The following is a 72089-nucleotide window of genomic DNA, read 5'->3' as shown; positions in this document are numbered from 1 at the left end:
CGGCCGTGAGACTACATATCTACATGTACTCTGAGAGAAAGTACTCTCCGTTGAGAATTCATGAGAGACCCGTGCCTCGATACTCATGTCTTATTGTTGGATCAGAGGCTCGTATAATCACGAGTTGACGATTTTAGCCCTTGTTGAAAATCCACCATCTACAAAGAGTTACACTTCGGCAAAACTGCCAAGCTAAACGGTCTGCGTCTATGTCAACGCACATCTCAGCCACACTCTCGAAACGAGACTCGTATCAAAACTCTCAAGAATTCTCACGGCAACAGGTGCAAACACAAGAAAATCTAGACTCAGAGTACCCGCACTTCTCGTTTTCAATGAGAAAGGTTTTGGAGCTGTTGGAGGCTTGGGTGAAAGATGGAGTAGTTCAACTAACTCTTGTATGGCGTTCACCAACTGATCAAGAGATGATTGATCCGAGATATTGCCATTACCAACGATTCATCCATCATCCCACCAGTGAATGCAACGGCCTGAAACGCATTGTATGGGAGAAAATTAATTCAGGGGAGCTGCGCCTATGATCTGGGAATCTTCCCTCTCTCCACAAGCTGACATGCGCAGTTTCACAGGAGAGACCGAATCAGCTGGGGACTTTTTATTAGCAGAGGTACAATAACTTGGGTCTCAACCTGGACCTTAAGAAATTGCCTGCGAGAACCTAATTTCGTTCGTTGGAACCTTGTCAACAAGTAAGTCTCGTTAAAACAACTATTTGTACGAGAGATCTTTTGAAAATTTGCTGGGGACTCGATGCACGCATCCCATTTTGAGAATGAAGTCAATATCATTCTCAATTTCCACGCTATATTTTCCTTTACGTGTTTTCCCTTTTCGTGTAATTTTTGCAATTTTCATGCAACATGCACAATTTCTCTAAGTTACATTACTTAAATTAGAATTTAATACTCGACCCGAGCATAATTCCTTTCAGAAAACTACTCATGAATTATCTCAAAATCAAATTCAAGTATCTTCATAAATAGCAATCACTTCCTAGTTCAAAAAAATAAACCCATCAAATCATGAAAGGAATTCCTCACGTCACTCAAAAACACCTAAGAATAAAGAAAAGCATAAATTATTCAAGGGATGTCGTCCAGCAACAACTCGTTCTTCTTGGAAAAGGTGTCTTTCATGTTCTGGAGAGCGGTCTGCTTCAACTTCAACTCCTGGGACAATCTCTCGATTTTTATCTCTTGCTGAGTAATGAAGTCCATGGAGGGAGCATCATCCATTTCGCCTAGTAGATCTTGGATTTTAGAAATCCATCACAGAACCAGGAGGCGTTAAACTCATACTTCACGAACACGTCTCGATGGAATTCCCAGCTTTCAATTACCTCCTCAGAAACAATGCGTCCAGTCACGCCGCACATATCATGAATGGAAGATAGGGCTTCTTCAACACTCTTAACCAATGAAAAACGACTCTTAATCTTCTTGAAAGTGGAAATATGGTCGTGATTCTTCCATATTTTGGTGTACAACTCTTCATACTTAGCCAGCACGCTGAATACCAACCATCACATGGTCTGTGTAAGGGCCGTCAAATGGAGGATCAAAAAATGCTCCGGAGACAGAATGCACAACTAATGCCATACCATTTCCGAGAGTTTCTTTGGGGATGACCACATCTACATCCATGGACGCAGTGTCTCCGTTCTCACCAGGAGAGGCAGAGACGTTCTCTGCACCATTAGCCACCTCCATCTCAAGATTGTTCTCTATGGCGGCCTCCTCCTAGAACATCATCGATTAATGTTTATTTTACAACAAAGAAAGAAAAGGAATCATCTCCATAGAATATGTAAAAGACGTACCAGTTCATGAGAATTAGATCCTCTACTACGCTTAGAAACACTTCCTTCATCACCGTCAGAGCCTGAATCTTCCTTGTCCTAATTTTCCTCTTCGAGAGACTCGGTATCACCAGACCTCTCTTCCGTGTTGTGACTACGAGCGAGTATAGCAAAGGCATTCGCAGTTCCAAAACCCTGATTTCAAAGAAAGGAGATATTCAGTAAGACTGCTTCGAAACAGAAAATTCAGACTACTTGGGAACAGGCACGTACACACCTGCATATTAGAAGAGTTGAAGATTACTGGAGCAGTCGGAGTCTTTCGAGCGCCACCTGCACGCGCCTCTTTTTCCTGGGGACTACGCTCACCTTGTTTAGAACTGTGGGTTCGTTTACCCGAGGGAAGATGCTTCAACAACTTATGTTGTTTCAAGATCTCAGAGGAAGGCATGTCACGCGAGACTGTCACAACGTCTTTCGCAAATTTTTGAAAAGCCAGGAGCTCTTCTCTCCAGAAATAATTATACTTACGAGTCGCCACTGGTTTCCTCCCTAGGAGTAAGAATGGAAGGCTCTTATTTGCAGCGAAGAGGTTAGTATCAATAACAGGCAGCAAAAGCTCCGTTGGAGGCATAGGCGGACGACTAAACGGAATACCCTGATCAAATCCCATGTGACGAGCGGCCCGGTCGATATTGTACGTAACTACAGTAAGGGATTCATTAAAGAAAGACGGAACATATCCCGGCATGTAGCTTCGCATAAAAATGATCTCTCCAAGACTCATTTTCTCTCCACTGTGCAACATCGTATCAGGAACAACGACAAAGGTTTTTGGCTGGACCACAGAAGAATGAACCGGCGCCCATGGGCGGAAATCTATGGCGTGCACATTATCAAGGAAATCAATGAGCTTCAACCCAGGATTTGGACGCCTCTTCTGCCAACGAAGTATTATGAAACCTTCATATAAACTGGAAAACGAAACCGCAAGGATAGGAGCATAACCCTTGAAGTGCTCCCATAAGCATGCCTGGAGAAAAGCGATGTGAATATGTGATTCCACCTTCATACATCCATTGGAAACGTACATATTCACTACCAGAGAGTCCAGATGAGAGTACAAAGACCCAAGGAACAAACTACCTAGGGGAAGCACTACGCCTTGCGCCAGCTTGATAGCAAACATGATGAGTTTCTCTCTTATGTTCTTCTTACCAGAGCCGTCATTAAAAATGTCTCTAGACATCCACAGAGATAAGAACGTGGCAACACTGAGTACATCATCCAACACCTGGCCTGCTTTTGGCCGCGTAGGAAACCATTCAGACACCCAACAAGTATAAAAACATTTTTCTGAACATTCCTTATGATTATACCCCTCCACCTTTTTAACTAGAGCGGCGAACATCACCTTTTCTTCAGCGGAAAACTCAAAGTGAAGATTTCCTGCAATTGGGAGAATCAGCAACACGGCTACACTTTCCAAAGTAATGGTCATTTCTCCCCATCTACATATGGTCGTGTGCGTGGAAGGACACCATCGAGAGATGAAAGTGATCAAACCTGCAGCGTCTTTCCTGATGTGAAGTGTTGCAGACGCCATGATAGCCTCAACGATATGCGCCTTAGTCAAGTTGTTTTTGACACGCTCATTGCCCAGCATGTGCCTCATCCACCCTTCATAAGAGCATAGCAGAGTATGGAAAACCTTGAAGTCAATGGGAGAAGCTGGATATTCGTTCTTTTGGAGACAGAACCTCATCACACGTTCTGGAGAAACCGACGGAGCAGCTTCCTTATTCTCTGAGCCTGTAAGCAAGGTTATGTTATGACCAGGATGAGTTCTAACATTCGGGTAAGGAACGAAAAAAAGTTCGTCATCCATATACGGCATATCTTTGGAGTTGTTAACATCTCTCGACTTGGCGATAGCATTATTCCCAGGTGACATCTTAACAAGAGCTTCTTAATTCACTTTCAAATAACTACAATGAAGCATAATGAAAGAGAGTTATTATTTCATGCTAAGAGGGGATCATATGCACAACCTGTTAATCCAACATGATCACTAACTATCGAAGTTCATGGAAAAAATGGCCATTATATGCTCGATCGTCCTCATGGCCACTACATGCTCGAACGTCCTATTGGCCTCGAGGCGAGCATGTACAGCCGGGCCCAATAGGATCTACACCCACTCGGACACAAAAAAAAAAATGAAGGAGGACGCAAAAAGCCGTGTATTGGCCGTGGGATGTATGGCCATGGTCAAGTTGAACACACAGACAGACGAACGGGGTATTATGCTCACGGCCGAAACCTACAGCTAAGTTTTGCATCGATCACAACCTAAAGCTAGGTTTTTCATGCAAAAAAGAAAGAATAAAGGGAGCAAACGGTGGCATCCAACTTACGTTTGCTCGTTTATTGGTGATCTTAGCAACGTTAACTACTCTGTTATCGATTCTACTGGTGGAATTCACTACAAGATCACCAACGAAGAAGTTTCATTCACAATGGGGTGATTCTTTCGAGATTCAAAGAAGCTACACCTAAAACTAGGGTTTGCATCTATGAAGCACGGATACTGATACGGGGATTCGTCAATTTTTGTAAAATGGGGATACATGATACGTAGGGATACGTGTATTTATTAAAATCATTTAATTTTATAATAGTTCATTTTAGTAAAAATAATCACATAAAACGAAAAACATTTTAAATACTTTATGGAATATTAAAATAAAACAGATAAAAGTTGTCTAACATCTGGCTCACCCAGAACCAGAGCTCGTTTTCCAGTAACAAGTACCGGGTCGAGCGAAGATAAACCGCATAACGATCTTATCTCCAAAGATGCGGCTAAATTTTTTACACCGGCTGCCTGCAGGCCTAGGCGCAACTTACCCGAAGGCAAGAGTAATTTCTTAACACATCCCGTGTCTTGTTCGTTTTCGGTGCAGAGGGTGCAGTGGCCATCACTTCAGTGGGATTACGCGTTCGCGGCCATTTAGGTTATGTATCCACATGTACCATATCCCGGGTGCAGGGCTACAGGGGGGTCCCCCCTTCACAATCCTGCGAGCTGCAGAGCTACTGGGGGGGGGGGTCCCCCCATTCACAATTCTGCCATGGTTGTTTACATGTTCGCAGTTTAGACAATCTACTAACATCTGGCTCACCCATCACTCATTAATATTGTCTTCATCAAAGAGCACCGCTTTTTGTTGCGGTTCGTCAAGTGAAAGATTTGCAACTTCAAGTTTTCTCACACCGTCTAGTGTATCAAATTTATCTTCACTGATATCCTACAATCTACTTTCTCCTTTCGTATAATTTCACTTTTTCGTGAAAGGAGATGAATATTACTGTAAACAAACAATAAATCCTCAGCACGTTGAGGTACAATCTTGTTTCTCTTCATTGAATTGATAAAATTATATATGCTCCAATTTATCTCCAATGATAAATTATATATGCTCCAATTACATTATAGGAAGTATCCCCTCTTAGAGTATCCGGGAGGTATCCCAGAGTATCCCTTACCCTTTTTGTAATTAATAAAAAGGGATACTTTGAATGGAGTATCCGATACGTATCCCCAAGTGTCCCCAAGTATCTGACATGGATACGTCAACGATTTTGAAGTGTCCGTGCTTCATAGGTTTGCATCCACAAAAAAAAACTGGGAGCGAAAAGAAAAGAAGAGGAAGCATGTACCTTGCTGCTGGCAGACGCGCGACGGCGACGAGAAAACTAACGCGGCGACAAGGGAACGATCAATGCTGAGGATGGGAGCTAGAGCAAACGATAAAAAAATAGAAAAGGGGTCGACCCCCTTATACAAAATCGTTTTGTGGAGTTCTAATGGGAGGAGGTTTCCTCTTTTGATTAGAACACGAAGGGAAGCAGTCGGGCCCACTACACTGACGCCCCACGACCGCGCCAGTGCCGTCCCGCACGGCCAATGTATGGCTTTTTCCGATGAGCCTCTTCTCTTTTGTCTTCGTCTTATCTTGTATGTCACCATCTAGTGCTTACCCGCAACAATGTCACTGTTACGTGCTAAGCAGGGTACTTAATGTTGATGGTGGTTTTTAGTTCAAGGTCAAAATTGTAAAACCCTGTATTTAATGCGCTGTCATCCTGCAAAGGAACAAAATCCATTTGAAAGTGATGAGTGTTCAAACCTCTTTACTTATATATGTATTGAGAAATTCGACATATTTATGAAATATATCAGAATGGTGCATCAATCCCAGATATTCTATAAATTTCAACCTATCGCATTAGTTACTAAAGCATTGATCTGCCTGATGTTTTCCTATGCTGTGTTCCCAGCCGAACTCCCAATATTGACATGATATGACGATTAAATGTTCACTCTCAACAGAGTAGCGTGAATCTCCCGAAGTGTCAGTATTGAGAAGCTGCATGAAAATACTTACACAGGCTGCATCTCTTTCTGACAAAGAAAATATGGTATCGACACACTTTAAGGAAAATCTAGACTGTTAATATCAGTCTCAGAAACGATCACGACCACACAATTTGGCCGCACGATCCCACAAGCATAGCCTACCCCTAGCAGAACTAGGCAATCACTATAGTGACCACCGACGGGCCCACTAGTGCCCTAGTCAATCGAGTAGTCTTCTGCTCATTCACAAGCGCTTCAAACGCCGACCCAAACGTGGGTTTTCGCGATGTTTAAAGAGAAAGCTCAAACGAGCTAGACCGACCATGACGGTCTTAAAATCATCACATCCGTCCAACTTAGCCAGCCAAGTTGGACGGATTAGATCGAGTTTTGGGCAATCAAAAAGGCACCGACGTGATCACTGTCCACCCAACTCAATCCCTGGTCGATCGACCTGTCCACGACACGCCAAGAGCGCATGGAATCGCTCGCTCAAAGAAGGGTGATCACGCTCTAGAAGGAGAAGTTCAGCGAACTAGGACTGACCGTAACAGTCTCAAAACACATCACATCCGTCCAACTTAGCCGGCCTAGTTGGACGGCGTAGATCGCATCACGAACGAGCGGAGAAGTACCAAAGTGTTCATTGGCGGCCCAACTCCTCCCTTGGTCGATCGACCTACCCACGACAAGTCCTTAATGCATTGTGTCGTTCGATCAAACTAGGGTGGACGTGGCTGTTTTAAAACCCTAATTGGTGTTTTCGGCAATATGTTACCGCCGCAAATCGATCACGACCATCCATCTTCGCCATCCAAATTGAGTGGCTTAGATCTAATTTTAGGTGGCCCAAGAGATGACAGCATGCTCACCGGCAACCCACCTTCGTACATGGTCGATCGACCTGGTCGAACGAACATTCAATGCTTCGAATCGCTTATCCAAAAGGGCTGGTCCCACGACCCCTAAACCCTAAGTTGTGTCAGCAGCAATTTGAAACTGTCGTAAATCGATCACGACCATCCAACTTCGCCAGCCTAGTTGGATGGTGTGGATTTATTTTTATAAAACTAGCAAAGAAGAATTGTAAACACCGGCCATCTCTCCTCCACATGGAGCGATCGACCAAGTGACAGCTCGACCGTAAGGTCCTCAAACGATTACCCAAAGGTGACCGGTCGTGCTGCTTTTAAGACGCTCAATCCGTGACTGATTCGGTCGAGCCCAAAAACAGCGATGCTTCTAACACATCGATTACTTTCAGCTGCTTATTCGAAAGCGATGCTTTACGTACATCGATTATAAGCAATGCTTTATAAATATCGGTTTCATAAATAATTTATTATCATTTAACCTGAAAGAACTATGTGCTGATTTTAGTGGAAAGTCACATGACTTGACCCATTCATTCGAGACATCAAACATGTCACAAACTGGGGGATACTCACTGGGGTATTGGTCTGGCGGTTTACAACAGCGTGCAACGCGCCCATTATGAGAAAGTGTCAGGAAAGACGGACAGTTAATGAGAGTAGTGGGTGAACGTGTGATCAGTCTTCCCTCATAACGGAAACACGATGATCATTACCTTCCGCACAAATCCACTTCTCCACTACTTGACTTCCTCCACTTCCTAAGAGATCAGGGTGCGCTCAATGACTTGTATAAATAGGTTTTCAATCTATTTCGAAGACAGAACACAAGTGTTATCAACACAAGTAGCCAGAAACCATTTTCTGATACACAAGTTATAAATAGCCACACCTTTATAATTCAACATTATGATCTCAAACAACTTCTTCGCTTCCCTCCCTAAGATTAACCCTTCTCCTTTACTTTGTGACCGAATTGAATCTGGAACGACCATTTCTTGGTTTAGGCCGGAGTCTTACAGATTGATCTCTTGAACCTAAAAGTACTCCCGTGCAGTGCATTTTTTTAGGGTTTGAATTCGTTTCTCATCAACACACCCAAATTTACCAAAAACAGCAGAATCAGTTTTTACCCCAAAACACCTGTTCACCTTGATTTATCAAAAGACGGAACAAAACTCATAGGTATTTCAGTGGGAGACAGATTTGTTTATCAAGTCTTCGACTTTGGGTCGTAGAAACTCTTGGTTGTGGGTGAGATCAGATACTGGAATCAAGTGCATAGTATCTTTCTGGGATCAGAGACGTAAGGAACGCAACTGTACCTTTGAATTAGTGTGAGATTGATTAGGGTTCAATTACAGTCCAGTCTGAAGTTCATTGGTAGTAGGCTAGTGTCTGTAACGGCTTAGTACAGTGTGGTGTTCAAACTGGACTAGGTCCCGGGGTTTTTCCGCATTTGAGGTTTTCCTCGTTAAGAAAATTCTGGTGTCTGTGTTATTTCTTTTCCACGTTATATTTTGTTATATAATTGAAATATCACAGGTGGTGCGTTGAATCAATCAATTGAGAAATCCAACCTTTGGTTGTTGATTGAAATTGATTGATCCTTGAACATTGGTCTTTGGTACCGTTCAAGTTACTACTCTTATATTCATTCGGGCTCACAAATTTCTATTTACTGATTGCAGGTTTAATTGAGAGATAGAGATATAAACTCTTTATATACTTTTCTAAAGATTGAGTCTAACTGTCTAGTTGATTCTCTTTAAAGTATATTGGAGTAAGTCCTCTCAGATTTCCAAATGAATTGTTGGGTGTGGTTGTTGTACCCCCGCATTTTCAATTGGTATCAGAGCAGGCAAACACATTAAAGACCTTATAAGTTTGTTTTTGTATCGATCTGATGATGGACAATATTGTCTCTGAAAACGCTTCACCAGAAATATATAAACTCAACATCGAGCGTGTTCTGGAAACCATTGATAAGTTTGAGAATCCTGATTTAAAAAAAACTCATCAATTTTCTTTGTCTCGAAAAGCATCGCTTGATAAGAAATATTGATGGTCTTCATTGCGAAGTTTATATCAAAAAATATGAGCTTCGAGAATGCTTTGAAGAGGTAGTTGATCTCCAAAAGAAGTTAGATAAAAAAATCCATATCAACTCTAATCTTGCTGCAGAAACTGCAAAACTTAAGGATTTGAAATCTATAAAGTCATCTTCAATGGTTTTAAATAACTCCTCTAATTCTTCTTTGAAGAAATGTCGTAAGTCAGGTGATAAGCGAGGTCTAGGCTTTATGAAACCTGATAGTGCTCAGAAGTCTTTGAACAAGGTTAATGATGTTGGTACATATTTGTTTTTGGTTCTCATGATCACTTTCAACATGCTTGTTTGCCTTTCAGGAAAAGATTAAAAGTTGTGGGTGATCTTCATAAGAAAGTTGTACAACTTTTGTCTTCTCTTAAAAGACTTTCAATACTAACAAGAAAGCTTAATGTGGTTAGTAGTGCTAGTATGGGAGGCTTTGCTCTAAAGTAAACATCACCTTTTCAGTGGTTCCTTGATAGTGGATGTAGCAGGCATATGGCTGGAGATCTCTCATGGTTTATCAACACAAGCGATTTTGATGTGGACCAGTAACTTTTGGAGATGGAATTTGTTGCTACATAAGCAAGAAGGGGACGATCAAATTACCTGGTGTTCCTGAAATACATGATGTCGTACACGTTAAAGGTATGACTGTTAATCTTCTTTCTGTTAGTCAAATCTATGACAAAGGCCATAAGGTTGTCTTCAATGCTAATGGATGTGACATTGTCGACAAATCTGGAAAAGTGATATTTCAAGGAGGATCACGTAGAAAAAAATAACTGTTATCTTCTAGATACTGAGTTCAATAATTGTTGCAATTTGACTAAGGTGGAATCTACACACCTTTGGCATGAGCGTTTTGGTCACATCAATTATCGTCTTCTAACTAAGGTCATTAACAAAGAACTTGTTAGAGGCATTCCCAAAATCAATAAGGTTGAAGGTGTATGTGGTGCCTGTCAAAAGGGTAAACAAACGAAAGTTCCACATAAATCATCTCGAGATATTCTCAGCAAAGCTCCACTTGATTTAATTCATATGGACCTTTTCGGCCCAATTCAAAAATCTACAGTGGCTGGAAAGAAGTTATGGTGGATGACTACACCAGATTCACTTGGGTGGCGTTTTTGGCTCACAAGAATGAAACGCTCAGTGAGTTCAAGATTATTGTTAATAGAATCCAGAATGAACAAGGTCGCAAACTAAAGAAAAATTGAAGATATCGTGGCACTGAATTCAAAGATACCAAAGTATACGAATATTGTAACTCTCTGGGAATTATTCAAAAATACCCACCACCTATTACTCCACAAGCAAATGGTGTTGCAGAAAGAAAGAATAGAAATATTCAGGAAATGGCAAGGGTAATGCTCCATAACAAAAACTTACCGTTAAGGTTTTGGGGTGAGGCTATCTTTACGGCTTGATACTTGATCAATCGTGTTTATTTACGGTCAAAGACCTTAAACACCCCCTATGAGTTGTGGTATGGTAAGAAACCCAACTTACACTATCTCAGATTCTTCGGCAGTAAATGCTACATTCTAAAGGACCGTGAACAGAAAGGTAAATTTGATTCGAAAAGCGATGAAGGTATTTTTCTTGGTTATGCATCTGAAAGTCGTGGTTTCCGAGTTTTTAATCTCAGAACCCAAGTCATGATGGAATCTGCAAATATTATCATTGATGACCTAAGTAATTTTCGTCATGATGACTCTCCTGCTGAATTTCCTCCAACCGAGACAATTGAGAAAATCAAAGAAACTTCAGAATTCAGAAGAATTTGTCCCAACTGTTGATGATCCTGATATCTCTAGTGATGAGGAGAAAAGCTCTAGTCAGGCTATTCATGTTGAACAAGAACGTGTCCCTCCACGGCATCTCTGGGTTCAAAGGAATCCTGATACCAACAATATCATTGGAGGTAGGGAGTTTACTGCTAAGACGAGAGGACAATTTCAAAATATTTGCAATTTTGGTTGTTATCTGTCACAAGTAGAGCCAAGAAATATTTGATGAAGCTCTTAGTGATCATATTGGGTGAATGCAATGCATGAAGAGTTAAATCAATTTCAAAGATAAGATGTATGGAAACTCGTACCTTGTCCCCCCAATATCAATATTGTTGGTACTAAATGGATATTTAAGAACAAGTCTGATGAGTTCGGCACCGTTGTCAGAAACAAAGCTAGACTTGTCGCTCAGGGGTGTTTACAGATTAAAGGAATCGACTTTGACGAAACCTATGCTCCTGTGGAACGCCTTGAGTCCATTCGATTGTTATTAGCTCATGCTTGTTTTCTTAAGGTTAAGCTGTTTCAAATGGACATCAAATCTGCTTTCCTAAACGGAAACTTAAAGGAAAATGTCTATGTCGCTCAACCTAAGGGAGTTGAAAACCATGATTTCCCTGATCATGTCCTTAATCTCAATAAGGCATTATACGGGTTAAAACAAGTGCCTCGTGCCTGGTTCGAAAAACTAACTACATCCCTTCTTAAGAAAGGTTTTTCGAGAGGCGGAGCTGATAAAACGTTATTTACCAAATGAAGTGGGAAAGATGTTGTGATTGCTCAAGTTTATGTAGATGATATCATCTATGGATCAACATCGGAGAAACTTGCAAAAGACTTTCAAGTCTCTCTTGGTAAGGAGTTTGAAATGAGCAATGTTGGTGAATTAAAATTCCTTTTGGGTTTACAAATCCAACGACACAAGGATGGAATTTACTTATCTCAAGAAAAGTATGCAAAAGATCTTGTCTCAAGATTCAGCCTTGATAAATCTACTCCAAAACTAACTCCTATGCCTACCACGGGTAAACTACATCGAGATGAGAAAGGTGTAAATGTGGATCAAAAACTTTATCGATCTATCATTGGAAGTCTTTTATATCTCACAACCACGAGACCTGATATTGCTTTTAGTGTTGGTTGTTGTGCTAGGTTTCAAGAAAATCCAAAAGAATCTCATCTTGCAGCTGCAAAGAGGATCATACGCTAACTAATCACACTGCCGGGTATGGTCTTTCCTACACTTTTGATACTAACACTGATCTTACTGCCTATTCAAATGCTGATTGGACAGGATGTGTGGAAGACAGAAAGAGTACATCAGGGGGTTTCTACTATATGGATTGAATCTTGTAGCTTGGCATAACAAGAAACAAAATTCACAATCTCTCTCAACATGTGAATCAGAATACATTGTTGCAGGCTCATGTTGTACTCAGATTCTATGAATGAAACAAATGCTGGTTGATTATGGAATTGACTCTGAAATATTGAAGATCTTTTGTGAGAACTCGAGTGCGATTCGCATAACTGGGAATCCTTTTGAGCACTCAAGAACTAAGCACATTGACTGATATTTTATTCGAGAACTTTATGAAAATTGTATCATTAATATGGAATTTTTTCCTTCCGAACAACAATTGGCTGATATTCTCACCAAACCATTAGATACTGCTACATTTCAACACTTACGGAAGTCTATTGGTGTTGTTCTGGTTCATTAGTCTTTCACAACTCTTGCCCCTGCGCTTATCTCGATCCCTTGGGCAATTGAGTTTGGAATCCCTAGAGTAGTGTTGCTTCCATTTTGCATTTTTTTTCTAGTAGATGTGTTTCAGTTAAGTATCTTAGTGTTCTTTGAAAATCCTTCTTTCTCATGAATGTAAGGTCGCTCTTGTTGTTCTTTCGGGAATGACATTTTATGGGGAAGATTTCTTTTTGAACTTGTGTTGTATTTCAAAATCTTTGTAGGGAGTGCGGCTGTGGAATATTGTAGGAGTTATCTTGTATCTTTATAAACTTCTTGATGAATGCATTTAGCTTCGGCTATATGATTGCATCTAAATAAGTTGGTATGTTATTCTCTTTTGGTCATGAAGTATCTCTATGAAAATTTCATGAGGATCCCACTAGTTTTCGTACCTTTGCCAATTTATATTGACAAAAAGGGGGAGAATTAATGTGTAGTTTCTGTTAGAGCATAGCTCGGTTGAACCCACCAAGCATTGGTATGTCAAGTTTGGTTGTCATATTTTAGTGAATCAAAACTTATTTTAAGAGTCGCTTGATTATGTACTAGAGTCAACTTCGTATAGGTTAGCTTGAAAGTATTAGGATATGAGACATTACAAGTATTGCGAAGACTTGAAGAAGTGAAGAAGCAAGAAGCTACAACGACAACATCATCCTTCCACTTGAGGTTAGTGATATTTGACTTGAACTGTTTCATTCCCTAACGTATCTTTCAAGTCGTGCATATTGAAAACGAAACTGCGAAGCATGAACACTCTAGATAGACATAGTATTAAGGAATACAATATAAAGTTTATTACTTAACTATTAAACTTTGTAGATAAGACATCGACATAATCGTTTAAATGCTATTGTGATTATGTATGGGTATGAGGTGATGATTTCATCTTAGGAAACAATGTTTTACATGTGTTTTAAGGAAGTAAGTTCATAAACTTTTTTCTGAATCGAAAAGGAAATCGCCAGGCGTTATTGGGATTGTTATTCATTGCATATCTTGTGAACATCCAATATGTGTGATTTAGTATAACCGCTCATGACTTGTTTGTGTTCTTGGTAAAACTATTCACAAAGGCCTGACTTATGTATTGGTATGACTTTTATTAGTGAAACCGATCTTAATTAATCACCTGAGATGGTATGATCGAGTTTGTGTTTTGTTGAAGCGAATCTGGGTAAAGGGGAACCGATCCTATGAAGAGGTGCAACACATCACAAAGGGGAATCGATCCTTGTATGAGGTGCAGCAAGTTTGTAGCATAAAGGGGAACCGATCCTATGGACATGTGCAACACGTTTTTAGGCAAAGGGGAACCGATCCTGTGGACATGTGCAACACATATGAGTTAGATACCATATATATGTGGGGAACCGATCCTAGTACCTAGTCAATCGAATTTTGGAAAGCTAGTGTGACTATGCACAATACTCACATGGAGATAGAACCGAAACTTGTTTTGGCAGAACCGTTAAACCCATGATTTGTGATTGAGTGTTTCTTAATCAATCGCATAGTTCTTGAAAGTCAGATGAACCAATTCTAAACTTGTTTGGAAGTGTGGCAAACCGGTTTCAAGGTTGTCAGTATGAAAGAGGACTTACAAAGTAAGGATGTCGGCATACTTTGAACACGTACAATAATGTTTATCTTTTATTGTTCAAAGTTATTCCTTAATACCTACAGGAAGAAAATCCCAGGATCGAAATATAAATAAGTTAAGAATCTTTTAATTAAGGTTGTTAATTTTATTTTAGGAAAATGAGAATTAGTAATGTGCATTTACTAGTTGAGATTTTCCAAAGAGTTTTCGGTCATTATTTTGGACAGAACATTTCCAGGAATTATGGAAACCGAATTTGGAATATATTGAATATCTTTCAGAATATTTTCGATTTTGGAAATTCCTTGGTGTCCAAACTTCCTTGTCTATAAATACTTGAAGTTTGCATTTCTAGCAAACTAATCCTTCGTGACAGCAAACTTCCTCGGTTGTGTTGTTACTGGTGCAGGCGCCTATTCGGAGAGGAGAGTAACCTAATTAGGCAAAATCTCTTACGACCGTTCAGTTTAAAGTCTTCTTTGGGATTGAGAAGCTCTACGAGTACCGTTGCTGGGAAACTAGATAATTGCGGTTTATCTTGTGTTTTTGATTGATTTGATTGACTAACGGTGGTTGAACTTTGATTGCACCTAGTTTGTTTATGCTTGAGAATCTTCCCTTATGATATAAGATTCACTCAAACTAGATCGAACTTTCGACAGGGATCTTTAAACTGTTGTTAGTGCTAAAGACGGTCTTATGATAATCCATTGTTAACAGACTCTGTTTTGTGCGTGATTGATCACAAGAGATTCAAGTTGTTATGTGCAGGTGTTTATTGAAGATCTAACAAGATTTGAAGACAAAGAAGATATTGAAGATTTCTGATTTGGGGTTCATAATCTTTGATATGCACAATAATTGTTTCGGTATAAGAGGATCCAACTATAATCGGTTTATCCTTGTGGTAGATTGGATTTATTAGTTGTGTAGATCGGCATCAATCCAATTCTTTGTGATTAAAAGTATTAATTGCAAAATCTTAACAATTAATTCGGTAGTTGAGAATAAGATAGATCTGAGAACCTGATGAAGGAGTTCATATTAAGATAAACAGAAGAGCCTTTGTCCGACTCACATCACTTGGTTGAATAGAGTTGATACCAAACAGATTTTTTGTTCCTTTACTGTTTGGAATACGAACCAAAGGAATTGTTCCAAGTACGTGACTTATTCATAAGTTGGAGGCGTGGGAATACAGACGGAACTAGGTGAACTATAGGTTTAGTTACTTGGTCTCAACTATACGAAGTTAGGTTTAATGTTGTGTAGCGGCTTAATCCTGAGAGTATTCAATTCTGGACAAGGTCTCGGAGTTTTTCTGCATTTGCGGTTTCCTCGTTAACAAAATCTTGATGTGTCATTTACTTTATATTTCCGCATTATAATTGTTTTATTATAATTAAAGTAAATTACACAAATGTTAAGTCCTATTTTGCTTGATAAGCAATCTTATTGTGTTTGGTTAAGTCCGAACCTTTTTATCAAGTAAACATACTTCGTTGTTGTATTGTCTCGATCTCGTATCCATAGACGATCACATGAAGTGTGAACCTATTAGTTGCATTGTCTCGACTCAGTCCATAGACAATCACTTTCGGAGAAAGGACTTATAGGTAGGAAAAGTTTTAGATTGAGGTATATTTGGGTACCCTCTCCTTTTCAGTTTCATACTACAAATACATATGGTTTACGAATCATTATGTAAGGGGGAGTAGTTTTCATGTCGAGATGAAGTATTGACTAAGGGGGAGTGATACATATCACCATAGTATTGTTGTCAAAGTTGTGATACAATTGAACTTTGATGTTGTGTAATGATACTATGACACTGTATAATAATGATTGAGAGCAATTGTTTTCTCATTGTTATAGCTAGGATCTTCAACAACTATGATGCTAAGTTGAACACGTTTAGAATCATGGAGTACTTGGAAGTGACGAAGATTTTGAGTCGTGTTGAAGATGCCAAGGAGATCAAGCATTTGGATGAGAAGCTACAAAGTTTTATTTATTTTGTAATCCATATGTATTGATAGTTTTGTCACTAAAATTGACAAAGGGGGAGATTGTTAGAGCACTGCTCGGTCGAACTCGCATGCGTTGCTATCTCAAGCATGTTTGTCAATGTTAGTGATCAAAACTATAAGTCTTGATTTCTAGTCTACTTATAGATGTTTCAAACTAGGACATAGATTGTGTAGTTGAGCCTTGGACTTCACGGCGTTCATCAGTTGAAGACGAACAACTACTAAGGAGAGCTTGTGGAACTTCATCAACAAAAGGTATGTGGAGACAGAAACTCATCTATCACTTGAAAGTATTTTTCTACTCTATCTCCTATATTGAGACATAAGTCGTGTTACGATATAGTTTTCTATTATACACATTTGAGATTTCGAGTTGAGATTAACTCGCTTACATATTTCTCAGAATATGTGTTGGCAAGCTTTCGCTCCGACCAAGTTCATCTTATATTCTTGACACAAGTCAAAAGATGATCATGTGAAAATTGCGGAGTAACATCTTACATGGTTTGTGTGATACAATCATTTGGTGTAGACTTCGTATGTTTCGTTATGATTATTTCAATAACTTGAAAATTGCTTTGATGCTAATAGTGTGTGAAAACGGCTATTGTCATTCTATAAGAAAGTTTCAATGATTGAATAAGAGTTTAGAACACTTAACCATTATTGGATATATGTTCTGTACTATTGCACATATGTAATCCATGTCCGCAAACCATAATTTACGTACACGTACGCGTACTGATAAGCACGTAGGTGCTAAATTTTATACCTATGTTTATATTAGGTAGGACTCTATATTTTGGCTAATCATACTGTATTTTAGTGGAAAGCACAAGCGGATTCGTTCATCCGTAGAATAAAATGGCTAAAAGGAGCTTCAATAGGGTTTGCGACAAAAATGATCAAAAGCGGCTGATATGGTATTTTTATATATCAGCATGACTGAAGCTAGATCACGGACATATTTTTGAATGGGCTAAAAAATGCATTTCTTTTGCAAGCACCTGGTCCCATTTGTACTGGACAAATAAAGAGTGGACGTGTCTTACTCTCCACTGCATATTGTTTGTGGTACTTTCCACTATCTCATTTTCTTAAGTGGAATGTGAGAGCATACTCTTCTTTCAAACCAAAAGAGAGTTTCATTTCTCCAAGCAGCAGCTGTACTCAGATTGTTCATGGTGGGGTCTGTGGTAGTAATGTCTCGAACTGGTGATACTTGGATTTGTAAGTGCCTTGTCCTGGTACAATGGGTTGTATTCGGTCTGTATTGAAGTGAACATGGAAATGAAAGCTGAAGGTGCCGTGGAAACATACAGGTCAGAGTGGTCCAGTCTGTGGGTTATTAGCTGAGCTTGTCACAGCAAGAGTAGACGGACAAGAGATGAAGTAATTGGCCTGAATAGTCGCTGGAGTTGTTTACATGGCATGATGGCCAGGAGACTGGTGCTGATGGGATTTAGGAAGGAAATGATTGTTTTGTCGTCTGAAATTGGGAAGAGTATGGAGAATGTTTGGCAGCAACAAGACATGGCGTTGTGGTTCGAAATTGATGTTGTTCTGCGAAGGAGAGGAATAAGAAGTACGAGTGTTCTTGGCATGGACAGAAAGTGGGATCATTTTGAATGGATTTTGTTCGAGTTGTTGCCACCAAGTGAAGAAGTTACGGTGGCTGAGTTCTTGCGAGCAGTGGTGTTTACATTGAATTGAAGGTGCTTTGGCTGGAACTGATTGAGGCCAGTGGTGATCGTATTCAGCATTAAGGAAAAAGCTACTGTTGCCGTGGAGAAATGGAGCTGTAGCCGAAGATGGAGAATGGCTACAGTGGTGCTGGTGATTATCGAATGGCGTTGGCAGTGATGGTTGATGCTGCAGACGCGATGCTGATGGAGTTCCGTTCACGGGACTGCACTCGAGTGAGACGGAGCATTTGAGGTGATTGGTTGAGTACCTGCAGACATGGACTGATTTGGTTAGATAGTTGCGAAGGAAATTTGGTGGTTGCCGATGGCTAAAACTGAATTGGTTCGGATTAGTTGTATGAACTGAAATTTGGAGAACTGAGGTTGGTAGCTAGCTGTGTTCGATGCAGCTGGCGTTTGTTGCTGCGACTGGTTATTTGGAAGAAGACGAGTGTGGCTGTGATCGGTCGAGGCAGCAGGTGATTCTCGAGCTCTCTACGACAGCAGCAACAACGGATCAGTGAGGTTCAAAGATGGAGCTACAGATGATGGCAGGGAAGAAAGCTGGAGTGTGGTCATTTTGGGTTCGTTTTGAATGATGAGAACGTCTACTGTTGCCGTTAACTGGTGGATGATGTTTACACTGAACGCAGAAGATATGGAGTTCGTAGTTGGCCGGACTTTGGTAATAATCTGGAGATAGAAATGGGAAAAATATAGTTTAGTCCAAAAGCGCGTCAAAAAATACAGATTAGTACATCCCGAGTTAACTAGTTACAATTTAGTCTAAAAGTTATTTAATATATGAAAAATACATATATAATCCTCCTGATTTACAATTTAGTCAAAATATTTACAATTTAGTCCAAAGTGATTCATGATGATGTCAGCAATTTTAAATAATATAAAAACAATTTATCAATTTATCTTTTGAACCGTTGTCCAAAATTCGCAAACTTTATATATTCCGAAAGCTTTTTTGGAGAGCTACAAAATGAGTACCCATATGACTATATAATTCTCAAATTTTTTTTTATATCTTAATTTACACCGGTGTACAAACATGTACACAGCTATAAAAATCCAGAAAATGCAAAGACAAGACAAGGTGCACCAGTTTGAATTAAATCATGGACAACTCATCATGCCAGATCAAACCCAGTTCCGAGCTATGATGCAACTGTCTGCTCAAAAAAGAAAAGAAAAAGAGATTTGGGTATCCCCACTTTCACGGTTTCACTAGTACTTTTGGGTAAGCAGAGTAAGTGATCAGAGCTAAGAAAGAACAACCTTGCCTTGACGAATATCTTCAATTGCATCATCTACGGAAGCGACTTCACCCTTGGTGTATCCCAATCAGGCTCATCCATGTGCATACAAGAATCATCAGTTGTAAGAAGCATATCTACTGCCAATGTCGCAAATGCACCTGATAATTTAGCATTTTCATCCCCAGAAACAACTGCAGCTCTAACTCTCCTGCCACCTTTACATGAATTACTCGGTCTAATCATGGGAAAAGTCTATGTTATTTCTTCCCCCTTCATAACAAATTAAGTAATCATACTTCACAATACAAAGACACCTTCATAATACTAGTTGCAAGCTCTTATAGAACTAGCCACTCATCTATTTCACAAAGATAGGCATATTTGCCATTTATAGTTTACTTAAAATGATAGGTATGTTTATTTTGGGTTTGGTCAAAGAAAAATAAAATAGGCTTTTCTAGAATATGAATGACAGTGAAATCCACCATCTCAGTTCCTACAAAAGGCTTGTTTCTAGGATGAAATGGCAGTGAAATCCACATGCACTCATCTTATTACAGGTGCACAAATATGTACACTTGTATCAGAGGTGCACCAATATGTACACTTGTGTTCGGGCAAGTTTATCAAGTAAACTCTCCTTCTCTGCCGTACAACCCTTTGCTTGCTGACAGCATATTTTCAGCAGAAGTGGAAACTAAAGTTACAAATATTACATAGGTAACAAAAAAAAAATCTAACCTCTAAAAATTCACTACCAGCAAGGGCCATTGCACGACGAAAGCCTCATTCAGCTGACTGATCAGGATCGACCCAGTCCAGATTAATCCTTCCAACTCTTGCAGAAAGACCTATGTTATTCACATATCTTGGAGGAAGATCTGTATCATCAATAACATCTATTGCATGTAACAAGCAGAAGAGAACAACAAAACTTCAATAATTAGTCTTTTCTGAAACACCTCACAAATGAATCTATATCTTGTTTAAAATATCTCATATTTAACAAACTTCTAAAGTACAGACATATATTTACCTCCATAAAATCCTAATACTAACTAGAAACTAATGCATGCATAAGCTTATGTGATATATGTCCACCATCCTGTGATTTTTGTCACATGTGCACAACAATGTACACCTGTATTAAAAAGTGCACAATAATGTAAACTTGTATTACAGGAGCGCTGTTATGTACACATGTAATTCTATCACATGTGTACAAGAATGTACATTTATATTGTAAGTGTACTAATATGTACACATGTAGTTTCTATCATAACAGTCAGTGAATCATAACATCACTGATTCGATATCTAAGAAATGAAAAAATATTGTTCACTAAAATTTGATTAAGAGTCCTAGAGTGGACTATTATGCACAAATGAATTTCTGTCACATGTGTACATAACCAACAGGAAGTGACTCTTCAATAGTAGTTGAGCTTAATAACAATACTAAATTTTCTAATTCATAATTATAGACTAAAAACTTTGATATAACATTAAGATCAACATGTTGGTCATAAGAAGAGTTATCTAATTCAAAAAATTTCTAAATCGGCATGTGTACAATTAAGTACACATTAAGAATTATCGGAGAATGCAAATAAAATCATCTCGTAATATCTCATATCCGTTATTTTATTAGTACACATAGAATACAAATAAAATCTTTATTAACCCATAGCAAAATCATATATCAAGTAATTAAACTCAATGCAGTAAATTCAACAAAACTAGAGAGTGAGTTCAAAAGACAAACCAATTGGTATTACGGGAGTCAGTAGGCCTCAAAGGTTCAAGTCAGGGGTCATTCCAAGGGAAGGATGAATTCGAAAGCACATATTCAGTCCACTCAAATTAAGATAAATGATACGGAACCCTAGGAAGAATCCTCAATCAAGGGAACTTCACCCCTAAGTCCTTGCCTTTACTCTCAATCCGTGTGGGAAGTCATCTGCATCCTCATTAGACTCGGGATCACCCAAACCTCTACCGTGATATTCTTCATCCATGTCGTCTTCTACATCATCCATTTTATAATCATCCCCCATGTAGTCCACATCGTTGTACTGGGACATGTTATCCTCCACAAACTGCGACAATCATCAAAACAAACCTCATAGTTAACACAAATCAAGCCAACCGGAACGAAATTCAACCTTTGTAATCATGCAAAACAAAAATCAGATCTTTGAATTGTTGAATACAAAAAGGTAAAAATGGTCTGAAAAAAATAGAATCACAAGTGCGATGATGCAACAAATTTGTGATGTTGTAGTGTACCTTCTTGTGCACTGGTTATGTTGCAGAGTACCATCTTGTACACTAGTCTACTAAGTAAAATCTATGAAGTCCATATGTTGTAAATTCAAAATCCACATAGTAAATTAAGAAAAATCAAGTCGAAGAAATAAACATTGATGTGTACAAAAGTTAAGCAACGAAAATCATGCTCTGCAGCTCCGACAATCGGAAGGAGGATAATGCTGCTGAAAGCAATCAGTATTTTCCATGCAACATGCGATCAGAAAAACCAGTCCAAAAATCTATAGGATGAGAAGAACAGCGAAATTCACCATCTCAGTTCCTAATAAACCATTTTTCTTTTTTAGAATTGACTTCCCGGATATTATAGAGGGACTGGTTTGTAAGTTTAAAATTCATGGTATGCCTGTCTATAAAGAATGTAATTATCGTTTGATTAAAGGAAAATATAGATTGAAACATGGCATGTTATCACGTAATGAATATTTAGGGAGAAAATGGCACCAATGCTACAAACCTCTTTGGAATCAACCTGGTACTCAGAGAGGACTGAGATCCAAACAGTCAAAATTGCAAGACATATAATACATTTAGATATCTCAGGAACTTCACCATCGTCATCAACAGCGTCTTCCCCTGAGTTAACATTACATATCACATTAGAGATGCAAACAGAAAATAAAAAATAAATCTAAAATAAATTCTTGTATAGTGAGAAGCATGTGGACCACTATGTACACACTAACAACTAACATGTGTACAATTGTGTACACATTAACAAGAAACCGGTGTATAATCATGTACACATAAAAAATCAATGTGGACTTACCACAATATTACTGACAACCTTATGCACAAGGTCCTTCAGCAAACTATGAACTTGTAATCATATAATAAGACAATGTACTCACCTCAACAGTGAGTAAAGCATACCTATTAATTTGACAAAAATCATAGCCAAACCCAAACAGTGTCTTTCCTTCTTCAAAACCCCACTTGAGCATTTCCATGATCATTGTATGGAAATAACAAACGAAATTGCATGTAACAATCTGCAAGAAAGACATACATGAGGTGAACTTCCATCAAAAAGAAAGACATGTAAAAATAGCAAATGATAATTTGCACAGTAGAACCTCTACTGGAGTACTTTGTAGCAGCAAAACAGGAAATCACTCATCCTATAATTTTAAATTTTTGGTAAAACATAATACAGTAAGGAACCAATTAATAATCATACATTTATATAGCATATCATTAATCACAAAATGCGCAGTAATATTCTTGGGGCTGGACAATCCATCTTAAGTGACATTTTTAGAGAGCAGCAAAAAAAAAAATAGCACTTGGGGCCAGTAAGAACCATTTTCAAATCAACTTAGTATCAATTAACATGATTTATTCCAGTATACAATTTTCACAACACTTAGGATAATCTAGGCTCTAGTCTAGCCAGTGGGAATCAAGGCTCCAGTCTTCTATTCTTATATTTTAGCTTTGTTACTTGGTACGCTTAGCTCTTTACCTGTTAATTAATAAGATAATTCACTAACTTGACTCCTGTAGAAGGAATGTAAATCCAGAAGATACTCCAGCAAATTTTCACATTTGCTTTAGGTCTCCCATTTAAAGAGATTATTAAATGGCATATCATGTTTTCTTATTTCCAACTGAATTTCAAGATATACTCATCCCAAGCAACTGAGATAGTTATAAAAGCATAACTTAAAAAGAACAATAAGACATGTTTCAAAAAAAGTTTAAAGGAGCACATACATGATTACGAAGTCTGTACTCAACGACTAACATGGATAAAAGGAAAATGAGGATAAGTGATTACCAAGTCAGGATCCAAGCAATCAACCGCATAAATCCCATATCGATCTTCAGGTACAACAATTTTCGAATTGCCATCCAACGACATTGTTTCACCTGCTCATCATATAAATTCCAATATGCCATTATCAAATTTGCATGTTAAATTGAAATTCGGAAATCAAAAGGAAACAAGACAAGTAACAATTACCAGTAGAAGGATTAAATATTGACCAATGCTTATTCTTAAATTCTCGATCAACACATAGAAATCGTACCCAAATGCGTTGTTGAGCACCGTTATCATCAACATAATTAAGTATAGAACCAGCAATACCAGGTACTAACAATACATGATCAAAATTAGAGTTAACATTAGGTTTTTTGTCTTTGATTAGCTTCAACCACATCAATAATGAACGAATCAAATTATCCAACAAAACAGTCATCTCTTCTTCTTCTTTTGACCAAAGACACTCTCAATTTTTTAATGAACAGAAATTGAATTTAATCGCAGGAATTATCAAAAATATAGTCGATAAATGTTGAAATTTAGGGTTTTGAGTGAAAGGAATCAGATGGATAAATGTTGCTTATTCTTAAAAATCAGCTGGAAATTTACAAAAATTAAAGGAATCAGATGGATGGAATTACCAGTGATTGCAAATACTAGTAGACTACTCAAAAAGAATAGCCATGAAACCATAATTTATAGTTCCTTCTCGGTTTCTCCTCAATCAAAACTCTGTTTAATGAAAAAGAACCTATAGATATAAGAAAAGAATTGCATCTGAAAACAAATAAAAAGAAAAAAAAAAAACCTAAAGCACCGTAAACGAAATTGTGGAAATATTTCCGAGGAAATGTTAAAAACAAACTACTAGTGTAAAATATGATGAATTTTACCAGATCTGCTTGTTTTGAGATCTTCTTCCAGAGATTTTTCGAAGTTAAGAGAAAGGGGAAAGGTAGAGGAGATCTAAACCTTATCATGAATCGAATTCGAGCTGAGATTTTGTCAAAATCTTATACTATCATCTTTAATCGGGGTAGATAGAGAGAGCTCTCTCGAGTTTCGAGAAATGAAATCAGGAAATTGAAACCAAATATGAAAAAGAAATTTCACATTTAACTCGATGGGTAATTTTGTCATTTAAAAAGTTCATTTTGGACTAAATCGTTCGTCAAAGGATTAACTCGTTTTAAATTGTGTAAACTTGGACTTCCTAGTACTAGTCCCGAGAGGACAGGACTAGAGTGTCCAAAGCCCAACTAATATGGGATTAAACGTAAATTTCTACGATAGAAATTGGTTCTAGTACTGGAACGGGCCTTTTAGCTATGCGGGTGTTGTGTGGTCCAAGTAGGGTTTTCTGGAGGACAGATATATGGGAATCGAAATCAAAAGAGAGAGGCATGAGGCCGACGGCCAGAAAGGAGCTTTGTCTGGAGGCGCGGCTGTGAAGTGATGAGAAGGAAGGGGACAGCAGCTGATTCCATCGTGGTGACGTCATGATTGTGATTGGTTTATCTTTCTTATTTCTTTGTCATTTATTTTGTATGGGTTTTGAGAAGCCCGTAGCCATGAGCATTAGACCACTTTGATTTGAAATATATATGGTTTTGAGGCTATTTTGATTTGAATAAATTAATTTCATGATTTTATATATTGATTTAATGATGAATATGGGTTGTTCCTTCACCGGTTTCTTGTAACATTTGCGCATAATTGTTAGGAACACAAATATATTTGTCTTATTGTCTGATATTTCATGCTTGGGTTAAATTTCTTTGATGGGATAGGTTTAGAATAGCCAGGTATTATTTGTGAACCTGTATTTAGTTTCGTATAACTTTTTCGCTAACGCAATTTGATGGTGCATGCTTCTGTTTAGTCCTTTGATGTGTCATGCTTAGGCCGTCCCAGTGATATCTGCGACTCTAAATATATTTGTCTTATTGTCTGATATTTCATGCTTGGGTTAAATTCCTTTGATGGGATATGCTTAGAATAGCCTGGTATTATTTGTGAACCTGTATTTAGTTTCGTATAACTTTTTCGCTAACGCAATTTGATGGTGCATGCTTCTGTTTAGTCTTTTGATATGCCATGCTTAGGGCGTCCCAGTGATATCCGCGACTCTAATACATATAATAGGTGATGTCAATAGAACGAACAATAAATAATTCATGAATTATGTTTCATTTCAGTAATTGAATAGAAATAGTGGTGGATACCAATAAGACCCTGGTTACCAACTTTTCCATTTGATTCGTTTTGTTACTTTAGTTTATTTTTATTTTATTATTCTTTCAAAAATCCAAAAACATCATTCTGGTTAATTGATTGAGAATATTGATTATTGGTATTTCCACCGCTCCCTGTGGGTTCGACCCGTACCTGCCCCTGTCTACTAGTTAGACACCATGTGATTGCGGTTATTACATATAGGCAATCCCGAAAGCCTATCACGTACTTGTGCGATTGCAAACCCTGATTTGAAAACTATATAAAGGAGAACTCTAGCAACTGGGAAACATAATCCCCACACTTTTGTGTGTTACTAGTTGCATAGCTAGAGTCGATTCTCCTTTAATCTTAGGTTTCTCACGCGACCTGTAGGTTGACGACTTAAAGACTTCATTGGGATTGTGAAGCCATACCCAACTATTTTCTCTGTAGTTACGTGTTCTGATCTTGCCCGATTCTATCGTCTGAGTACTATCTGTTGAGGGGTGATTTTAGTTTTGGTTCTACCCATCCTAGCTACACCAAGTGACCTCAGCTTTCTAGGAATAGTAAGAGAGAGAGTTGCCTTTCCATTGTACCTTGTGTTTCCTTATATAGACTTTCCAAAAGCCCCTTCCTTTTATGACATCATGCCACATGTCCTAAACCTCCTTAATTACTTCTAATGCTACTCCTTCCTTAATATAACCTCCTCCTTATTCATTAATTCCTTCCCTGTCCTTTCCATCTCATGGGTATTTTCTCATTGGGCTTGGGCTTGGTCCCCATGTCTCATGTTAGGTTTGTCATCCCTTTCGGGGGCACCCTAAACCCGTTAAGGGGTATTATTTTTCATCTATCAACACTATCTTCTCTAAGATTTGCTCGAGATTTAATCTCCGATAGGCAAGATAAAAAGTAATCACAAACACCTTCGTCTCATCGTTTGTGATTCCACAATATCTAGTTTCGCTGCATACGATTTAGATTATTGTGAGGTGATTGATAATACTAGGTTGTTCTTCGGGAATATAAGACCGATTTATCAATTGGTTCATGTTCACCTTGATTTATCAAAAGACGGAACAAAACTCATAGGTATTTCTGTGGGAGATAGATATATCTATTCCAATAGAATTTTCTGTGTGAGACAGATTTGTTTATCAAGTCTTCGGCTTTGGGTCTTAGCAACTCTTGGTTGTGGGTGAGATCATCTAAGGGAATCAAGTGCGTAGTATCCTGCTGGGATTAGAGACGTAAGGAAGGCAACTGTACCTTGAATCAGTGTGAGATTGATTAGGGTTCAACTACAGTCCAGTCTGAAGTTCATTGGTAGTAGGCTAGTGTCTGTAGTGGCTTAATACAGTGTGGTGTCCAAACTGGACTAGGTCCCGGGGGTTTTCTGCATTTGCGGTTTTTCTCGTTAACAAAATTCTGGTGTCTGTGTTATTTCTTTTACGCATTATATTTTGTTATATAATTGAAATATCAAAGGTCGTGTGTTGAATCAATTAATCGGGAAATCCAACCTTTGGTTGTTGATTGAAATTGATTGATCCTTGAAAATTGGTCTTTGGTACCGTTCAAGTTACTACTCTTATATTCAATCGGGCTCGCAAATTTCTATTTTCTAATTGCAGATTGAATTGAGAGATAGAGATATAAACTCTTTGATATACTTTTCTAAAGATTGAGTCTGACTGTCTAGTTGTCTTTAAAGTATATTTGAGTAAGTCCTCTCAGATTTCCAAACAAATTGTTGGGTGTGGTTGTTGTACCCCTGCATTTTCACCATGGAGTATTATCAGGCCTATAATGGTAAGGAAAAGGTTTATGAGACCATTTATGGCGACGATGTGAAGTCATACTCGCACTTGGTATGGTATATTAATGCTATAAGGGAAACCAACCCCTGTAGTATGATTGATTTTGAATATGATCCTGCAAAGAAACAGTTCCAACGGATTTTCATCTTGTTTGATGCATGCATCAAAGGGTACCGGTTTTGTCGGCCAATGGTATACTTGGATGCTACTTTCCTTACTGGTAGATTCAGAGGTTGCTTGACGGCAGCTACTGGGATCAATGGTGATAAAGGTATGCTACTGTTCTTAACAACTATAACTGACAGATACTACATAGTTGGTTAGGATGTGTAACTTGTATTTACACATTGTTTTTTGTTTTTTTGCAACTTATTATTTTGTCATTTCTGCACACTTGTAGGTTTTTTCCCACTTGCCATGGCACTAGTCGGTTCTGAGAATAACGACAACTTGGAGTGGTTTTTAAGGAATTTGACTCAAGTTGTTAGTGATGGGAGGCCAATCACCTTCCTTTCGGATCGCCATGAAGGACTCTTGCGCGGTGTTCCAGTTGTCTATCCAGATTTGTTCCACAACTTCTGCTACTATCATTTGAAGAATAATTTTCCCATCACTAGCTCAGATCCTAGGTACACGCTTATGTTGGACCATTTCCAAGAAGCGACATATGCACTCTCACCTGAAAACCATGCTAAGGCCATACATAAAATTAAAGATTTGAATTGCGATTGGGTGGCTGATTACATTGAGACCATCCTACCTGAATCATATGTGAATGCCTTTTTCAAAGGTTTTCGGTATGGACGCACAACTAGTACTCTTGGAGATTCGTTCAATAGCTGGATTCTGGTTCACAAGAAGATTCCTGCATCTGCTCTTCTTGATCAAGTTATTAGAGTGCTTCTTTTGTTTTTTGTCTTTTTTTTCTTGTTTTGTCACTTTGTACATTCATAAGTGTTTTTCTTTTTCAGATTAGCAGGAAAGTAATGGTAATGATGGCAAACCGTCGTGATGATGGCGCTAATATGATGACTCCATTAACTGCAAAGTATGAGGAAAAGCTTGCGGCTCTTCAAGATGAAGGTTTGGCTTGGAAAGTATTGGTGGGCTAGTCCCACCGTGTTTGAAGTTTTTAGCGAAAGGACACACATAATCGACCTCGCACACCAGACTTGCACCTGTCAAAGGTTTTGTTTCTTATGCTTTTTTTTTTTGTATGGTCTTTTTTTGATAGTTTATAGGATGTGTAACTACTAGTTACACTAGATATATGCATATGTAACTAGTAGTTACATATCTTATTTTGCATGTGTAACTGAAAGATACACATCTTGTATATGCAATGTGTAACTAGTTGATTTTTGAGTGTTTTATGCTTTGCATGTGTAACTAATTGATTTTTTGAGTGTTTGTGTCCTTGTTTTTGCTTTTTTGAAGGTGGCGCGTATATGGTTTCCCTTGTGCTCGTGCTCTTGCAGCCATACGAAAGATTAAACGTGAAGCTATTGATTTCATTTCACCGTATTTTACGAGCGACTATTTTAGGACGACTTATTTGCATGCCATCCATCCAATTCCCAACTACAATAGGCATGTTGATATTGACGAAGACAAGACCATCAACCCGCCTATTGTAAAGAAACAACCAGGTAGACCCCAAGGGAAAAGGATTTTAAGTAAAGGTGAAAAGAAAGTCAAGAGGAAATTTCATTGCAGTAATTCAAAGGAACCAGGTCACAATAGGAGGCAGGTTTTAAGAATCCTACGAAGTACACATCCCCTAGCTTGAAGCTATCAAAGTTCATTTCTTCAAGTACTGATTTTATGTGTGGTTTTTTATTTGTCTTGGATTATTTGGTTTTTAGTTTTTTCATTTCGGTTTGTATGCACCAAACGTTTTTATCTTCCAACATGTTTTGCGAGTATAACAAAAGTATAAAAGTTTCTTAACCCAAAGGAAATGCGTTACATAAAAGTATAGAAGTTTTTAAATACGACGAACTATTTTTACAATAATGTTTAATCATCCCTACTGTCTGCATCTGAAATAATCTTGTAAATCATGCTTGCTCTCATGTCATTCACCTTTCGAACCGTTACCCTCTGCATGTGTGTGTTTACGCGAGTTGATTGTGGTTCAAATGATGTTTTCTTCATCCCACACTTCATGTAATAGCATACAAATAACAGACAATCAGGATATGAACGTTTTTTAGGCGAAAGGAGAGATTTGGCCTTCAGATTCAATCCAAGAGGAATTTGATAGTTCAGTGCTACAGTTATTGTAGCTGCATAGGACTTAGATTGATCAAAGTGTTCTTTCTTGTGCTTCTCTATGCTTAACGAGTTCATGTGGGACCAACCTGCACCGCTAGTCAAGTCATACTCCAGTAGTGAGAAATGGGTCTTGTTGTTACTCATGGGTGCGAACAACTTGACTGTTTTTCAATCACGATAGTCATTAGCAAGGTTTTTAATCCAGACCTGTTGAATTAATCCTTATCATTCAGAAAAGATTCCTGCATAAACAGAAAGCAAAAGAATGAACATTAAAAATACATATTGCATAAGCATGTGTAACTTTAAGTTACTTAACCTTTTCGAAGTTACATACAAGAATATTTTAAAAAATTTCGAACTACTTACATATGCTTTCGGGGAGAGGAATATCGCTTTTTCATACTTAGGGTTTGAGTTTGTCTTTGTTCTTAACCTACTAATGTAAAAATCAATGAATTCTGACTCCAAGTATGATTCTTTGCTGGTTAGTTGAAGCATAAGTTCTCCACTTATATCAAACATCTGGCTACCATTGTCTTTGAATTCCACCCAAGCAATGTCTCTGCATTAAAATAAGAAACAATTAAACCACATAACAGAATCAAGTAGTAAGATACAACATTTAACATTAAAATATACATTTAAACACCATAACAGAATCAATAAGTGGGAACCTTTTAGTTTCAGTTATATCTACTTATGTTCTGCGATGTCTACTGAAGTGTTCAAGTACTTTCCGCTTTTGATCGTCATCCAACATTTCTATAATTCGGGAACCTTTTGCATCCTTGCTCATTATCCCATCATCTTCCTCAGCATCTGCATCCATTGTTTCTTCTACTTTTGGGACTGCATCCATTGTTTCATTAGTAACAATACCTTTACTCCTCTTTGGCTGTCTTTCATACTTTTTGAGATCTTGTTTCTCAGCTTTTCTGCTCCTCAGCATGCGCTGTTGTATGATTCTTGGTTGGCTTTGTTCATTCACAACTTCCTTGACTAGTTCTCCGGTAGGTTTTGGAGTTTTATCTATGCCAAGGATAAAAGTAATTGGATCAGTACTAAGGTTCAGCTGAGTTTCAGATGTGCAACAACAAAAATAAGGATAATCATAAAAAAAAATTGCATTAATATACTTTGTATTGTATGTAACCTCAAGCTACACATATCTTTTACAACGTGTAACTTGAAGTTACACTTGAATTATAAACAAAACAGAAAGGAAAAAAATCAGAATAAGTTACACAAGAAAGAGTGGTTACCACTGGAGCTAGGTTTTGCATTCTCCATCATTTGATCACTACCAAAGTTCAGAATGTTTTTGTGTTGTGCAACAACAAAAATAGGGAATAATCAAAAAAAAAGTTGCACATGCTCATGATTGTGTAACCTGAAGTTACACTTGCCTTCCATAGCATGTGTAAGAGAAAGCTACACATGCCTTTACAATGTGTAACTTCAGGTTACACTTGCATTACAAAACAAAACAGAAAGGAAAAAAAATTCAGAATAAGTTACAGAAGGAACAATGGTTAGCACTGGAGCTAGGTTCTGCATTCTCCATCACTGCAGGTCCATGTTCAGAAATTTCTTCACCTTGGTTAATGTCGCTGACAACCGCATCTAGCATTGCAGTTACTTCAACATCCGTCATGTCACCTTGGTTAGGTCCTAATCGCACCAACATGTAGCTCTCAACATTGTCACCCTGAGTTTGCTGGGTTGTATCAGTTATCACCAAAGAGCCATCGAACTGTGTTGACTGAGTTGAAGCAAAACTGTCATCAAAAGTTGCAGGTGTTGGCTGAGTTGGAGTAGGCATAACTGCAAAGGCGAGGGTACCCAAATATACCTCAAGCTAAAACTTTTCCTACCTATAAGTGCTTTCTCCGAAAGTGATTGTCTATGGACAGAGTCGAGACAATACAACTAATCGGTTCACACTTCGTGTGATCGTCTATGTATACGAGATCGAGACAATACAACAACTAAGTATGTTACTTGATAAAAAGGTTCGGACTTAACCAAACATAATAGGATTCACTTATCAAGTAAATAGGAATTAACGTTTGTGTAATTTACTTTAATTATAACAGAACAATTATAATGCGGAAATATAAACTAAATGACACAATAAGATTTTGTTAACGAGGAAACCGCAAATGCACAAAAACCCCGGGACCTTTTCCAGAATGGAATACTCTCAGGATTAATCCGCTACACAAAATTACACCTAACTTCGTATAGTTGAGACCAAGCAACTAAACCTATAGTTCACCTAGTTCCGTCTGTATTCCCACGCCTCCAACTTATAAATAAGTCACGTACTTGGAACAATTCCTTTGGTTCGTATTCCAAACAGTAAAGGAACAACAAATCTATTTGGTATCAACTCTCTTCAACCAAGTGATATGAGTCGGACAAAGGCTCTTCTGTTTATCTTAACATAAACTCCTTCGTCAGGTCCTTAGATCTATCTTATGTTCAATTACCGAAGTAATCGTTTAAGATTAAGCCAACAACACTCTTAATCCAAAGAATTGTGTTGATGCCGATCTACTCAATTAATCAATCCAATCTATCACAAGGATAAACCGATTATTAATTGGATCCTCTTTTACAGAAACAAGTATTGTGCACACAAAAGATTATAAAACCCAAGTCAGATCTTCAATATCTTCTTTGTCTTCAAATCTTCTTAAATCTTCAATAAAAACCTGCACACAATCATTTGAATCTCTTGTGATCAATCACGCACAGAACGGAGTCTGTTAACAATGGATTATCACAAGATCGTCTTTAAAACTAACAACAGTCTAAAGATCCCTGTCGAAATTCTGAAATAGTTTGAGTGAATCTTATACCAGAGGACAAGATTCTCAAGCATAAACAAACTAGGTGCAATCAGATTACAACCACCGTTAGTCAATCAAATCAATCGAAAACAAAAGGTAAACCGAAATTATCTAGTTTCCCACTAACGGTACACGCTAGAGCTTCTCAATCCCAAATAAGACTTTAAACTAAGCGGTCGTAAGAGATTTCGCCTAATTAGGTTACTCTCCTCTCTGAATAGGCGGCTACACCAGTAACAACAACAAAAGAGGAAGTCTGTTGTTACGAAGGATTAGTTTACTAGAAAGGCAAACTTCAAGTAGTTATAGACAAGGAAGTTTGGACACCAAGGAATTTCCAAAACCGAAAATATTCTCAATATATTCATTAAAGCACAAATTCGGTTTCCATAATTCCTGGAAATGCTCTGTCCAAAAATAATGATCGAAATCTCTCGGAAAATCTAATTAGTAAATGCACATTACTAATTCTTATATTTCCCTACAAAATGAAATTAATAACCTTAATTAAAAGATCCTTAACTTACTTATGTTTCGATACTGGGATTATCTTCCCTTAGCTATTAAGGAATAACTTTGAACAATTAAAGAAATAAACATTCATAGCACATGTTCAAAGTATATCGACATCCTTACTTTGTAAGTTCTCTTTCACACTTACAACCTTGAAACCGATTTTCCACACTTCCAAACAAGTTTAGAATTGGTTCATCTGACTTTCAAGAACTATGCGATTGATCAAACAAACATTCAATCACAATCATGGGTTTAACGGTTCTACAAAAACAAGTTTCGGTTCTACCTTCCATGTGAGTACTGTGCATAGTCACACTAGCTTTCCAAAATTCGGTTGACTAGGTACTAGGATTGGTTCCCCACATATATATGGTATCTAACTTATATGTGTTTCACATGTCCATAGGATCGGTTCCCCTTTGCCTAAAAACGTGTTTGCACATGTCCATAGGATCGGTTCCCCTTTCTACTATAAACCTTGTTGCACCCCATACAAGGATCGGTTCCCCTTTGTGATGTACTGCACCTCTTACTAGGATCGGTTCCCCTTTCCCATATTTGGTCAGACATAAAATCACAAACCCGATCATACCATCTCAGGTGATTACTTAAGATCGGTTTCACTAATAAAAGTCATACCAATACATAAGTCAGGCCTTTGTGAATAGTTCTACCAAGAACACAATCAAGTTGTAAGCGGTTATACTCAATCACACATATTGGTTGTTCATAAGATATGCAATGAATAACAAAACCAGTAACACCTGGAAATTTCCTTTTCGGTTCACAAACAAGTTTATGAACTTACTTCCTTAGAACACATGTAGAACATTGTTCCCTACGATTAAATCCTCACCTCATACCCATACGTAATCACAATAGCATTCAAATGATTATGGCGATGTCTTATCTACAAAGTTTGATGGTTAAGAAATAAACCTCGTATTGTATCCCTTAATACTATGTCTATCTAGACTTCAAATATGCTTCGCAGTTTTGTTTTCAATATGCACGACTTGAAAGATACGTTAAGAAATGAAACAGTTCAAGTCAAATATCACTAACCTCAAGTGGAAGGATGATTGTTGTCGTTGTAGCTCATTGCTTCTTCACATCTTCAAGACTTCGCAATACTTGTAATGTCTCATATCCTAATACTTTCAAGCTAACCTATACGAAGTTGACTCTAGTACATAATCAAGCGACTCTTAACATGAGTTTTGATTCACTAAAATATGACAACCAAACTTGACATACCAACGCTTGGTGGGTTCAACGGAGCCATGCTCTAACAATAACCAAACCGTCACCAACAGTTGCAGGTGTCTCTTCATCGACATTTTCAGTTATATATTCACCTACGGCTTTCTTCTGCGGCTCATCCACAACACCACCTTCTGCATCTTTCTTCTGCGCCTCATCAACAACATATATGCAGGAGTGGGCTTTTGCTTTGCAACGGGCCTTTTCTTTGGAGGGGTGTTGCATTTTGTCACACTTTTCATACTTGAACTATATGTTTTGTGCTCATCTGCAGCAGTTTGAACTTGCATAATTGTGGGCTTATTTCCAGCTGCAAGACTGACACATGGAACTACACAAGGATAAAGATGAGAAACAATATTACGACTTTTTCTTATTTAGGATGATGATGATGATGTTAAAATTTAAAAAAAAATGAACGAAGAACAACTACTTACACTCTTCTTAGAAGGAAGTTTATGCGTCATCTTTGTCTTGCTCGGTCTCTTCTTCGGACTCTTCATTTTGATACTCAGTATATCCATGTCCTTGTCCACCATCTTCTTGTTGCATAAGCTCTTCCCGGGTCACTGTGTAAGGTTCAATTCCCATTTCTTTCATTATGTTGCAACATACAATGTGCTTCTCGTATTTTTATGTGTTGGTAAGGTCCCTTTCTGTTATCCCTCCTCTGACAATTTTATGCACTGCATCAAATATTTCTTGCTCTGCTTGTAGTTTCTCTTTCAGTTTTCCGTTCTCAATTGTCTGCTCTTGGAGCCACCTTTTCAGCCCGTCATTGCTTGGTTCCACGGTTGTTATACCAATTTGCTTTTCAAGCTGTGAAAATTCATCCACAAAGCTAGCAATTGGCTACAATTAACAGATGGAGAGGTTAAAAAGAGATAGAAAAAATGCATGTGCAACTATAAGTTATACAATACAATAAATTCACTGGTATCTACATGTGTAACTTATAGTTACACAATACAATTGAATTCAGTTCTGATATTTTGCATGTGTAAATATAAGTTACACAATCTTATTTGCATGTGTAACTTATAGATACACATGACAAATTTTATTTTTTTGTAACTACCAGATGCATTTGTACCATAATTATACAAAATATAAACCAAGTAATATAGAACGCTTACCGAAAACTCTGTCATGTTTGCACTAGCTATGAAATCTGATATCACTTGAACGTCCCACCTTCCAACCCTCGGGATCTGTTGTTCGTGGTTCGTAAATTTTGCAACTAAGCATGCTGGTGTGTGATCAGCAAGCAAGATCTGCAACATATAAATAATCAACCAAATTTAATTAGTCGATCGAGCAAAAATATGTGCAACGTAACAGTAAAAATACTTGAACAACAATAAAGTAATAATATTATCCTTACAAGTAGGTATGGCACACAAGATTTCACGTTTGAAACACAATTAGCAATATTCAGAATTTGGTCAAACAAGTACTCGTGTACTAAATATGGCCACGATACCTTGAGCACGGTCTCATAAGTTTCGACAATATCAAGAAAGCACACATTCTCTCCGCTAGCATTTACGTCGCAGAAAAATAGTACACAACAAAGATACAAACCTATCAAACAAACTACATGCTCATCATCAAGTTTTATTATGTTCCCTTTTCTCATGACTTGTTTTATCTTCTCTATAATGTTCTTCTTGCTCACTGTCGTTGGATGTGTTGTATCTTTGATATCAGTAAATTATTTGTTGTATAAAACATTGTCATCCAATTCGGTTGGAGAAAAGTACTTTAACAACTTCTGACCCTTTCCACTTCCAATCCTTCGCATGGCAAGTATACGAGCACACTTTGCCGGCGTAGATTGTATAAACTTATCATCACTAAACTTGAATGAACAGGGTATGTCACCATCTCTATCAAAGTAATTCAAAAGCTTCACAACCCCGTGCTTGTTAGTAGTGATTTGTTTTGTTGTATTTGTATCAGCGTCATCATATTCCTCGTAATATATCATGACAAGCTTACCGTAAGTTGCTCTCCTAAGATACCGTACAACTCTCTCACTTAGGCCTATAGGTTTTATTTCCTAGTCCAAATCCTTAATCGCGTTGAACGATTGTCTTAACTTTCCTGTACATATCACACAAAAAATAGCATGAATCAGTATGTTGTGTACTTATCAAATACACTCTTTTCAATTGCAAAATAAAAATCATGTTATAAACAATGTGTATTTGCCAAGTACACAAATTGAATGATGATATAATGTGTTGTGTAACCTTAACATACACATGCATATGAAGGTGTAACCTTAACTTACACATGCATATGAAGTTGTAACTTCAATTTACACACCTCATTTTTATTGTGTAACTATAAGTTAAACACAACCCAAGGCAAGTCAGTGGTGAGATTTTGAATGTGTAGCTTGTAGTTACACAAGCTCATTTACACTTGAAAAATATGGATGTGTAACCATCAGTTACACATTGTACATGCATATGTAACCTCAGGTTTATAACTATCATGTGTAGCTTTAACTATAATTTTGCATATGTAACTTATAGTTACATATTGTGGTTTCACAATCAAGAATTCTCAGTGGTGAGATTTTAATGTGTAACTTATAGTTACACAGGCTCATTTGTATGTGTAACTATAAGTTACACAATCAGTATACAAACCACAACACAGTCAGTGGTGAGATTTTGAATGTGTAACTTATAGTAACACAAGCCCTTGTTTGTATAGTTACACATTCACAAGTATTACATGAGAAATAAACATGAGATCATCACAATCAAAATCAAATTTGTATAATTTTCACACTTTAATACATGTTAAGGAGGGATCTTCTTCAGGGGGATTCTTTCTTCCTTTCGCCATTTTAGTTCAAAAAAAAAAATTGATCCTGAATCTGCAGTTGAAGTAGTAATAAAATCAAATTACTTGATTTTAATTCAACTTAGAGTTTATATGGTTTTGAAACAATAACATCTCTGAAATCAAATTAGTTGTAAGAAAAAACAGAAATGAAATCCCTGAAATCAATTGTTACATGATGTCAAGAATTTCCAAAAAAGAAAAAAAAAAAAAATAAAAGATGGAGAAATACTTACATCGTAGTGATGAAGAAAGTTGAACAAAGTAGTGATCTGTTTAAACAGCAGATTAAACACCGATAACTCCAGAACTAGATCTGCACTAACAGGGATCTGTTCGGTCACACGAAATAACGAAAAATAACTACAGAACCGAATCATTTCAAAATCAAAATATCAATCATGCGAAATCCAAACCTAAAACCGGAAAGGAAAAGGAGAAGATCGAAAACAGATGCAAACGTCTCTTCTTCTTCTTTCTTCGGCTTCTTCTTCTTTCTTCGCCTTCTTCTCAGCAAAAAGATCTGAAAACCTCTCTTCTTCTTATTTCTTCTCGGCAAACAGATCAAAAATCTATTATATTTTCTAGGATTTTTGGATCTGGAAGTTTTCAGTTTTGATTTTTGATTTTTTTTTTCTCTGCACTTCTCTCTCTCCAAAATAGTCGAATGTGGTGGTTGTGAAGAAAAAGGTAGGTCTATTCATATAAATACTAAAGGTTAATGTGATCATTTCAACTTTAATTAAATTTATTTTTAATTCAGGGCCTGGTTTTGAAACTCTTTTAACTAGGGGCCTCATATTATGGGTTACCCATGGTGTGGGGCCTAACCCTAATTTTCCCAATTAAAATTGTTGAGACTACCGAATATATTAGGATCTTAATAAAAAGTTAATAAAAAGCTGAAAAAATTTGAAATTTTTATTTCCGAAAAAAATAAAAATAAATAAATTAACTATCAATTATTAAGGATATATTGGGCACTATAACAAATGGGAGATAATGGACGGGTTCATCAGGGTGCAGATCGTCTGTCCCTGAAATCCCCTTGTGCCCCTGTCCCGGCTATTCACAGGGCGCCACATGGATTATTTTTTAACAGTACATTATCTTTTTTTGTTGAATTCTTATTTAACGAAACAAAATAAGTAAAAGGAAACTCTTTGTTCCTGGGGATATGTTCTTCTCCCTGTCCAACTGTTCCAATGACTAACAGAGCCTTTTCAGAATAAATTTGAAATTGGGTTTCAACCTAATATCAATTATCAACTGAGATTAGATCAAAGTCTGTGACAAAACTGATTCTGCTGCTGTATAAATTGGCTTACGAGATTAATTAGGTACAAATTTTGATTCATATTTCTAAACTAGTAATGGGTTTTCAAGAGGTTGAGAAAGTAACCGATTTTTAAGGAAGAATGAAGCAACATATTCAACGCAAGGATAGTCAAAATTAACGGGTTTCTTCATTGATTTGGTTTTAGAGATTTGATTACTAAAAGTGGTTTTTAACATTTCTGGAACATGATTTAGGAAACGTAAGTCAAAATAATTTTCTCTTTTGTTATTGTCTTCTTTTTTTCTTTTTTCATTTCTCTGATCATAGATTCACCATTCATAACTGAGCGCTGATTTAAGAAAGAATTGATTTAAGATTCGGCGTAAAATTAATTTCTACGATTTGCAGAGAACATTGTACAATACTTTGATAAGAAAATGGAGAAAGAATAAGATCTCGCAAAGTCGCGAGTCTCTTTAGTATTTTTAGTATTTATTTTATTTGATTAAATAAAAATTTAATAATAAAAAAGATCATATACTGCAAAATAAATATGATCCACGCGGCGTTTTGTGAGTAATCGGGACAGAGACTCATGGGTTTTTAAGGGACAGAGGATCTGCACCCGTTCATTTTAGATTTGGGTAAGCCTATTTTATTTTATTTATTGCTCCTAATTTCTATCAAGTCGTCCCTAAAAATATCAGGTTAAATTATTAATGTGATTTCAGAATTCAGTTTTTTGGTAGTTGAAACAACAATTCTATGAACAGACAAACCATCTAAATAGATTCTGTCCTATGATATTAGAACCCAAAATCTATGTACAAATACGAAGCTGCACGTGTTTAGTACTAGTTTTAGTATAAAGAAATCATGTTTATAACTAATAAAAACCTTGATCCCACCTTAAAAGAATATCAACTCTAACGTGATTCTCGTCGGGAGTCTTAAAATTCTTAACCCTTCTCAAATTACATTTTGTCTGTCGAGAATAAATTTTGTTTCCTGTTTCTTTGTACTTAAATTACATTTTCAGTTTTCTCGTTAAGACTCAAGAAAGTTGGGGTTTTTATACCTGGTTAAATTGGGGCCTATGCCACTTAATTGGGGTCTATAACTACATGACAAAATAGGATCATCGGGAGAAAATTCATAAAAATCCCTTATCCAATATTTATATTAATGTCCAATAAACCCTTATTAAATTAGTGTTAATTTGGATTATTAAATAATGTTTAATCAAGTTAATTATGAAATTAACTTTCATTAATCGAGAATCAAAACTTGTAAAAAAAAAATAATTTTTACTCGATCCAGAATCGGTTTATGTTAGTGCATTTGTAACTCGATTCTGGGTTGAGTTTTACGCTTAGGAAGATGTAAATCCAGAATCGGATTTTAATCAATACCCACATAAACCGATTCCTAAAATCGGGCTTTTGTGATGCATATGTAAATCGATTATGCCTTACTTTCAGAAACAAAATATTCATTACATAGTTTAGGAAATTAGCCCACTACATATATATATAGGATTCAGTATGAAAATTCTAGAATTTGACACATCAAATGCTCATCAATGAACCTCCGAGCACGTCGGTACAACACCGTATATTCTTTGTGGTGAATGAACTTTCTTTCCCCATTACGAATTCTCCATAGCCCGTTGAAACGTTCCAGCTGAAATTCAATGAATTCTTATATGTTAGTATGTGAAACTAGTGTAGTTGACATGGGTATAAAAATGATAGCATTACTCACTTTTTCCCTAAGAGGAGCTCTTGGATGATAGTGGTACACCATATTTCTAACTATTACGTATTCTCGCATTGCCCCTTTAATGTATTGGAATCGAAATGCCAAGTCTCTCCATTTGCGGTTGTTGGGATTCGCGGTACGCCCATAAAAGAACTCTTTAGCTCTCTTCCAGAACATTGAATAGATTTCATTCGGACGTTCACGGAACGTATTAGCAAAGGATTTAACGAGACACAAATCTTCATGCAGTTCCCATTCCATTTTCTAGGCTAAGTGTGTGATATGGGAGTGGGTGAAAGAGGTTGTCCTTATATAGATGAGGAATCAACGACTATTTTTTTCAAATTCAAATCAAACAATCGGATTTTATGTATGTCCACATAAACCGATTGTGTCCTTACAAAATCATATAAATTGTGCCTCTCAACAATCGGGCTTTTTTAATGCACATGTAAACCGATTGTTAAAGTTACAGAACTTTTCTTCAAAAAAATCGGATTACATTTGTGTACATGTAAACTGATTCTAAAAGTTACAAAACTTTTCTTCTTAGCAATCGGGTTACATATTGGTTGATGAAAACTGATTCGTGGCTTCAAAAGTTACATGAGCTTTCTTCATCACAATCGGGTTTGATAAAGTTAAATGTAAACCGATTATGAAACTGAATCTCTGGGAAATTGTCAGAATCGGGTTACATATAGTTATATGTAACCCGATTCTGATAGAAAAAAATGCTAGAATCCTGAAATTTTTTCAAACACGTTAAGTCATTCATAAACTAGAAACCAGATTAAGTCACTCATAGACTAGGAGTGTAACCAAACATAATTCGACGATTAGTTTAAGACAAGACAAAAGTTTTGACTCCATAATTATCCATACTTAAAGACATAAACATGACTACAACCATTCATTCATGAACATCCCCACCACGACCACGTCCACCGCCACGACCACGTCCAACGCGTGCCCGTTTAGTAGGTTGGGTGCTGCTCGATGCACCTTCAGACATCTTTTTGTAAGGGGCTCTCTTTCTCTTCTTCTTTGGCTCATCCTCTTCCTCCTCCTCCTCCTCCTCAGAATCATCCCCATCCTGCTCCCCAAACTTTGCACCAGCTTCTACATCTTCGAGACTGGTCAATTCATCAATTAGCTTTTCATTGGCCTTTACATTTTTCCCTTCCCTGATTTCCAGCTTTGCCCGGGTTATCAAGTATTCGACTCGTCTTCTCTGTTTCAATTTCAAATAACAAACATTCAGTATATAATGCTAAAACCATTAACAAAATCGTAATTGAGTAACAATACGCACCAAGTATTCGAGAGCCGTATCTTTATCCTCTATCATGGGCCTCTCATCTATCGTACCACTCGAGTATGCGAAACATTGAGGTACCACAACATATAACCCGGAATTGCATCGTCATCTGTTCGAGAAGGACCAACCAAAGGATATTTATGAAACGCTCTGTTATCCCAATACTCACATGATGGCAAAGTCTTGAGAACAATGACAATATCGATGTCATGTGCTTTCGTTTTTGTGTCATTGAATTTGAAATCCTTGTGCGCCTTTGGGATTCTTTGTATGTAACCGCATTGTCTTGCGACTCTCGTCGGGTTGTACATTACATATCCTCTTGGGTGAAACAAAGGCCCATGATATTCACTTTGGTCTGAGCACCCAACCATCTTTCCTTTTCCTTTAGCCGAAGCCTCCTTGTAAGGATCAAAGACAACATCCTTTGTCGTCAAGTTGTCTAACTGGCGTCTCGAATTCAAATAATCCATTCTTTGTTTCTTCGGCTTACTTCTGTAGGTGTACTTGGTTCCATACTGCTGTCCGTCCCAATCCTTGTTCTCAAAAGCCCTTTTAGCAAATATTGGGAAGTGCAAATATATACATGCCTGCAGAAAAGCCATATTCCCTCTGAGTTGGTTCCTTTGAGCCCTATAAGCCTTTCCTTGGTCCACTTGTAAATCTTGTCCCAATCAAGCTCTTGCGCGTATTCTTTGTGCTTCACGGCTTTACCTTCTATGCTTAACCCGGTAATGAACTTCGCATCATTTGGAGTTATCGTCATTTCTCCAAACGGAAGATGTAAAGTATCTGTTTCCCCGTAGTATCCCTCGGCGAAGGCGGAACAAAGAGGTCTGTCGTAACCAAGGTGGCCCAAATTGTTTACCACAGAAAGCAACCCCGTAGAATTGACTAGATCGACCACTTCCAGAACTTCTCCCTTGCTTAATTCATCAGCTATAAGTGGCCATTTCGTCATCATAGTCACTGACGTTCCAGGTTTCATAAGACGAACGACATGCTTGTGATCCTTTAAAACCAAACAACCACGATGGACAAAAATCAAAACACTACACGGATAATAATGTTTACATTACATGGCACAAGGTTTAGGTACTTACTATGGTATTGTAGACGACGCTGGCCCAACTGCCTTTGTAACCCCATAATACATTTCCTCCATCAGCTGGTATCCCTAAAGGTGGATCATCAGGGCCGCGAGCAAGTATCTTCAGATCGTCGGGTATGTGGTCACCTTTCGTCTTCTTTGGAACTTCTTTCTTCTTACCTTTTCCTTTAGGGTCTCCTTCTTGTTCTTGAACGACTTCTCTTATCTCTTTATCACCTTCCTCGTCACCTTCTTCTTCATCACTTTCACTCTCATCACTTTCTTCTTCAACACCTTTCTTGCCACGGGCACCTTCATCACTTTCACTCTCATCACTTTCTTCTTCAACACCTTTCTTGCCACGGGCATCTTCATCACTTTCAATCTCATTACTTTCTTCTTCACCACCTTCCTTGCCACCTTCTTCTTCTTCACTTTCACTCTCATCACTTTCTTCTTCACCACCTTCCTTGCCACCACTTTGTTCTTCATTCCTCTCCTCCTCACCACCTTCTTGTTCAATAGGTGTATCAGAATCAGGTTCTTCATGTGTTGGTTGCTCCGCTTGAGGTGGTGGGTCATTGATGCTGGTCCCTTTGGCTTTACTCCCCGTGGCCCTTCGTGAGAAGCATTCAAATTTTTACCGTCTTTTTGACGAGGTCCCAAAGGCTTAGGAGTAGCATGGTCATGTTTCCTCTTATATTTCTTTTCGGCTTGATTTTTTTGCTTGTAGAATACGGATTTCAGCGACAAAAAACAATGGAATACAATACTTTTTAAAGTCATGGTAAATAATCGGTTTACTCGATATACATACAAAACCCGATTCTTAACATAATGCAATCCACAATCGGGTTTTGTTATGTGCTAATGTAAACCGATTCCGGGAATCGGTTTACTCGATATACATATAAAGTTCGTTTCTAAACTAAACAATCGGTTATTTTGAAGACATATGTAATCCGATTCCTAAAAAAAAAGATCCAGGAACATTGGCTACCACAATCGGGCTATTTATACAATAACGTTCCCCGTTTTCTTTTCACATACAGAACAATCGGGCTATAAGTTTATGAACAAAATCCGTTTCTAATAAGAATCGGTTTACTTCGTGACTAACGTAATCCGATTCTGTGAACACTGAAATTTTTTTATTTCAAAATTCTCGATTTCTAACCTAAAGCATGTTACTAAAACCTAGTTTAGAGGATTGGGTTGATAGAAAAGTACCTGATTTGACCAATTTCTTCCTCCTGTGCGATACGAGCGGCTTCGGATTGTTCTTGCACTTCCCTCGTTCTATTTCGAATCGCTTCAACAAGTCCGGGATCGTCGTCGCTAGAATAATTCCTGTTAGTAGCATACTTCATTCTTGTTGTTGGTTTCAACATTTTATAGAAGAAAGAAACGATTAATCGTCGTCGATCATCGACGATTTTTGGTTTGAAAAAAATGGAAAAAGAGGGAGTGAAGGAGGAGATGAATCGGTCTTGATGTTAAAAACAAAAACATTTTTATTAGTTAGGTTTATTACGGATTTATGGGGATAATTTAGTAATATTAATATTTTGTTGAGCATAATTTTGATAGTTTACATAAATATTAGACACCCCATATCATTTGAATTAGTTAGATGAAGTAATCTATAGGGTCCAATTAAGTGGCATAGGCCCCAATTTAACCAGATTAATATTACCAATTTATAATCCAGACAACCGCTACAAACAAGAGAAATAAACAAATGGATGGTTTCAGAATTTATTTAGTTGGGTGGTCCTATTTAAGGTATTCCTCTTAGAGCAACTGCAGTGGACGACTAAACCCAAATTTGGTGTCGAGTGGGCTGGCGTAGTGGGACGGACCATCGATCAAAATTTGATCAAAGAGTAAAACTCGGACCAAATTTGGTCGGCGATTAAGACCAAATCCAAATATAATCGGGCGTTTATATAATGTCCGCCTACCAGACGGGCGTTGGTATAATGTCCGCCTGTAACCGCGCGTTCGTAAAGTTAACGCCTGATGCAGGGCGTTGGTATAATGTCCGCCTGGATGGGACGTTGGTATAATGTCCGCCTGAATGGGGCGTTGGTATAATGTCCGCCTGGATGGGGCGTTGGTATAATGTCCGCCTGGATGGGGCGTACGTAAAGTTAACGCCGCACACCCAGGCGTTGATATAGTCATATACTGTTGTTCACAAAGTTTTGAAAACTTTGCTTGGGGCGTTGTCTTTATCAACGCCCCATTTTTTTTTTTTTTTTTTTTTTTTGAACCCGGGCGAACGTATAATCTCCGTCCCACACACCAGGCGTTGCTATAGTTCACGCCCCATACAGGCGTTATCTTTATCAACGCCTCATACCAGGCGTTATCTTTATCAACGCCCCATGCCAGGCGTAATCTTTATCTACGCTGGACGATGAAGCGGACTTTATATCAACGCGTGACCAAATTTACTCGTCACCCGCTACGCCACAGAACGGACTAAACCCAAATTTGATCTTTTTTTTTAGTCTTTGGTCTTTAGTTATGCTCGCACCACTGTGGACGCTCTTATAGTACTTATTGTCGTACTTCTTCTCTTTACTACTTTGAATATTCAAAAAAGTTTAAATTTTGTCTTGTGATCACGAAATCGTGAAAAACCCTTACATATTCTTATCGCGTTGATGATCTTGATAATGTTAATTAACCTAGAACTCGGATTATAAGGTGAACATGTATCCCATTTTCGACAATGAAGACGATAAAGATAAAAGAAAGTAGCCATATATATCGAGACCAGTGAGGTGAACAACTACAAATTCTTGAAAGAAAAAAATAAAGAAGAAACATTCTTTAAAAGAAAAGAAAAGCTACAAATCGTATAATTATGCCGGGAGTTTTTTTTTTTTTTTTGGTTCCATCGACGAATTTAAGTAAATTAAAGAACAGGTAAAGAAAAGTATATGATCAGCTAGAACCCACGTAATCATCATTATCATAATTGTCATGGTCATGATCGATATCCGACAGATCGTGATAGTTGATTCAGCATGTGTAATCATGAACAAGACCTGGTCTTTCTGGAACATTAAGACGCCATGATAGAAATGGAATCCCTGAATCAGATTCTCTTTGATATTGGTGATGATCGTCTTCTTGAACAAACATGAATTCATTTCCGAGATGAGCTGAAGAGAGTTTCTGGTTAGTATGCTGTTGGTGTGTTGGCCATGAATATTGATGGCTCGTTATGTATTGTTGATCCATGACAGATGATTGAGCGGCGGCAGCGTTGTTGTTACTTGCCCGTCTTTCTTCCTTCTTGTATCGGATTCCACAAGCATTACAAAGTGACTGCACCAAAACCAATCAAATTATATGCAAGTCTCGACGATACTCCAACGATAAACAAAGGAACACATCACTACTGAACGCATCGAGTGTGCCATGTGAATAGAAAACTGGAAATGTGGTTTACCTTGGGGCCTCGGGGTCCATTTCTCCAAAGCGGGGTAGAAGTGGTGTCACAATTGGCGCATCTCCGAGCCAGAAGAGAATCTCCACTGATGTTGCTGAGAATGCTATTGTTGTTTCCACTATTAGTACTTGTTCCTCCTCGGGAGCCCTTAATAGTTGTTGTTTGAGGAGGAGGAATAGTTTTCTTAGTTTGAAAAATATCCCAAATACAAGAGGTACTAGACCGACCTTTGCTGATTGAGTTCCTACTGTTGTTGCTGTTTGACTTGGACTGTCGAGTTGAAGGAGTCCCTAGAGAAAGAGTACAATCAACTGAAGATGATGATGGAGCTGGGTACTGATAGTATTGATGTTGATGATCATCAACTTCATTACCATATTGATAATGAGTATTGTTAGGATTTGATGGTGAGAATAACATGGAGAAGGAATTGTTTGCGGAAGAATGAAACAAGCTACAAGAACATAAACCTACTTGATTACAGTGAGAACCAGTGCACCTATACATCTTTGCTTAGCTATTTGATAATAAAGATTGAACCACAAGAAGAATGAAGTTGTTTATGTTGTAGAAGAAGCAGATATTGAGAGAAATGAATATAAGAGAAGATGAGAGATAGGTAAAATATAAATAAGGGTGATGGGGATTAGCAGGTACTAGTACTAAATCCAAATAGTGGCAGAGAAAGAAACCTAGAGAGAAAGAGAAATATTCTTATCCTAGAATCATTTTTTTGGAAGGGCAGAGACTAGAGAGAGTGAGTTAAAAGAGGTCGAGTGAGTAACGTATTATTGAAATTGTATTAGTATCTCTGTAGCACTAGTATAAGTATGACTATATATATGCGTAAACTTATAGAAGAAACTGATACTATTTGTATATCTATCTAGCATGAAATGAAGTTGAGTCCTAGAGAAAGATGAGAGCAAGTAATGGAAGTTAACTAATAGTGTTACTGCGGTTTTACAGGTTGGAGTTTTCCGTAGTGAAGAGGGATGAATGTCTGTTTCTGTGTTGGTGCATACGTGTATTTATATATTACTATAAATGGATGTCTGATCAGCTTACAGAGCAGAGAGAGAGAAAGGGGCTCACCAAACAATGAGAGAGAGGGTGGGGTTAGTCATTGGGCAGTCAAAAGAACCCACGTGACAAGGGAGAGGAGGGGAGTAGGAACAGTCTTCCATGGCATTATGGGATTTTTTCACTCTCACTGTCTTTCTCCGATCACGAGGAGGCAGTATACGCCTACGAGCTCCTCCTCCTCTTCCTCTACCTACTGTCCTGCAATCCGTATCTCTGCTCGGCTCTTTTTTCTTTTCCCTGTTATGTACTACTAACACCCCGCCACCACCCCCAAGGAAAAAGGAAAGTCAGAAAATATTGAGAGAAGACATGCAGAATATACTTAGATTTTATGAGACGTAATCCAATCTAATCCATTATTACAGAATTTCCTTTTCTTGTTTCAACCAAAATTTTTAAGGTCAGTAGATGTTGAACTGGTGGTGATAGGTTCAAGGTTAAGTTGTTGTCATGGCGGGTTACACTACGCTTGCACTCTCACATACATAAGCACATCATCAGATGCAGAATATCCTTAGATCTATGTTGAAACCCCGATTAACAATTGCTCTTTAAGGAAAGGAAAATATCCATTGCCACATGGTTGCAGAAATCAATTTAAAAAATAAATGTGATTTAGTAACGAGTTTGGTCTGTCTTAAAGTTTGGCAAGCTCGATGTGGGTTAGAACGTTGGTTCAGACTGGGTCTAGCTTAAACTTAATCCATACACAACCATTTAACTCGTAACTGAAAGGGGCTTAAATTCGTACCGTTAGGTCACGTGACCAAACAGATATACTTGGAAGATTAGATAGATTTCCTCTCCTCTAGTCGGCTGGTCAACAAAGTCATGATGGCAAAACCTCCAAAGGCCTCGAAGTAGTAGAGTGTCATCACTCAACACAACATTTGTATTGATGGAAGTTTTGAAAATCAAGAGATTTGATTTTCTTTTCCATCCGATAAAGCAAAATATTTACCCACCCCTAAGAAAAAAGAAAAAGACAAAAACCAAAAAAAAAAAAAGTTCATTAAATAAGAAGCAAAATTAATCCCCCTACAAAAAACCACGAGAGAGCTTATACTGAATCTTTCTTTCAATCATAAAAACATACATCAATCTAAATATACCTCCTTCATTCTTATGGGGCAATGGAGTATTAAGTATTTAATGGTTTTTTGTGAGTATAAAAAGTACCGATGAAGGTAAAAATTCCAGTCAAAGATTTGTGAAGAATAATAACAAAAGAAAAGTTCGAAACAATAAAGTGAATCATCAGCCAGGGTAGTGTCATACATATTATCTTTTGTTTGCCAAAACAGGTCTCAAAGCTATCCCATCCATCCATCCATCCATCCGTCTTTCCATCGATATATCCATCGAAAAGATTCAAAATGAGAGCGAGAGACAGCAAGAGAATCAGATCTTAATTCTTCTCGAGTACAGTGTCATATAAGCTGGACAAACCGGATGCGACGACTACCCCTTTTCAAAAGATGCTCGTCTCTCCACCAACGACAACCCAATGTAGACGATACTCCACATATGCAATAATAATATGGTATATACCGTACATACATCAGTTTTGTAGTAATTCTTTAGACTACGAATACGGATGCATTTGGGTCTAACAATCGATTGATGAATAGTAGTAATAAACTCTGGAATTTGCTTAAATTAAGTATTTCATTCATCGATTTTGTTATCTTGTGCATCCACGTACAAGATAAGAGTCAATCACTGACATGGGAAATTGAAAAAACAAATAAAATATAAAAGAGATAATGTTTCTTTGCATTGGAGAATGCAAATATTCATAGATTAATAAAGTAATCAACTTCAACACCCCTAATTAATAAACCGGCCGTTTTCTCAAAATGTTTTATAAACTGGCCTTTTCGTTACTTATTTCACACGGTCCCACCAAGATGGTCCAACAAGTTGACTTAGTCAATTTCTAGACTCAAAATTACCACCATATCCTTCATCTAATCCTTGTATCTTCTCTTTAGTTTTTACATTGTCGAGATTCTATTTTGAAAAAAATTCTAAAGCCAGGAACGAAGAAGCAGCGACCTTCATCTTCTGAGTTAGAGTTTGCAGCAAACGGGATGAACCACCAGAAGTTTTTCTTTGTCTCAACTAGAGCTGGCAAACGGCGGGCCGGGGCTGGCTTGTTACGGGTTACACGGGTTCGGGTTAACACGGACCAAAACCCGCGGGTTGATATTCTTCACGGGTGGTCATTTCATCAACCCGCACCCGTAACGGGTTAAACCTGCGGGTTCACGGGTTAACCCGTTTATGGTGAGTCAACTCACCAGAAACCGATTTGAGAGAGTATTCTGCATCTACAATTACTCAGCATCTCCTAACCCTGGCAGTAAACATCAATACCAACAACCACCAATTTCATTCAAAGTCATGATCTTCTCGTCCAAAGTCCAAACCCTTCTGCTTACAACTCTGCATCACCAAAACCAATAGCATCAACTCCATCAGTACCACCAACACCTTCAGCTTCCCTGTAACAACCGTTATCAATTGATTATTTCAATTCTTCTGTTTCTCTCACCGCCACAACAACTCCATCTGCTACTAACACAAATCCATTGTTGTACAACTAATCAAGTCCATCAAACCCTGTCCTAACAATCCATCAATCTCCTTAATTGTTGATCCGAAGCTCTCCAAACCCATCTTATTTTGATTCCTCACAGATCCATTAATCATCTCCTCCAATAAATTCCTTTATCTCTAAAATCGAGCTTCAGTTTCTTCTTCCAATTCACAGACTACTAGTTCATTATCCAAGAATCCTAATTTCTCTAATTTCTGCACTAACAAAACCTCCATCAACTGCATTCTCATATTCACTATTCTTTAAATCGATCTCAAACAGAACCCTAAATCATCAATTTCAGCAGCGACAAATCATCTCTTCATCAATTTGATTTTCTCAGCGGCAACAACTTCTTCTCGATCTCTCCTGAGTTTATTATCACCACCGACAGTTTCATGATTACTCGTTTCTGTATTCACATAAACATTAGAAAATCAAAACCCCAAAGATTTTAGATCAACACCCATCTTCGATTCAATAAAAGAATCTTGATAGTTGAATTTTTTCTTCTGAATTCTTAAATCCTCATCAATTTTAGATCTCAGTTTACCAATCAAACCCTACTTCGATCCATATGAAAAAATCTATCGAACTTATCATCTTCTTCCACTTCAATTGTAGATAATTTTTAGCTTCAATTTCTCTCACTTTCTGTGAATCTCTCTGCGGACGAAGAAGGAAAAAGAAACGAAGAAGGAGAAAGAAAAGATGAAGAAGAAAGAAACTGAGGGGACAGTTATCCTGAGGTGAAACGCGGCGTAATAATGTGGGGAAATAGAATTGCGGGTAACGGGTTGAACCCGCGGGTTTTACAAACCGGTCCGGGTTAACCCGTTTCCTACAAGCCGGCTTTTCTCCAACCCTAACCCGGCTTGTTTAGGCACCAGCCGAGCCGGGTGCGGGTTTTTTACGGGTCGGGCCGGGAAAACCCGCAGGTTTTGGCTTGTTTGCCAGCTCTAGTCTCAACTGTTCTTAGTCTCTCCCTTTCTCTCAATTGTTCTTAGTCTCTCCCTTTCTCTCAACTGTTCGTAATCCTTGTTAATTCAGTTAGTTGTATTTTTTGATAATACTTTAATTGAATTGATTCAGTTTGAGACAATGGGTTTGTATTAATTCATCATGTGCATGTTCGTTTGGATCTAATTTCAACAATTAGGGTTCTGGATGTTGCATTGGGGATTCCTTAATTAGGGTTCTTCAGAAATTTGGGGATTGCGTTAATTAGGATTTTTAATTTTATCAATTAAATGGGTATTGTTGCCATCATGATTAACAGTGGCTAATAAGAAAATCATTTGGGTTTGAATCAGTGACAATTTGGTTGGATTTTGGATGAGTTTTGCTACCGGCATGGTAATCTTTTAATTGGGTAATTGATTTCAATTATTGTTGCAGAGATTTGATTTTCATGCCCATAGGAATTGATTAGAGTTTAGTTATGTTGATTTCAAAGAGATTCGATTTCAATTGTTCACTTGTAACAGGGAAGAGATGGGGGTCTGTTAAATTAAACAAGGAATAGATGAAGAGGCTCAGTTATGTATGTGCATGTGTTGAAGGCATTGATTTTACAGAGAAGCTGTGCTGCTGTTGTTCTAGTGGAGTTGCAGCTGGAGTTGTAGGTGGTTTCTGGGTTGGCAGGAGTTATAGAAATGGAGATGGTGGTTAAGTTACAGATGTAGTTGTGTGGATTCAGCTACATATGAGCATTTGAAGTCAACATGGGGTCTGGTAGCTATGGTTTATACTTTATGAAGATATTAGAGGTGAGGATTTGTTGCAGCTGTTGTTCAAGAGGTGATGTTGCAGGTACTCTGGTGTTGCTGAGTATGGAGAAGGGAAGGGAGATGTGGAAAAATTTACAAATCCCATGGTTGTTTTACACACTCAACATGTATGTAGAAATGCCTACATAATGAAGTTCTTCACTTGGTCCGAGTCAATGAGTTGACTCGAAAGCGACTCATGTTATTAACTTGACCTAGTCAATCCATGTGAGGGTATAACTGTCTTTTACTGAGTAGGATAACTGACACATAAGCATTTAACTGATGTTACCCGTTTTATTTAAAAAACGGGACAAAAAAGTCAGACTCGGCCAGTTTATAAAACAATTCAAAAAAACGTTCACTTTCTTGATTATGACCCAAAAAGTTGGTTACTTTATTAAAAAGCCCTAAATTTTTAAACTTCTTTCTACAAATACATTCTCCAATACAAAGAAACACTATCTCTCTTATATTTTATTTATTTTTTTTAATTTCCCATGCCAATGATTGACTCTTATCTTCTGCATAAATGCACAAGATACTTCATTTTAATAACATCATTCTCTTCTAAAAATCCTCCAGCGTCTTCTTTGTTTCTTTCCGAAAGATGAGCATTTGGGTAAGGATTCAAGCCTATGACGCGCTACTGTGTTAATTTCACACAAGGAACATCTTACCACTAATACACTTTAGTTTAGGGTACACTGATAATAAGAACTGCAGTCCTAAAGATTATTTTGGGATATGATGCATCTTCATTTCCGATATACTTATATATCTTGAACATTAGACATTATATGTCAGGTAGCATAATCATGTCTTTCTTAACTAGGGGGTAAGTCAAGTGTATTGATCATATCAACTCTAAATCAACACTGTAGAAAGCTATACTACGTTAATTCACGTGCCATGAGTAATACATATTGTGTGTGTTTATCCATATTGCATGCATGCAATTATGCACTAAGCAACATTGGATTTTGGCACATTGGTGCATGCAAATGTGTAGCTACTTTGAGAACAAGATCTAGCTAAACTCATTGAATAAACTAAAGTTTTTTCTTTCTTTTACTTCCTAAGAAAACAAAATAAAATAGCTGCTCCCAATTATGATCACCAGAGATGTTGAATACATTCTTCTCTCAAAAGGCACAAAATTATAAGTCGATATGCGTTAAAGTTGATGGAGAATTTTGAATCTCTTTTTATTTCTCTCTCTCTTTATCCAGAGTATATATGTATATATGTATATATAAAAGTGTACATCGTTTTATACTTTATCGGGTCCTACTCAGAATGGTCTCCGTCTATTTAGATCTTATACTCAACTTTCCCTTTTTCATGTAAAAATGTAAAGTAGTCATATTCTATTCAACAACATCATCGAAAGCTAGCAAGATTGAGAGAGCTAAAGAGAGAAAGTGAGAGCACAACATACTGAACAAGCCAACAACATATTGGATCAGAAGTAGTTACAAGGGAAAAAAATATACCCTGCAAATTATCATAATGTTGCAGTGTTATTCTATCTGTATGCATGGAAAGTTGGATAAGTTTCTTGTCGACTAAAATTAAAAATGTCGAGGTTTAAACGCTCTGATTGTCTCCTCTATATGAGTCTATATCTATAAAGCATACTACAATTGTTCTTTTGGTTACACCTTTCGTATGGACTACTGCCCGCTATTACCATGGCTGATTCGGATCAAAATTAATCGTACTAGGTGTCTGTATGTATATTTAATTATGTATGCTTAGCGGCAACAGTCTGAACACATGATATCCAAGTCTTGCATCTAACACGAGTTAAAAACAGTCTTTAGACATTCGTCCCTCCAAAGTAATCTAAACATTTGCCAACATTCTATTAGATAAAATTTACTAAACAACGGTATTAGCGGTCAGATTGAAACTGATCATGGCACTCTAAATTTGGGGGATAGATAAGAAAGCAGTGGGAAGACAGTTCCGTCCAGGCACATTCTATTGTGGATAACCAGGTGGCAAATTTGTTGGTCTTTCTTCCTTAGAAACTGCAATGCTTTTATTTATTTATTTATTTATTTTCTTTATCTTTTTTTGGATATCGTAGCTCTTCCCTCGAAACCTGCCTCTTAAGACACGCATCCGAAGAAGCCCATTGGGGCACTCTAAGAACTTAACTTTGTCTTTGTTTGAAAAGTGTAGACCATCTTATGCGATGAGCCGATGATAGAGAAGTTTTAGTAGTACTACTAAACATTTCCTTGTAAATGGGCCCCAACTTAGTCAGACTACAACCCCTTTTCAGTCTTTCGCTACTTTACCATGATTAGTAGGACCATAGTTTTAATAAGGGGAAACTTAGGCGCAGTCCCAGAATTTTTTTTTTCTTACCGCCGGGCCCACAATTACTTTTCCCTACAGTCGCGTCCAACATTATTTAAAATTATTAAAAACATGCAGAGTTCTTCAATTACCCTTCAGCGGTTCTGGGCAGTTTTTTTAACTCCCGAAAACGGTGGGAACCATTTCTTTCTCTTCTTCTCATTTATTCTTCATCCGTTTTTCTATTCCTATTCCTCCATAAACACTGTAACGGATGATTGATGATTGAAGTTGATCAAACCCTAAAAATCAATTTCAAACTCTAAAAAACCTTAACCCTAGAATTCAGTAGAACCAAAATGGATGAAACACCAACAAAAACACTTCAGAAATCAAAAGAGAAGAAATTAGGTACTAAAACTAGTTTAATCGATCTTATTCTTGCATGCATTCGGTACATTTGATTTTATTTGATTTTCGATTTTAATTTTTGTTCTTGATGCTTTAGATGAAAAAGGGAAAACCGAAGGAAAAATGAAGTCGAAGAAACAGAAAAAACCCGGTGAGATTTATCATTAGCTTCATCTGTTAGTGTTTGATTTTGTTTTTTTTAATTTATTTTTTTTAATCTTAAATTTTGTTACAGTAATTGCCGATGATGAATCAGAAAAAAAGAGTAAACCTAAAAAGAAAACTGTTTCTGGCGAGAGTTTCATCCTGAATACCCATAATTTTTTTTGAGTTATCACTTTATTCTTCTTCGATTTTAACATAATTTTCTCCTCAATGTGATTTTACCTACTGATGTTGAAGATGAACAAGAAGAAATTGATAGTGTCGAAACACTGAAGGAGATGCAAATCAAGGCAAAGGGAGATGCTCTGAAGAAGAGTAAGAAAGGCTCTGGTATGCATAACTAGTTCTCATGTGTGATTCTGCATAACATAAATCTGCATAACTTGTTCTGCAGATGCATGACAGGGCATGCAACATCAAATTAATGTGTGTAACTTGTTATGTAGATGCATGACAGGTTGTGCTTACAAAAAAAAACACTGCATAACACCTATTTTTAAGTGTTGCTTTTTAATTTTCATCTGTTTAAATTTTAGCTTTCATCTGCTTACCAAAGTTACTGCATAACTTAAATAGCTTATTTATTTGTGTGTTGAAAAAATCCTGAAGCAACCCCGTCAAGGAAGTCGCAGAGATTAAAAGATCAGGTGTCACCTCAAGTATCACCTAGTTCACCTAGGCCTGAAAAAGCTACTAAGGGAAAAAAGAAAGCAAAGAAAGCTGCACCAAAGGAAGTATTGGGTGATGATACAGATAATGAGGATGATAATACAAATGATGCCGAAGATTGTAAGATTTGCTTGTGGTATCTTCTGTGTGATATATTGTTTAATTGGTGTCATTGATTTGTTTCAATATGATTTGGCCTGTTTCAGTGAGGCAAGCTGTTGATCATCAGAAGAAAATAAAAAGACATGAACCCAAACAATCGAAATACCTGAAAAGGATGAAGAAGAAGCAAATCGAAAGATCCGAGAGTGAAGAGGAAGAAGAAGAAGAATCTAATAAGCAATGTGTTGTCTATAAACAAGGTGCGTTGAATTCCTTCTTGTTCCTGTTATGCATCAGTTAATAAACTTCTCTTATCATTTACCTGCTTGTTTGTATGTAAAACACATTATGCTTGTTAAAAAAACAAATGCATAACAGATTGTGCCTTCTTAAAAAATATGCAAAATATGTTATGCAGTCAACTGTTTGTTTATGTAGTATTAAATAGTAGTGCATGATAGATTATGCATGGTAAAAGATGTGCATAATGGTTTATGCAGATGCCTGAGAAAGAGGCATGTGTGGTTAAATGCATAATAAGTTAAGCAAGGTTGTGTTTTTAAATGCATAATAAGTTATGCACCTTAACAAATCAATGCATGACATATTATTCAGTTCCAATATTAAATGCATGACTAGTTATGCATTGTTTAGACTTGCTGCATCACAGGTTATGCATATAAAAAAATGTTGTTATATTTGTTATGCATTCCTTTGTTGTTCTAGAATAGCAGTTCTAAAATGCACTTTTTTTGTTCTTTTTTTTACGCAGTTAAAACTAAAACCAAATCTGCAGTTCAAGGAGGTACTTATAGAGCAGGTTTCCTTAGGGTAGGTCACTTGTTTAGTAAGATAAAAGACAGAGGTGGTTTGAATCCGTTGCAGGCTAACATGATGAATGTGTGTGTGTTTGGAAAGTTCTATAACTGGTTATATGCTGCAAACATGGCATACTTGGATGGTAAGAGCAACAAGCTGATGGATGAAGTCTTTCTATCATATGACCATGAAGATTTGAATCAAAATTCATTCAATTTGTCTGAAAACAAGTCCATAGCATCAACGTCTAGTGAGCTTGCTGTTACATTTATGATTCCAAGAATTGAAAGAGACAGAGGAAATGATATTCTGACTTCGAAGGCAGAGATAGAGCTGACTCAGTCACATCCCCTCGTCAAGCAATTCCCATTCAAAACAAAGCCAGGATTTATCAGCAAAGATCCCAAAGCACGGGTAACAAAGGTGTGGATAGATGATATTGAAAGGCTGGTGTTGGAAAAACTTGATAAGAAAGGTCATGAAGAGGAAGTTGTCTGCCTTATCTGCCTTTACATGCTAGTCGTCTTGTTCTTTTGTCGTTCAAGTGGAGACAATTTAGATGTCTCGTATGTTGGTTTGGTTAAGGATTTGGAAACCATGGACTCTGTCTCTTTTCCTGATCTTATTCATGAACACCTGATGGAGAGCATCAAGACTGTCAAAAGAAACAATCTTCATATCAGGAATTGCAGTGGTTGCAATATATATTCTCTTGTGAGTTAGTTTTTTTTTTACTTTCATAACATCTGTCAATAAATATTACTTTCTTGGATACAGAATATCTTATTAGTTATTATTTTTTGCAGCTTTGGTTGGCTGAGCATTCTAACATAGATGAGATATCATCAGACATCGTCAAGGTCATTTCCAATGCTACACCGAGAGCTGCGAAGTGGGACTTGGCAGCAATGAAGAAAACAATGCTCAAGAAGAATATTACGTTCTTAAAGGTACCTGTTTGTGAACATTTCATGATTTATAATTGACCTTCATGCATCTATGAAAGTATCTCTAAATTCCTTAAAAATGAATGCATAATAAGTTACGTCAGCAAAAAAGGATAACTGCATAATAAGTTATGCACCTTAATAAATCAATGCATAACATGTTATGCAGCCGAATATATGAATGCATGACCGGTTATGCATTTTTCAATATTGAAAAGGAGTTAAGCAGGGTTGTGTTTTTAAACGCATAATAAGTTATGCACCTTAACAAATCAATGCATGACATATTATTCAGTTCCAATATTAAATGCATGACTAGTTATGCATTGTTTAGATTAGCTGCATCACAGGTTATGCATATAAAAAATGTTGTTATATTTGTTATCCATTCCTTTGATGAGTGTCATTAATCATGTTGCAGTATAATGAGAAATTTAGAGATGAGTACAGTGCAATAGAGATGGAATTCTGTGAACCAAGAAAACCAAGAAAAAGGAAAGAGATATATGATCTCGTCGCAATGAATCTTGAAGAGAACAGGGACAAGTATGAAGAAGCATTTCTGGATGCGATTAAGATCATTGAACAAGAAACGTGTCCCCCCGATAGTGCTGAAGCAAGGTTGCAGATCATTGAAGCAAAGCTGAAAGACATGAAGCAGACTCAGGAGAGGATTAGACAGAGTGGAGTAGACTTCAATGAAAAGTTGTATAATTACGTGAAGGAATTGCTCGTTGATTGTGGCAACATAGAAGTGCAGGAGGAGTCGTCAAGTGGACCTAGTGTCAATGTATCATCAGCTGAGCCAAGCGACCCACTGAGCCAAAACTTGCCAAGGAATGAGACTCTTGTTGAACTGGTATCTTCAACTGAACCACCTACACGAGAATCAGTGCCAGAAGTTATCAGAATCGATAGCTAAGACCAAACGGCTAGTCAAGGTATCCAGTCTTCACCTTTCAAGTTCATGGACATGGAAAAAGCTGTTAATCTCTCCAGCGACGACAAGGAAACAAAAACTCAAGTGGAATCGAAGACAACACCAAATATATCAACAACACAAGAAAGACTTGAAGCACAGGAAAGAGACTTTTTGGCCGGTGGTGATGATGACATTCTTCCAGAAACTCAGAAGAAAGCAGAAGAATATGTGGTTCCCACATTTAATCTGCATTTATCACAACCTGCTGCTGCAATTAAAGATGATGCTGGTGGACCACAACAGCAAGCTGAAAATCTGCAACAACCCGCTGTTGAGATACCACAACATCAAACTGAATAACCACAACAACCAGGAGAGTCAGTGGCTGAAAAGCCACAAAAAGTAGATGTCGAGATAGTTGTTGATGCAGAGAAGGAGATGGTGGTTGAGAATCCTTTAACTCCTGGTGCCACACAAGATGCTGAAAAAGAAAAAGGCTATAATGAAGATGCTGAGATGGAGACCATTTCAAAAAACCTGGTACCTAAAATATAAACAGATTTTGTATTTTAAAACTTTTAGAAAAGTAACATAACATCTTTTATTATGGTATTTTTATTAATGTCAAATCAACTATGTACTACTTATTATTTTAATCAACTATAAACTGTTTACTATATTGTTGTTTTGCTGTTTAATCAACTATTTACTTAATTTCATAATAAAATGTTTATATCTAACACATTTTGGTTACATGAATCTCTAGGAAGAAGACGTAGGAGGGGAGTTTGTACCAAGAACAGAATTTTTGAAGAGGTCACCATTGAAGAAAAAGTCAGTATTGAAGCGAAAAGAAAACAAGGCAGAAGAGGATGGGAAGCAACCAGGAAGCAAGGTAAGAAGAATCAAGGAAAGGACAACATGGAATCAAAGGACAACCAGTGTACTACTCAAAGATTGTGAGCTAGGGAAGCAGAAGAAGCAAAAAGACAAGCCTGATGAGAATAAAGTTGAAGAAGAAAATCCCCGTACGTCTATTGGCTTGCCGTTCAGAAAATTACCTCCGCTGGAAACAATGGAATGCTTTCAAGATTACAAGGATACAATAGAACCAGCCATGAAGGAAGTACTGGAGACATACTTTGAGAATGCCAACATCCTGTAAGTACATCAAAATTACCTTTATGCTTGTTTGCATAATATTTCATGCAACTCCCAATGTTTAATGCATGGTTAGTTATGCATTGTTTAAAATATCTACATCACATGTTATGCAGCTCCAATGTTTAATGCATGTTCAATTATGCAAAAAATGTTGTTATATTTATTATGCTTGTTTAAGAAATCAATGCATTACAGGTTATGCTTCTTATGAAATAAATGCATAACAAGTTATGCTTAAAAAAAACCCATGCATAACACAACCCTCTAATTTATGGTTCTGCCGCATGTCACTTGAATAAAACATCTCACCAATTATGTCTTATGTCATTTGCAGAAATTCGGCTTGGAGTATCAGAGAAGGAGAAGACCCGTACTTGTGGGATATTAGGATTCACGGAGATATAATAAGGCAGCTAATGAACAGAGAATACTTAGAAGACCAAGTGGTACGCTACTACATTTATAGGTTGTTCAGGAAGCGGGAAAATGAAAAGATGGCTGATAGTGTTGAACATAGGTATACGGAGTCTGCATTCATGATGCCAGATGCTTGGGTAAGTCAAGAAAATAAAATCATTTTTCTACATAACAAGTCATTCCTGCATATTATCTTATGCCCATATAATTACTTCTGCATAAAATGTTATGCAACTAGATTGAACTGCATAACAAGTTATTCAACATTGTTTTCTATACCTGTTGTGCACCCTTTCAATTGCATCCACTAACTTTTTTTCCTAAAAAATATTTCTTTTGCAGTTCTTTGTTAAAACAAAGGAGAAAGATGGGATTGCCAAATTTGTTGGAGAATTCATCTTGAATCTCCCTATTGAAGTTGAGAGAATGTTCATTCCAATGAACTATATGACAAAGGAAAACCCTGCTGGTACACATTGGACATTGTTAGAGTATGACTTTTCAGAGGGCGAGTGGAACTACTATAACAGTCTTTAAGGCTATAAATCTAACTGCAAGAAACAATCTCTCATAATGGCAAAGGCTTGTATGCCGTATTTGATCCAAAGATATGATGAACTGAATCTATCACCACAAATCGTGGATATAAAGCGGGAACCGCTTGTATACAGGGATATTTTACCAAGATTTTTCCTGAACAAGGTCCTCACCCCGACTGCCTCATATTTGTATGCTATTATATGAAGATGAGCATGAAGTCTCAAGTCAGGGACAAATGGCTGAAGTTGGGAAAGGAAGATGCGGTAGAAAAAGCCAACAAGAAAAGAGTAAGTCTGGTATTGAAAATGCTGACGGATCTTGGAAACAGTTGGGCGATAGATGCCAATGAAGACATCTGGGATGATGTTGCGCGTCAATGTGATGAAGCTGCGCGTCAAATGTGAAGCTATGCATAATAGAAAGGCTCAAACATAACTTTTTTTTAACAACCTGTGTGTTGTTGGTAGGTTGAGAAATTTAACTTGGGAGTGAAAACTAATGGGAAAGTAGTTAGTGTGAAGCTTAACTTCAGTCAGTAGTTATGTGTAATGTGTTGGTATGAAAACTTAACTTTATTCAGTAGTTCTTGTCAGAACAACTTATGTTATCTTTTCGATGTTTATATATATATTTATTATATATCAATGCTGGTTTCAGTGCTTCTATTTGCTGCAATCTTATTTCATTTAACTGTACTATGATATAAATCTTACAAGGAAAATGAAGGAACAACAGGTTACATATAAACATCTAAATAACAAGTTATGCAACAAAATAAACCTGAATAACATGTTATTCCTAATAAAATAAATGTGCATGACTTGTTATGCAGACGCATGACTTGTTATGCAGATGCAGATGCATGAAGGAACCACATTTGCATGAGTCGTTATGCAGCCATCTTTAAAAGAATAAATGCATAACAGGTGCATCGTCGAAAAATAATGCATAAGAGATTATGCATCTTCAAAACAATAACGCATAATACGTTATGCATCATAAAAACTAATGCATAACAAGTTATGCATCATCAAAAACTAATGCATAACAAGTTATGCATCATCAAAAACTAAAGCATAATCCATTATGCATTTAAGAATAAAAATGAAAACGTTATCTGATAGAAGCAGAAAAACACACAGTGAAAAAAAAGTATTTTTCATAAAACCAATACAAAAAAGAAACTAAGTAAAGAAAAAGTACTTGTTCATAAAAACTAATACATAAACTAATGAAACAAAAATGAATAAGGTTCAAACATAAAAGTAATAGTCTGAAGAAACAAACAAGATTGCTCTTCTTTAACTTCCCTTAGGCTGCTTCGGCGGCTTCGGAGGCTTCTTGTAACAGGTAGGATTCGTACATGTTTGCTTGTTTTGATAACCAAGATCAAAACAATTACCACAGAGCATAGCTCTCCTGGGCGGCTTCTCATATCTGCTCAAATGCCTATTAGCTTGTGGTCTCCCTGGCGGCCTCCTAACATCAAGTACATTGATAATATCATTACCTTCATAAACTTCAGGCCTGTTATAGTTCGGAATAGGATGAATTGCATGACTGTAGGAATTATTGAAGTATGAAGTAGTGAAATAAGGTTCAACAAAATCATATGGATTAGAACCAGACATTGTTATCGATGCGAAAGCATGCACACATGGAAACCCATAGACGCGCCACCTCTGACAGGTACATGTCCTTGCCTCAAGGTTAACACTATGAGAACTGTCCCCTCCTTCCACTTCATAAACATGAGTATCGGACTGTATAACCATCCAGATTAAACCCCCATCAATAAGAGCCTTCATCTTATTTTCATTCTTCGGTGTGAGAATTGTTATGAAACTATTACCAGTATTCCGCCTTTCTGACATCATACTCATCACATCCTTCCTTATCTGATCCAGAAGAGCATTTGCAGGGAGCTTCTTGTATACCTTCATCCAACTATTGAAGGATTCAGCAAGAGTAGAAGATGTCCTACCATACCTACAACCCTGGAAAAAGGCATTTGACCTCTTCTCTGGAGGGATATCTTCAATATAGTCGGCAACCCAACCACAACCAAGACCCCTAATAGTAGCGATGGCAGTTTGGAAACCTTCGGGACTAAGAGCATAAACAACAGCTTGAAATGAATCAATAACTGCACCATACCTTTCGTCAGATGCATTAATAGGTAAGTTCATCTTAAGATGATAATAGCAGAAACTATGGAAGGCTCCAGGAAAGTAAAATGGAATCGCTCTCTTAAATCCTTCTGCACGATCAGATAAAAATGTGATTGGCCTTTTATCATGATCAAGAACATTACTCAAATTCCTCATGAACCATTCCCAGTTATCATTATCTTCGCCAGGTACCAGGGCCATGGCTAGTGGGAAGAAGCATGCACAGAAAAAAAAAATATAAAATCAAGCCAGCGTCTACATGAAGTATGTGCAGCTAAAAAAATGCATAATGGCTCATGCATCTAAACTAAATAATGCATAAGACATTATGCAGCTAAAAAAAATGTATAATGTCTTATGCATCTAAACAGAAATGATGCATGACCAGAAAAGTGAAAAAAAATAATGCATAATGTCTTATGCATCTAAACTAAATGATGCGTAAGACATTATGCATGTGCATAAAAAGGATGCATAAAATCAATAAGTGAAAACCATAATGCATAAGACATTATGCAGCTAAAACAAATAATGCATAATGTCTTATGCATCTAAACTAAATGATGCATAAGACATTATGCATGTGCATAAAAAGGATGCATAAAATCAATAAGTGAAAACCATAATGCATAAGACATTATGCACCTAAAACAAAAAATGTATAATGTCTTATGCATCTAAAACATAAATGATGCATAACCAGAAAAGTGAAAACAATGATGCATAAGACATTATGAAGCAAAAATAAATAATGCATGAGACATTATGCACATATATAAAAAGGATGCATTATCAGAAAAATTACCATTTTCAGCATTGATAGCGGTTGCAGCCATGAGGCATCCTCTATATGTCCCTGTAAGAAAGGTAGCATCGACATAAACCATGGGGCGAAGGTAACGGTAACCATGGATGCATGCCTCGAAAGCAATAAAAAGACGCACAAACTTATTTGAAGGTGCCTCATCTTCTAATTCAGCTGAACTATCCTCGTTCGCTTCAGGTTCATCCGTTTGAACTTGAAAATCAATCCAACTCCCAGGATTTGTGCTGCGAATGGAATCTACATACCATGACAGATGCGAATACGACATGGCTTCATCACCAAATATATCCTCATACACTTTGTCTCTTCTGTTGTAAGCTTGGTAGTATTTCACATTGATCCCATAGCTAGTTTTGAAAAACTTCGCCAAATCAGATGCTTTGAAACTCGGATCACTTCAGATTTCATCCTTGATCAGACTAGAAACAAATTTATTGCTGATCTTGTGGAAAATCCTTTCAGTTCCAACACCACAGGTATGACTGCTCTCATATTTCTTAACCTTAAGCATCATGTTTTCAACATCAACAGCACAAACCTTATACTCCCAAGGGAAATTTTATTTTGAGCATTTTGCATAGAACCTGCTAGGTTCATTCTTCTTATATACAAGAACACGCCCATCTTTTAACTCGTATTTCTTCACTACGATACGTACCTCTGCTACACCTCCAAAAAACACTTTACCAACTTCACCAAATAATTTATCCCAACCTTCAGTCCTAAGAACCTTGTTAACAGGCACATAACCATCTTCAAGGAAATTCACCATAGCTTGTACGGGTTCAGGTTCTATTACACGACTACTTGAAGCTCTACTATGACTTCTGGAAGAATTAAAACCAACTTCGACAAGTAAATCAAAGCTCTTTTGACCTTTACAATGGCAACGAGATACAAAACATTGAAGCAGAATATCAGAATCAACTCGCACAAACTTGCTTCCATCATTAAAGGAAAATCTGACATGATGCGGTAATAAACGAGTCCACTTCTGGCAAACGGCTGTCTTCAAAGACTCCAAAGTTGTGTTGACATCAACATGATGTGCTAAGAATTCACTGAAGTAGTGAATTACAGCTAGTGCACTACCAACAGGCATTTTCACCCTGCAAAACACAAAAGAGAAAAAACCAAACATATCTATCCTGCATATTGCTTCACAAAAATTCTTACTCAAAATTAAAAGATCAAATCAACAACAACAAACAATCTACATTAATCATAATCAGATGAGAAATCAACAGGATATCAAAATCAATAACAAATAACAGATCAAAAATAAGAATGGAAAAACAAATCAAATAAAAATCCAATAGAACAGAAGCAAAACCTAGTAAATTGGTATGTCAACATCAGAACATGAAATCGAAACAAAAAAATTTAATCGAAAAGATCTACATTGATGTTAACAAATTCAAAACCTAGAAAATAAACAAAAATTCAAAAACAAGCTTAAAAGATCTAAAAAACGATTCGAAAAACTAAATTAAGCTTCGGAAACCTAAAATAATAGATCCTAATCATACAGAAACTAAAACATAGAATCGAATCAAGATTAAACAAAAATCAGAATCAAGATTGGAATAAAAACGAACGAACCTGAAATCGAATATCTCAATCAGCTCCTTCTCAGCTATCGATAGTTCAATCTCTCAGCTCTCGCTATCGATCGTATTCTATCTCCTTCTCAATCTCTCAGAAACTGAATCTTTGAATCTTAATCTTTGCGCCTAAATCTCTAAAACTGAAACTGAAAGTGAGGCTAAACTGGGAAATAAAAAAGAAAATAAACGAATTTTGAAAACTCTGGGCCTGCGAATAATTTGTTGGCCGCTTTTGGGTGCGCCCGTGAGATTTTGTGGGGTAGGTTTCACAGTAGGAAAATGTGTAAGAATGGGTCTCCCTGTAGTTTCCACTTTAATAATACCCACTTGATTTGGTTAATCACTTTGATCATTTATTCTAACCATAAACACTTTGACCAGTATCCTTAAACAAGGCTGTTCAATCAGATTCCATATCAACAAAGAAACTGGAATATATGCTGATTAAATTTGACTTTTGTTCACTACATTAAACAAGGAGTTCTTTTTTTTTTTTAAAGAAAAGATAGTAATTTTATTAAGATGAAAAGGCTTACAAAAATGTGTCTTTTTGTAGACATAATTCTAGCCAAGAAGGGATTGCCTCAATCCATTCTTTATCAGCACTTGAGTTTCTTGCATATTTTGCTATTGTGTCTGCCACATGATTAATGTCTCTATGGACATGAGTACATAACCATCCTTCAAAATAATCTAATAAATTTAAACTATCTAAGATAATATTTCTAATTGTCCATTTGATTGAACTTAGACTGCCATTGAGAGCTCTGATTACATTCTCACAATCCCCTTTCAGGTGCAGTTTCCTTATTCCTTTTCTCCTGGCCCAAATAATTGCCTCCAAGAGCGCCTTTGCCTCCGCTTGTTCTGGGTCCATTACTTTTATATAGTAGCATCTACCTCCATCTCTAACACCTGCACAATTGCGCAATATTAGTCCAATTCCTACATCTTTAGTTTTTTCTTTGAAAGAAGCATCAAAATTCAGTTTAACAAAAGATGATTGAGGACATGTCCACTGGCGAATGCTGGTTATGCCAGAGACTGTCTCAGTGATACGACTACTAATAATCCTATGCCAGTATGAGTAATCATTTGTTATCATAAGAGATATTTGGTTATGCCAGGGAGGTTCACCTCACACTTCTATTTTCACCTTATCTCATATTTTAAGAGATATTTTTCTTAAATAAAACTTAAACGATAAGGCATTTAAAGCTAATATTTTGGAGATATGTTTTTCTTACAAAGTCATACATACCTACAAAGAATGAGCACATTCTGAGACACCGAACCTCACTATCTATCAATCTAAATTTTAATGGTTGAAAATTTGTCAAATTTCGATGGTTGATTTTCAAAATAGTAGATGGTGAAATTATACGTTTCAGAATGTGCTCATTTTTTGTGGGTATATAGAGCTTTGTAAGACGAATATATTCCCATAATATTAGCTTCAAATATGCTACCATTTGGTTTTTAGAAAAAAAATTGGTACCCAAAGTGTTAGATAGTATGAAAATAGGAATGAAAGGGGTCTTCTCTCTACGTTAAAATATGTTTTCATATATTCCAAAAAATCTTTATTAAACCTTTCTCAACTTATTTGGGTGTTATCTAGGACTACTCTAATGGTATAAACAAATAAGAAAATTTGTTGATTTATGGGTCATTATGGAATAAGTGAAAACGCGGGGTTTCAAAGTACACCACCACTTTTTTCTTAGGAAATCTGTATGGACTAACTCAATACTATTCCGAGAGTAAAACTCAATCAAGGAAAAGTACTCAGAGTTATATCTCTCTTTCTCTGGTGATTAGAAAGTTTACACAAACAAGTCAGTGAACCTAATCACACAGAGATTTCTTGGACGGTGCCAAAGACCAGTTTTCCAAGAACCAATCTAGTCTTATCCAACAAACTAGGTCGGATGTATCAACTTAGATTGATCAACGTACAACCTGTGATATTTTAATTATAAAGATAAACAATATAATGCGGAAAAGAAATAACACAGACACCAGAAGTTTTGTTAACGAGGAAACCGCAAATGCAGAAAAACCCCGGGACCTAGTCCAGATTGAACACCACTCTGTATTAAGCCGCTACAGACACTAGCCTACTGCCAATTAACTTCGGACTGAAATGTAGTTGAGCCCTAAAAGGTATCACACTGATTAAGGTACAGTCGCGTTCCTTACGTCTCTTGAACCACGCCGGGTTATATGCACTTGATACCCTTAGATGACGTCACACTAACTAAGAGTTGCTTCAACTCAATTGAAGACTTTAAACCAAAGATTTCTCTTATATATTAAGCCTATAATTGATTTCCTGATTACAATCAAACGATGATTGAAATCAAACCTATGATAAAGGTGATGGAAATCGATGGAAAGTTGACAGAAATCTGGATGTTCTCAAAATCCGGACTTAAATGCAGCCTAGATTATTACACACCTCACAAGTTTAGAAAACTCGTGTAATCAACAAAGTCTGAGACGAAGAGAACTTTGCTGATTACTATCTATCTTGATCGTAGGAACAAGCTCTACAAACAATCAAGATCGAGATACTCAAGTTATTAAGGAAAGATAACTGGACATGGCTTCACGAATCCCAATAATGTCTTTATAGTCGTTAGACCCTAAACGGGTTAGGAAGAGGACGACTCTAGATACAACTAGGACACACCAAAAAGTAGTGTCAGGATTCAAAGATCCCAGTTGCCAAGAGTTCCCCTTATATAGATTTCAAATCCTAGGTAGCTTTAGGTAGGCCTTTCAATATCTTTCCGATATCCAGAATCCGTTTCCGAGTATTCGGGATCCTATAGGATTTTATCTGTTTTATCGGATATTAGATATGGATATTTATCAGATATTTCTTCCTTAACCTATCGGAATCGGATTAGGCTCCATTCGTTTGGTTAATATCCGATATCCGATAGAGTCAGGGATATACTTGTAATTTTCTATCACTTCAATGGCCTGTTTTCATCATCATTTAGATGTACAATCAATAGCAGCAATTAGGTTCTTCGACTGTTCTTCTTCTAATCGTTTCAGAACTCAAATTCTGTTCTCAATCACCCACCACACATTCATAAAAACAATGGCAGCAACTTTCTATGGTGAAAAACTCTCCTCTTTTTATATCTCATCTCGGCTTTAGAACTTATTGAAATCGTACCTGGGCCTGCCTTGACCTCTTAGATCTCTCCTAGTTCTTGTCAAAACCCACCAGAACCGTATGTACCATTCAGATTAGCCTCGCCAAAACTTTAGTGAAGCATCGGTCTTTCAGGTCTTTAAACAGACACATGGTGTGTGTTTTCTGGTAGTGAAGGGATGAGTAAGTTGTGGTGTTTCTAAGCCCTTTTATATCTCCATCCCTGCAGTAATTACACTTCTAAAACAAACCCATTCTTTCAATCTTCTCACAGAACTCAAAGACTGCCTCCAATCCTTCTCTGTTCATCTTTATTCTCTTCCCATTTCAACGGCAGTGAGAACACCTATTCTTCCTTTTATACTCGTTCTCAGACAAGATCAAGCCTTACCAAAACTTATATCATAGACTCCTTGTTCTTCTCAGCTTCGAAAATTCTATTTCCTGGGAACATTTACTTCTGTTCCCAGAAACCGGATTTTATCGGAAAAATTCCGATATCCGATAGCTTATCCCTAACCTTATCGATTTGGAATTTTTGGATTCCGCCGGATATTATAGGATATCGGATAACCCTTAATCTTAACCTTATCGGTATTTCCAATATCCAGCGGATATTTATCCTTTGCCAGCCCTAGCTTTAGGTTTAAGCTAAGATAGCTTTGGAACCAAGCAAACAATATTCACCGTTAGATGAAAGCTTTGAATTTTATTCATATAAGTAAGATATACACATAGGCTTGGTGAAACCGCACTTGAACCGTGTACAAAGACTATGTTCAATATGGTTAGCCGAAACTAGCCTGTTTGAACTTAAAATCTTAACATTCATTTTTCATGAACACAGAGACATTAATCTTGAGTCACAATTATGTGATCAAATAAGTCTAGTATTGATTAGAGAATTGATCAAATGCAAATTATCTCGTAGAAATAATTTAATCGCAATTGAATCATAATCGACATAGTTGGTAAATGCACAAAGTACAAATGCTTAAGTAGTTCGTGAATCGGATGAGTCAAGGTACACGGACCGATTTGCAAACTTTACAAGCAAAACCGAGTTACGGAGTTGAAAGAACTTTTTCAGTTCACGTACCGGTTTGCAAACTTAGGTGCAACTCTAAGTTCCAGAGTTAACAAAACTTTTTCACTTCACGTACCGGTTTGCAAACTTAAGAGCTTTACCGGTTCCAGAGTTCACATAACCTTTTCAGTTTGTGTACCGGTTTGGGTACTAAACTGGTTCTAGAAATCGAACTGTATTACCAGTTTGGATACTTAAACCCGGTTCCCTTACCACAGTTCCAAAATGGTTTGTATACGAATATGCGTACCTATCCAGATCATGAAACAAACAGATTTTCTCATGATGTGCATATGAATATGCGTATCACACAAGTCTGTAAGTCGATATATCGCTACTCCGCTACGTGTCTGAATACATGTAATAAGGCTTCAGAGCTATAAAAGTTATCTCAGTTTTTAAGACTGATACCACTGTCTTGTATTCCGAATATAGTAATTCTATATTTTTCTCTAAGTCAGTTCGAAACATTCCTTAATAACATCAATGACACATATCACTGTTCCAGGATATTTACGAATGATAAACTTGAATCGCGATTTGGTTCCGAACAATAAATTGTTCTCCGCCGAAATTCAGCAAGCATGAACAAATGTTTATTAAGCTTAGTCATTATATTTCGAGAAATTCGTAAACTAAATAATTAGTTCTCGACTTGAAATTCTTTTCAATGCAATCTAGTCTAAATAGTTTTGCGACGTCGTCTCAAATGATAGAAAGGTGAATATAACTTGAGATATAGGTAGTTTAGTCTTTACTTACCTTTTTTTGATGAAGTTCTCCAAAAGCTTCGGTTGATCTTCGCCTTCCAATGTTAAAACGCAATGACGACTGCATTGCTCCAATATTTCTCAACTACGATCTTATCCTAGTCCGAGACTTAACTAATTGTGGACTAGAAATCAAGATATAGTTTTGACAACTAAATTTTCCAACAAGCTTGAGATGGAAAGACTTGTGAGTTCGACCAAGCAATGCTCTTATAATCTCCCCCTTTGTCAATTTTAGTGAAAAAACTATTAATACATATGGATAACAAAAATAAATCTTCGAAAAACTCCTTGATCCATCATGTCTTTCTTTCCTTGGTTTCTTCAACTCTTCATTATTTCAAGTCGCAATGATTTTGAACGTGTTCAACTCAGCATCGTTGTTGTTGAAGATCCGTAACTATAACAACTCTCGTCGTTATACATAAACATAGTATTATTCCTTTCTCCAAAGTTCAATTGTATCATTACTCTGAAGTACTACTACGGTGATATGTTTCTCCCCCTTAATCAATACTGAAAAAGAGGGGGTATAACAACCACACCCAATAATTTGTTCGGGAATCTGTATGGACTAAACTCCAATATAATTCCGAGAGCACCAACTTAAAAGCGAGACTCAATCAAGAATTATATTAAAGAGTTTTTATCTCTTTCCCAATACATTCATCAAATAAAACAGATAGAAATCTGCAAGCCTGATTGATACGAGAAATAACTTAGAAGGTACTAAAGACCAATGCTCAAGTTTTAATCAAGTTTTATCCAACAAACTAGGTTGGATTTATCAACTGATTGAACTACGCACAACCTATGATATTTCAATTATATAAACAAATATAATGCGAAAAAGAAATAACACATACACCAAAAATTTTGTTAACGAGGAAACCGCAAATGCAGAAAAACCCCGGGACCTAGTCCAGATTTGAACACCACACTGTATTAAGCCGCTACAGAATCTAGCCTACTACAAGTTAACTTCGGACTGGAATGTAGTGGAGCCCTAACCAAGTCTCACACCGATTAAGGTACAGTCGCGTTCCTTACGCTTCTAGAACCACACCAGATTCTACGCACTTGATTCCCTTAGATGATCTCACCCACAACTAAGAGTTGCTACGACCCAAAGTCGAAGACTTATAAACAAATTTGTCTCCCACATATATGTCTATTCTTTATTCGGTTTTTGTTCAATCTTTTGATAAAATCAAGGTGAACATGAACCAACTAATAATCCGATCTTATACTCCCGAAGAGCATCCTAGAAATATTAGTCACTTCACAATAACCCAATTGATTAACAGGAAAAGTTATTGCGGAATCACAAGAGTCTGAGACGAAAAACTGTTGTGATTACTTTTTATATCTTATCTATCGGGGATAAATCTCGAGTAAATCTTAGAGAAATTAAAACTCAATACGATAGAAAAAGTAAGATCAGAATACTCAATTACGAAGAAAATAGTTAAATCTGGCTTCACGAGTCCCAAATGAAGTCTTCAAGTCGTTAACCTATAATGGTTTTGGAAAAAACCTGTGTTAAAGGAGAATCGACTCTAGTATGCAACTAGGACACATGAAAGTGTCGGAATTAGGTTTTACAGTTGCTAGAGTTCTTCCTTATATAGTCTTTCAAATCAGGGTTGCTTTCAATCAAAGCTAAGATAGCTTAGTAACAAAGCATTCAATATTCACTGTTAGATGAAATCCTGATTTAAGATTCAAGCTAAGTATGCTTATAAATAAATCAATCAATCTCCATCGTTAGATGGTCTTAGCTTGTTACACACAAATGAAATATACTTATATTTACATATGGGTTACCGTACCTAAACGTGTATATTGAGTTCGCTCAATAACAGTTAACCGAAGTTAGCTATATGCACACTTTTGTCTTAGTCGTATTCATCTAACACTTATAGATCAAATATGAAGATCAATCAATCATGAAAGATAATCAAAATGAATCTAATTATGTTTAAAATAGAGTTGTTCAATTATTCACTATCTCATAGAAATATATATGAAAAAATTGAATCGAAATCGGTTTGATTCGTAATCGTACAAAGTACTTATACAAGAATCAATTCATGAATAATAAGCCACGATTTGCAAAGATTGCATCCCTTAAATCACAAATGTTTTAGTTCATGATTATGAGAATCATACATAATCGACTTTAGAACTTCACCACTGTGTTCGCCAACCAGGTACGCGAACAGTAGCTCCGAACCTTGGCCTAGTCAAGCCGTTCGCAAACCCGGTTCGCGAACAACCGTTCCGGACCCAACTCAGGTAAACCCGTTTGCATACTAGGTACGCAAACAAGAGTTCCGGACCTTTTCAGGTAAATCC

The 72089-nt window shown here is 37.1% G+C and overlaps 4 protein-coding genes across 8 annotated transcripts; 1 reads left to right on the top strand and 3 right to left on the bottom strand.

Moving 5' to 3' along the window:
- Positions 1-19093: 19093 nt before the first annotated feature.
- Positions 19094-24525, bottom strand: LOC113357033 (lecithin-cholesterol acyltransferase-like 4). 5 transcript variants are annotated; one of them, XR_003363371.1, is made up of 8 exons: positions 24336-24525; positions 24084-24174; positions 23641-23772; positions 23455-23546; positions 22548-22666; positions 22132-22250; positions 20086-21442; positions 19094-19614 (listed from the first exon to the last, which is right to left on the bottom strand). XR_003363371.1 is itself a non-coding variant. In XM_026600285.1 (7 exons), the coding sequence occupies exons 2-6, from the start codon at positions 24133-24135 to the stop codon at positions 22235-22237; spliced, it is 411 nt and encodes a 136-aa protein (XP_026456070.1). In that variant the 5' UTR covers positions 24136-24174; positions 24336-24525; the 3' UTR covers positions 19094-21442; positions 22132-22234. The 5 variants fall into 5 exon arrangements, 1 of the variants encoding a protein (XP_026456070.1); XR_003363370.1 differs by having other exon boundaries at positions 19094-19579; XR_003363372.1 differs by having other exon boundaries at positions 19094-20243; positions 21109-21442.
- A 2927-nt stretch (positions 24526-27452) lies between these two features.
- Positions 27453-29274, top strand: LOC113359835. Its single transcript, XM_026603408.1, has 6 exons — positions 27453-27634; positions 27716-27756; positions 27886-27968; positions 28083-28373; positions 28457-28533; positions 28923-29274. Exons 1-6 carry the CDS (start codon positions 27453-27455, stop codon positions 29272-29274), a joined length of 1026 nt encoding a protein of 341 aa, XP_026459193.1.
- A 16193-nt stretch (positions 29275-45467) lies between these two features.
- Positions 45468-47071, bottom strand: LOC113361537 (GATA transcription factor 19-like). Its single transcript, XM_026604754.1, has 2 exons — positions 46176-47071; positions 45468-46051 (listed from the first exon to the last, which is right to left on the bottom strand). Exons 1-2 carry the CDS (start codon positions 46680-46682, stop codon positions 45743-45745), a joined length of 816 nt encoding a protein of 271 aa, XP_026460539.1. The 5' UTR covers positions 46683-47071; the 3' UTR covers positions 45468-45742.
- Positions 47072-65234: 18163 nt separating this feature from the next.
- LOC113359834 lies at positions 65235-65807 on the bottom strand. The gene has a single exon (XM_026603407.1). It carries the CDS (start codon positions 65805-65807, stop codon positions 65235-65237), a length of 573 nt encoding a protein of 190 aa, XP_026459192.1.
- Positions 65808-72089: the final 6282 nt, after the last annotated feature.

This window comes from Papaver somniferum, chromosome 3 (assembly GCF_003573695.1).
Source record: "Papaver somniferum cultivar HN1 chromosome 3, ASM357369v1, whole genome shotgun sequence".
Lineage (NCBI taxonomy): Eukaryota > Viridiplantae > Streptophyta > Magnoliopsida > Ranunculales > Papaveraceae > Papaver > Papaver somniferum.
Note: the sequence above shows the minus strand (reverse complement) of the source record. Positions and strands in the feature narration are given on the sequence as shown.

Coding starts and splice junctions, on each gene's coding strand:
- LOC113357033 (XM_026600285.1), bottom strand. CDS start 24,135: ATGGTTTCATGGCTATTCTTTTTGAGTAGTCTACTAGTATTTGCAATC. Junction 23,773..24,083: donor ACTAGTATTTGCAATCACTG/GTAATTCCATCC, acceptor ATGTATTGTTAG/TACCTGGTATTGCTGGTTCT. Junction 23,547..23,640: donor AATATTTAATCCTTCTACTG/GTAATTGTTACT, acceptor TATGATGAGCAG/GTGAAACAATGTCGTTGGAT.
- LOC113359835 (XM_026603408.1), top strand. CDS start 27,453: ATGGAGTATTATCAGGCCTATAATGGTAAGGAAAAGGTTTATGAGACC. Junction 27,969..28,082: donor TAAGGAATTTGACTCAAGTT/GTTAGTGATGGG, acceptor TATCATTTGAAG/AATAATTTTCCCATCACTAG. Junction 28,374..28,456: donor CATCTGCTCTTCTTGATCAA/GTTATTAGAGTG, acceptor TTTCTTTTTCAG/ATTAGCAGGAAAGTAATGGT.
- LOC113361537 (XM_026604754.1), bottom strand. CDS start 46,682: ATGTATAGGTGCACTGGTTCTCACTGTAATCAAGTAGGTTTATGTTCT. Junction 46,052..46,175: donor ATGGACCCCGAGGCCCCAAG/GTAAACCACATT, acceptor GTTTTGGTGCAG/TCACTTTGTAATGCTTGTGG.
- LOC113359834 (XM_026603407.1), bottom strand. CDS start 65,807: ATGATAACAAATGATTACTCATACTGGCATAGGATTATTAGTAGTCGT.